This window comes from Tamandua tetradactyla, chromosome 11 (genome assembly GCF_023851605.1).
Source record: "Tamandua tetradactyla isolate mTamTet1 chromosome 11, mTamTet1.pri, whole genome shotgun sequence".
Taxonomy (NCBI): Eukaryota; Metazoa; Chordata; class Mammalia; order Pilosa; family Myrmecophagidae; genus Tamandua; species Tamandua tetradactyla.
In genome coordinates, this window is record NC_135337.1 from 77,898,555 (window position 1) to 77,969,558 (window position 71,004).

General features: G+C 48.4%; 1 protein-coding gene and 1 long non-coding RNA gene across 4 annotated transcripts; both read left to right on the forward strand.

The window, feature by feature from the left end:
- Positions 1-20,285: 20,285 nt before the first annotated feature.
- MAP2K2 (mitogen-activated protein kinase kinase 2) lies at positions 20,286-46,250 on the forward strand. Of its 3 annotated transcripts, none has more exons than XM_077121134.1 (11): positions 20,286-20,442; positions 24,584-24,794; positions 30,793-30,939; positions 36,365-36,442; positions 37,607-37,658; positions 37,759-37,883; positions 39,031-39,244; positions 41,197-41,261; positions 42,682-42,743; positions 43,859-43,904; positions 45,889-46,250. In XM_077121134.1, the coding sequence occupies exons 1-11, from the start codon at positions 20,351-20,353 to the stop codon at positions 45,997-45,999; spliced, it is 1,203 nt and encodes a 400-aa protein (XP_076977249.1). In that variant the 5' UTR covers positions 20,286-20,350; the 3' UTR covers positions 46,000-46,250. The 3 variants fall into 3 exon arrangements, with proteins under 3 accessions (XP_076977249.1, XP_076977250.1, XP_076977251.1); XM_077121135.1 differs by having other exon boundaries at positions 37,759-37,820; XM_077121136.1 differs by lacking the exon at positions 30,793-30,939.
- Positions 46,251-49,551: 3,301 nt separating this feature from the next.
- LOC143649607 (uncharacterized) lies at positions 49,552-50,650 on the forward strand. Its single transcript, XR_013159133.1, has 3 exons — positions 49,552-49,591; positions 49,728-49,804; positions 50,558-50,650. It is a non-coding gene; the product is annotated as an uncharacterized LOC143649607 (long non-coding RNA).
- The last annotated feature ends 20,354 nt before the right edge of the window (positions 50,651-71,004 follow it).

Consider the following 71,004-nt stretch of genomic DNA (forward strand, 5'->3'; position numbering starts at 1 on the left):
CCAATCAAGGAGCTCCAAAGTACGTGAGACAGACATTGGCAAAACTGAAGGGAGCGATAGATGTTTCAACAATAACAGTAGGAGACTTCAATGCACCACTCTCCTCTATAGATAGAACAACCAGACAGAAGATCAACAAGGAAATAGAGAGGCTAAAAGGATAAATTAATTAGACCTCACAGCCATGCACATGTGTTTACATGATGTTCCTGGCGCCTTCACGCTACGGCCGCAGAATCGAGTAGCTGTGACCAAGCTCATATGGCCTGCAAAGCTGAAAATATTTATTCTCTCACCCTTTACGGAAAAAGTTTGCCGACCTCTGGTTTAGTGTATTAGATCGGCTCTATCCCATATAGACACCGATGAGCCACTTCCAGCTCTTGAGCAGTTTGAAGGGTGACAGTGTAACCAAGGAACTGGATTTAAAATTTTATTTCATTTCACCTTATGTGTGGGACTAAAGCAAAAAATGCTTATTTGGTACAAGGTTTATATTTTGGCTAGTGCATTTCCTAATATACCTTATGTAGATAGCTTGATTGAACGCCGTGGGTACTTGGAATCTTGGGTAGGACATGAGATTTTGTTGGTTTGTCCAGAGTGATGCCCCGATGAATCCCAGAGTGATTCGATCAGTGAGTGGTAAAATATTTGCAAAGCCCCCTTCGGGGAATGGTGAGAACGGGGAGAAATTCAACTTCCCCAAGTTGAATTCTTGATATTCTCACAAGCAGTGTGGACAACCAAAGCTATAGCCTGAGCCCCCAGTCTTGGGGTTTGTTCATATGAAACTTAACCCCACAAAGGATAGATCAAGTCTACTTAAAATTTAGGCCTAACCTAAGAGTCACCCCCAAGAGAGCCTCTTTTGTTGCTCAGATGTGGCCTCTCTCTCCAGCCAACACAACAAGCAAACTTGCCACCCTCCCCCTCTCTGCGTGGGACATGACTCCCAGGGGTGTGGACCTTCCTGGCAACGTGGGACAGAAATCCCAGAATGAGCTGAGACCCAGCATCAAGGGATTGAGAAAACCTTCTCCACCAAAAGGGGGAAGAGTGAAAGGAGACAAAGTGTCAATGGCTGAGAGATTCCAGAGTAGAGAGGTTATCCTGGAGGTTATTCTTACGCATTAAATAGATATCACCTTCCTATTCAAGATGTAGTGTAGAGGCTGCAGGGAACTGCCTGAAATTGTAGAGCTGGGTTGTAGTAGCCATATTTCTTGAAGATGATTGAATAATGATATAGCTTTCACAATGTGACTGTGTGATTGTGAAAACCTTATGCCTTTTATCTACCCTGTCAACAAACGAGTAGAACATATGGAATAAAAATAAATAATATGGGGAACAAATGTTAAAATTAGTTTGAAATGCTAGTGATCAATGAAAACGAGGGGTAAGGGGTGTGGTATGCATAATCTTTTTTTTTCTGTTTTCGTTTTATTTCTTTTTCTGTTGTCTTTTTATTTCTTTTTCTGAATTGATGCAAATGTTTTAAGAAATGGATGAATATGCAATTATGTGATGATATTGTGAATCACTGATTATATATGGAGAACAGAATGATCATATGTTGATGTTTTTGTTTGTTTGTTGTTAATTTTTTAAATTAATGAATAAATAAACTTTAAATTTTTTATTTCATTTTTATTCACTTAATATTTAAAAACTGATGCTCCATTCAGTTCATGGGACACTTTCAAGCCTATCTGGAAGAACTGCAACTTTTATGATCTCTAAATACAGATCAAGGATTTCTGATGACAAGTTAGTGTCGAAATTGAAATATGCTGTTGGCATGAAATACACACTAGATATCAAAGGCATAATATAAAAATTGTGAAACTTCCCATTTTATAGTGGTGTATTGGGCACGTGTTGAAATGATCATTAATCTAAACTATCGGATTAATGAAACGTATTCTTAGATTCGTTTGAATTTTACTTTTTATATGCAGCTGCTTGAGAGATTTAAAATTACACTTGCTACGTCTCTTGGACAGTGCTGGGTTCAAATCCCAGCTCTGCCACTTGTAAGCTGTGTGTCTCTGTGCCTCAGTTTCCTCATCTGTAAAATGGGGTGAAAGGACCCATTTCCCCAGGTTGTTGGGAGGATTCGCTAAATTAAAAGATGTTGAGTGCTCAGAAGGGACCTCGAGAGTCAGGTCTCAAAACAGGCAGTCTTTGTAAAGGGACATTACAACTTTTACTACCAGTGGGTGTAGCTTTGACAGGTGGCCCGATATTCTGCAGTCAGATGCTATCAGAAGCCTTCTGGTGGCCTTAGCCCTTTGACCTTGTCGCGAGTCCCCATTCTGCACAGGAGGACAGAGGGACCGATGAGGGCGCGTGACTCATCACAGCTTCCTGTAGTCAGCCAGTGCTCCAGCCAACCTCCAGCTCCCCTGCCCCCAGCTTGTCCCCTGTCACCTGTCACCTCCCCCATTCTTTTGCTTTCTCCTCTCCAAGGTTCTCTCTCCACTTTCCACTTAGGCTGGAGCTGGGCAGCAGAAGTTGCCTGAGCCCCTCCCTCCTTCCCCTCTGCCTCCTCTTCCTCCTCATTCTCTGCCTCCTTGGGGACCCTCCCTTGGGATAAGATCAGGCAGTGAGTAAAATCCGCATGACTTGGGTGTGTCAGGGGCAGGCTTGGGGCTGGGGTGGGCGGTGCTGGATGCCACTTGGGGACTCTGATCTATGTCTTGGGTAATGTCAACCGATTAGGATATAATCTTCAGGGCTCTCCAGCCCTCTGGTCTCCCTGCTTACATCACCCCTGTGGGCATTTCCAGAAAGTTCCAGCCACTGCTCTGTAGGGTGGGGGTAGGGGTGGCAGAAGAGTGGAGATTAGAGCCAGGACCTTCAGATACCACAGGAGGGAGGAGAGGTTGCAGGGGGCTTGGGGGGCGGGGTTCCCTCTGCCCTTTCCTGAGCCTTTATCATTCATTCCTTCCTGTGACCGATATTTACTGAGCATCTGCTGTGTGCCAGCGATGGGGACATGGCAGGGGAAATAAGAGACAAAAAAAAAAAACACCCCGCCCTCGTGGAGTTGACTTTCCACGGTGAATGAGCTTAATCAAATCATTCCCACAGAAGCAAAATAAATGTAGAATGAATGGACAATGTATAGAAAGATAAAGCAGGAAAGAGGGGTGGGGATGGTGGGGGGGGCGATGAGTGAGTTTACTAAAAGCGAGGGTGTGGGTCTGGTGGCTTTCCAGGGAAAAGCATTCCAAGGTGGAGGGATCAGCCAGTGCAAACATCTTGAGGCAGACTCAAAAGCCTGGTGTATTGGAAGGAGGAAGGAACGCACCAAAAAAGTGTAGACGACACGGTTGTGTCTGCCTCCACCCCCCACCCCCTGTGCTGCTCGTGTCACAGCCTTAGAAGTTTCTGCCTGGAGCAGGGTGAGACATGGGTCTGGGCAGGGCTGGGAAGTCAGATGTCAAGGAGAATGTGTTCTCCAAGCCTCATTCTCAGGGACTCTTCCCTAGCCAAATATAGGATGGCAATCTCCCGGCTTCAGAAGGGTCGCCTCTGAGTCAGTGCTTACCTCCATAAGGGTCCTTGAGATGGGAGGCTGCCCCACTTATTGCCTCATCACACCCCTTCTGCCCCAGCCCCACCCCTCCAAGTCTAGCCAACACCTCATCCTGGTGTTTGCTTTATGGCTGGTGGATCCAAGGGTCACAGTGGACCCCTTCACTAGGAAAGGAGGCAGCGGTTGCGGAGGTGGTCATCAGACAGAGGAGGGTATCTCCATCGGCTCGCTTCAGGGGATGCTGGAAAGAGCACAGAGGAGGTAGGGGATAGTAGTACCTCCGGGTCTCCCCGTGCTGATTTCTCCCTGACTCTTCATTCCTCACTTTCTCAAACCGGTTACGACACCCAAGTTTAGTGGCCTTGGCTCAATCATCACTTCCCTGAGAAGCCTGTCCAGGGAAAGTCATCCTGGCCCCAGGGAATCTTTCACATCACCCTGGTTGGGGTGGGGTGGGTTCTGTTTATCTCCGCGTTGCCCCACCCCGGAAGTGGGGACATGTGTAATTTGGCACTACACGTGTCATGCGAACATTCCCAGAACCACTGAAGGGGCTCCATAAATATCTGCAGAATGAACCTCAGCAGCTCAGCACGGCCTGGGTGACCCAGGAGAAATGGGGCTGCAGGGCTGTTCACCTCTGCCGGCTTGCCTTCTGGACTGGCTGCCAAGAGACCCTCAGTCCTCAGTCCCAGCTCATCTTGCGGTGACATCAGGAAATTCCTTCCTCCTCAGATGATTTCCCCATCTGTGAAAAGTGAGGACTGAGCTGGGACGTTGATAAAGTCAAGCCTTGGGATCAATGCTTAATCCCACAGAAAATCGGATCGAGGTGGTATTGGGTTGGAGTTGGGGGCCCGGAGAGTACATGTGGTTGAAGAAACCCATCATGTAACCTGGGCAAGCTTGGCTGGGCTGAGAGTTAAGAAAACACAAGCCACACCCTGACTTTTCTCACCAACAAACTGGCCGTGCCCAGAATTACCTTCCAGCTGCCGGCAGAACAATTTAGAACCATGAGTTCTCAAGATGTAGGATTTCCGCTGGATCCGGCGGGTTTAGAAGTTGTAGGTTTAGAGAAAAATCAGATGGAAAATACAGCATTCTTCCTACTATTGACGCTTTGCATTAGTGGGATACCTTTGTTATAGTTGATGAAAATACAGTATAACTGTGCAATTAATTACAATCCCTAGTTTACATTTCGATGTATTTCCCCCCATATACCATTGCTCTAGTTTGCTAGCTGCCAGAATGCAATTTATCAGAAACGATGGCTTTTAAAAAGGGGGATTTAATAAGTAAGTTGCAAGTTAACAGTTTTTTAGGCCGTAGAAATATCCTAATTAAAGCGAGTCTATAGAAATGTCCAATCTAAGGTATCCAGGGAAGTTCAGGGTTTCTCTCTCAAGTAAGAAGGCACATGGCAAACACAGTCACGGTTTCTCTCTCAGCTGGAAGGGCACATGGCCAACACGGCGTCATCTGCGAGCTTTCTCTCCTGGTTTCCGGTTTCATGAAACTCCCCAGGAGGCATTTTCCTTCTTCATCTCCAAAGGTCGCTGGTTGGTGGACTCTCTGCTTTTCATGGCGGTGTCGTTCTGCTCCCTCAGAATCTCATGGCTTTCTCTCTTGTCATTCTCTAGCTTTTTCCAAAGTGCTTCTTCTTTTTTAAAAAATTTATTTATTAATTAAAAAATTAACAAACCAAATAAAACATCAACATATACAATCAGTAATTCACAATATTATCACTTAGTTGCATATTCATCATTTCTTAGAACATTTGCATCAATTCAGAAAAAGAAATAGAAAGACAACAGAAAAAGAAATAAAACGAACACTTGAAAGAAAAAAAAAAAGATTATACCTACCATACCCTTTACCCCTCGCTTTCATTGATCACTAGCATTTCAAACTAAATTTATTTTAGCATTTGTTTCCCCTATTACTTATTTTTATTCCATATGTTCTACTCGTTTGTTGACAAGGTAGATGAAAGGAGCATCGGACACAAGGTCTTCACAATCACACAGTCACATTGTGAAAGCTATATCATTATCCAATCATCATCAAGAAACATGGCTACTGGAACACAGCTCTACAGTTTCAGGCAGTTCCCTCCAGCCTCTCCCTTACATCTTGACTAACAAGATGATATCTACTTAATGCATAAGAATAACCTCCAGGATAACCTCTCGGACTCTGTTTGGAATCTCTCAGCCATTGACACTTTGTCTCATTTCACTCTTCCCCCTTTTGGTTGAGAATGTTTTCTCAATCCCTTGATGCTAAATCTCAGCTCATTCTAGGGTTTTTCTCAATCCCTTGATGCTGAGTCTCTGTTCATTCCGAGATCTCTGTCCCACGTTGCCAGGAATGTACACACCCCTGGGAGTCATGTCCCACGTAGAGACAGGGAGGGTGGTGAGACTGCTCGTTGTGTTGGCTGGAGAGCGAGGCCACATCTGAGCAACAAAAGAGGCTCTCTTGGGGATGACTCTTAGGCCTAAATTTTAAGTAGACTTGACCTATCCTTTGCGGGGTTAACTTTCATATGAGCAAACCCCAAGACTGGGGGCTCAGGCTATAGCTTTGGTTGTCCACACTGCTTGTGAGAATATCAATAATTCAACTTGGGGAGGTTGAATTTCTCCCTGTTCTCACCATTCCCCGAAGGGGGCTTTGCAAATACTTTTCCACTCACTGATCGAATCACTCTGGGATTCATCGGGGCATCACTCTGGACAAACCAACAAAATCTCATGTCCTACCTGAGATTCCAATTACTTATGGTGTTCAATCAAACTATCTACATAAATTATATTAGGAAATAGTGCTTCTTCTTTTAAGGATTCCAATAAAACCAATCAAGACCCACCTGGAATTTAAAGACCCACCTTTAAATCTAATCAGGTTAATGCCCACCCTTGATTGAGTCTCATCTCCATGGAGATAAACTAATTAAAGCTTCCAACATACAATACTGAATAGGGATTAGAAGAAACAGCTGCCTTTACAAAATGGGATTAGGATTAAAACATGGCTTTTCTAGGGTACATATCTCCTTTCAAACCAGCATAACCATCCATTTATTAACACCTTGCATTAGTGTAATATATTTGTTATAACACATGGCAGTACATTTGTATAATTGGGTATTAACTAGAGCCCATCATTTGCAACAGAATTCATTCATTGTGTTTTGCAGTCCTATGTTTTATCTTTTAATTTTTGTTCTAGTAACGCATACGACCTAACGTTTCCCCTTTTAACCACATTCACACATATAATCCAATGCTGCTAATTCCATCTGCAATAGTGTGTTACCGTCACCATCATCCATTTCTAGAATTTTCCATCACCCCAAATAAAAATTCTGTGCAAATTAAGCATTAATTCCCCATTCTCTACCCCCAACCCAGGCCCTGGTAACCTATATTTGAGATATAGTAAACTCTGTGTTTGTTTAGCCTAATTAGTTCACATCAGTGAGTTTATACAATATTTCTCACTTTGGGTATGGCTTATTTCACTCAACATGATGGCTTCAGCTTCATCCAAGTTGTAGCAGAGATCAGAACTTCATTTCTTTTTTATGGCTGAATAATATTCCAGTGTGTGCTATGAAACCGGAAGGAAAGCTAGACAGTAAGCACTGAGATGGTATAATCTGGGAATGCCTAGAGTATACAATGTTAGTGACTAAATGTACAAATTAAAAAAATGTTTTTGCATGAGGAAGAACAAAGGAATGTCAATATGGCAGGGTGATGAAAATAGATGGTCATTCATATTTTAAAACATCAACTTCTGTGTGAGACTAAAACAAAAATGTTTATTTAGTACAAAATTTATATTTTGACTAGTGCATTTTCTAATATAACTTATACGAACAGGTTAATTGAGCAACATAAGTACATGGAACCTTGAATAGGGCATGAGATTTTATAGGTTTGTCCAATGTGATGCCCTGATAAATCCCAGAGTTTTTCGAACAGTGAATAAAGAAGTATTTGCAAAGTCCTCTTAACTTCCCCGTTTGGAGAATTCCTGATATTCTTGCAAGCAGTGGGGACAATCAAATCAATAGGCTGAGCCCTCAATCTTGGGGGTTGTTCATATGAAAATTATCCCTGCAAAAGATAGACTAAACCTACTTAAAATTAGGCCTAAGAGTCACCCCCAGATGACCTCTTTTGTTGCTCAGATGTGGCCTCTCTCTCTCTCTCAGTCAACATGGCAAACAAACTCACCACCCTCCCTCTGTCTACGTGGGACATGACTCCCAGGGGTGTGGAACTTCTTGGCAACGTGGGACAGAAATCCTAGAATGAGCTGAGACTCAGCATCAAGGGATTGAGAAAACCTTCTCAACTGAAAGGGGGAAGAGCAAAATGAGACAAAATAAAGTGTAAGTAGCTGAGAGATTTCCAACAGAGTCAAAAGGTTATCGTGGAGGTTATTCTTACACATTAAATAGATATCACCTTTTTAGTCAAGATGTAATGGAGAGGCTGGAGGGAACTGCCTGAAAATGTGGAGCTGTGTTCCAGTAGCCATGTTTCTTGAGGATGATTGAATGATACAGCTTTCATAGTGTGACTGTGTGATTGTGAAAACCCTGTGTCTGATGCTTCTTTTATCTACCTTATGGACAGATGAGTAAAAAACATGGGTTAAAAATAAATAAATAATAGGGTGAACAAATGTTAAAATAAATTTAGTAGATTGGAAAGCTCGTGATCAATGAAAGAGAGGGGTAAGGGGTATGATATGTATGAATTTTTTTCTTTTTTCTTTTTATCTCTTTTTCTGAATTGATGCAAATGTTCGAAGAAATGATCATGGTGATGAATACACAACTATGTGATGATATTGTGAGTTACTGATTACATACCAAGAATGGAATGATCATACGGTAAGAATGTTTGTGTTTGTACGTTGCTATGTTTAAAGAAATACAAAAATTTAAAATATGTATATATATATTCCACTGTGTGGATAGACCACATTTTGCTTATTCATCCATCTGTTGATGGACACTTGGGTTGCTTCCATCTTTTGGCAATTGTGAATACTGCTGCTGTGAACATCAGTGTGCAATATAACATTTATTTTGGCATTGCATTTATTTTTACAGTTTTATTCGGGGCCCCCAATACTGTTTTCAATTTGCCACAAGTGTAGTAAAATTTCTTCATAAAATAAATGTATTTAAGAGAAAGATTTAAATGCACAAAACCACCAATGATTGTATTACATTTTTTTTCTCGAGCGAATTTATCTTCACAAGAAACATTATACCACTTGGTAAATTAAAAGAAACAAAACAAGACAGTATTAGGTGCCCAGAATAGATACAAAAGAAAATTAAGCAATGTTATTGAATCCTAGGCGGCTACTGTTGCTTGGGGAAATTTCTGGATTTGGTGACTATTTTAGAAAGAGAGATTAGCAAATGTTAGGTTGGATGCAGGAGCACCAAATTGAGTCTTTCTTAATATAACAGAAGGCCTGAAAGAAGATTGAACAAGAAGTAGCTTCTCACATTGGAGTAGATCTATTTTTTTATATATACTTCACATAGAAGCATGCATTGAAAACTTACTATTCTAAGTATTTTGCATATTTTAAGGCATTTGATCATCTCCACCACTTCTTGGACTTTTCTTCTCTCAAAAAAAAGTCCCATTTTTCATGGGTACAACTCCTGGGTCCAAGTTCCCAATCCCACAGTGAGCATTTATTCAGCACTCAAGGTATACCCAGCACTATTCTAATCCTCAAAAAATCCCACATGAATAGGGGATTTTATTGTCCCTATTTTACAGCTCAGGAAACTGAGGTTCAGAGAAGGGATGTCATCTTGCCTGAGGGGGTATAGTTTATATGTTGTGATGTACAGAAGGAATAAAATGATTACAGCTCTATGGGTTCAATCTAGCTTCTCCTCCTATCAGCTGTGTGACCTTGGACAAATTACTCAGCCTCTCTGTGCCTCAGCTTCCTCTTCCCCAACCTGGGGATAATAATAACGACCCAATGAGCTCTTACAGGTAGGCAGTGGCAGACCAAGATGGAACGGGCAGAGGAGCAGCCCCCCCAGATGTTATCAGTAAAGGGGGGCATTGTCTGTATAGAATTGTAAAATTATAATAAAACTTTTTATATCATTTGCTTTTAAAAATCTTATCCTTCTTATTTTGAAATAATTTTAAACTCACAGGACAGTTACAAATATAATACAAAAGCCAAACAGAATTCTAACATACGTTCCCTACCCCAAAACCCAGATCCACCAGCTTTGAACATTTTGCCATATTTGCTGTATTGTTTGTGCATTTTCAGGTTTTGTTTATTAGAGAAGTTGTGGATTTGCAGAACAATCGTGCTGATTTTTTTTTTTTTCTATTGGGGACAGAGTTTACCACAGATGAACAGAAGGACACGGAAATTCAGGGGAAAAGGGAGGGGAGCTGGGTATATGTTCAGGGACCAGGTAGCAGAGCTAAAGCTGGGGTTTTCGAGATGATGGAAGACTCAGTCTGCCAGTGGACGGAGAATTCCAGATACCTATCACATGTCATGAAATATTATCCCCTCTTTTGATTTTTTCCCCCAGCCATTTAAAACACCATCCTTAGCTCCTACAAAAAACAGTCATTGGCCTGGATCTGGCTGGCAGGCTGTAATTTACCAATTCCCGGTCTAAACAATTCCTACGGTTCCTGTTGAGTTTTTGATCACTGGAAGCTTCGAATTAGCATATTTGTATTATTAAGCATTTAATAAATGTTGTGTCGGACATAGAAGTTAATTGGGAAAACTCCCTGTGCTACGGTTGACCTGGATGCATGCAAACTCAGTCCCACACATTCATTTCAAGAATTAGTTCATAAAAGTTCCAAATATTTGTGTGTGTGCACGCTAGCTTCTATATAACAAAACTTGCCATTTTAACCGTTTTTAAGTGCAAAATCCAGTGGTATTAATTACATTTACATCACCATCCACTACCAAAATTTTCCCATCACTCCCCAAAGAACCCCTATAAGCACTCTCCATTGTCCACTCCCCAAGCCCTTGTCTCTGTGGATTTGCTCCTTCCGGGCATTTCATGTAAATGGAATAACATGGTATGTGTTTATTTTTTTGACCTGGCATATTTTACTTGAGTGTAACATTTTCAAGTCTCATCCATGTTGGAGCTTGAGTCCCTATTGACAGAGAGACATTGACAAACTGCAACCCACAGAAGGCCTCTTTTCATATAGCCCACGAGCTAAGAGGGGTTTTTACATTTTTAAATGGTTTTTAAAAATAGGAATATATATATATATATACTCTTAGTATGCTGTATGGTGAGGTCACATTTCACTGTCTTTTCATGTGAATATCCCATTATTGCAGTACCATTTGTTGAATTTTTGTTTGTTTGGTTGTTTTTTTTTGTTTGTTTTGCTTGTTTGTTATTTTTTTGGGGAAGTGCATGGACCGGGAATCCAACCCAGGTCTCCCGCACGGCAGGCGAGAATTCTACCACTGAACCACCCTCGCACCCCCTGAAAAAATGATTTCTTGATGCAAGAAAAGTCTATTATGGCCTTCCAAAGTCCACAAATAAAGTTTTATTGAGACGCAGTCGTGCCCATGTGTTCAGTGATGCGGGGGGGGGGGGGGGCGGGGCCCTTCTCGCGCTTCAACGGCACAACTGAGTTGTGGTGACCAACACCTTCTTTTTAATCTTTAAGAAAAAGTCCTCTAACCCCTGGCCTAACCGGTCAACCCCTTTTCTACAAACCTCTAATATTTTAAGGGCACTAGGGACCAGTGACGTAATACTCTCCGCCCCTTTTGGGGCAGACTGAGCAGGTTTGCCAATCTCTGGTGCCCTCTAGAGGAACCCAAGGGAACTACCGCCTCAACCTCTTTCCCAATCTCAACCCTGGTGTCTCTCTCTGGGAGGTGGGAGATTATTTTTGCGCTACCTCTTTACCCTGATATTGTCCCCTGACAAGGTCGCTAGGGCTATCCTTCCTGGGGCTGTGTCCCACCATCCCCCCATGCATTACACACCTGAAGGATTCTCAATGAATAAAATCACACTGAGCTAGAGTCAGAGATAGCAACAAATTTGAAGTGTTGCAAATAATATATACCTATAACCTCTTAGTTTGGGGTTTGCATCTGAATGCCTTGTATTGCTGTAGGATGCCATTCTGTGCTCCCGGTAAAGTATTCAGAGCTGCATCATTTTCATTGGACATCTGCAAGGACTGCCAGGTATATTACAGTAAACATAATAATAATAGTAATATAAGGTTGGAGATGTTAAAGGATATGTTCATGCTAATAGGGAATGTCGGGGTGGGAAAAGAAAACAGACTCAGCTGCAGAGTTGGGCTGGAGCCGGCTTGCTTGGGCCAAGGAGAGCCAATAGAGTCATCTTTTTCTAATCCCATGTTCAGTGACATTACGTGGGTAGCTTGAAATTGGCAAATGCCACCAATATGGAGCTCCTTCCACCTAAAAGCTGGTTGCGACCCACTGGCAAGCATACCCACCCAGCTGGATGGAGCCTCCTGGATCTGATTCTGTGGTTTCTTCTGGCAATCGCTTTTGCTCACATCATTGCATCTTATGGCTTTGGAGGGTTTTGCGTTTTGGAACAGGGTGGTCTATATATCCAGTGCCCGATCAAGTCCCAACTGGGTAGCTACACACTGCCACTACTGCCTCAGTTTCTCTGTCTGTAAAATGGAACTAATGCTTCCTGCGTGGATGGGATGTGCGAACGGCTGACCGTTGTGTTACACAGGCGCGGGCAGAAAGGAAGACAATCCTCTTGGGAGAAGGCATCCATGCCAGCTTTACCAGAGACTTCTTGGAAGATGAATTACTTCTCTTCAAAGCCTCTGTTCATTCATTCATTCATTCACTCATTCCCCTCATCAAGTATTTCTTGAACACCCAGCATAAGACTTTATTGTGGGGGTGGGGCATGGAATCAAAAGAAGAATAACATTCTTTGACCCGTAGAAAAATATATAGAATTCAAATTTTTGCATCCATAAAGAACGTTTTGGAACCCAGCCACACCCATTCATTGATGTGTTGAATTTACACCAACGATGTAAATTCGTTGGCTGCTTTTACAGCAGCAGAATGGGTGGTTTGCAAAACCCAAAATATTTCTTATCTGGTCCTTTGCGGAAAAAGTTTGACGACCCCTGCTCTAACGTCAGAGAAAATCGTTTTTGCAAGGGGGGAAACTGAGGCCCAGAGAGCTGAAGTGAGTTTTTCCAGGCCCCACCTTCCTGAGGGATTTCACATTTTACCAAATTACTCAAAAGATACCCTGAGCATTTCATATGGAAACTCATGATCACATTTATAAGTACACATCTCCATAAATGGAAGGGTTCTAGGGGTGGGGTGGGGTGCGGCGGGGGCGGGGGGGCAGCAACCACACACCCAGCTAATCTTGCTAAGCCGGGAGATTTTTAATTGCCCCTGTAAAAAAAAAAAGTCATGGCTTTTTCTACAGACCTTCAAGATGGGACTTTGATCGGACGGATTGCATCATTGCATCAGAACCTCATTTTGATTTCATTCCCTCTGGAGACATTCACTGGCACAGTTGGAATTTGGTTGCCAAAAGGTGCTCATTCATAGGGACAGAGAACAGATCAGTGGTTGCCAGGAGCCGGGGAGGGGTGTGTGCGGGGGGAGTGACTGCCAATGGTAACTGCAAGAATATTTCCTTTTTTGTGTGTGTTGTTCACAATGCAACTACAGATGTAACCCTTCTACATTTTAAATTTCACCTTCATTATTAACATTTTCTCTATCACTTTCTGAAGTCTAGACCTGGGACTGGCATGCTATGAGCCTCCATCTGTTTTCGTAAATAAGGTTTTATTGGAACGTATCCATGCCCATTTGGTTACAAACTGTCCATAGCTTGCTTTTACACAACAATCACTGAGTTCGATAAAGCAAAAAATATTTACTGTTTGACCCTTTACTAAAAAATTTTGTTAACCCTGAGTCTAGATGATAAGAAAAAAGCACAAAACTTAAAACAATAAATGGAGTTCTCATTTGTAGTGTTTGCCAATTTCCATGGTGTAAATACTCAACCTAGCCCATTTCAAGCTACCAGCCTGATGTCAACGAATGCACTGTTAGAAAGATACACAGCAACTCACCATCAAATAGTATTTCTACCAAACACATACAACAGAAAAAATCACTTCAAGAGGACCAATAACAGCAAAATGGAATAAAATCACTCAAAAGTGATGCTTTGAGTCTCTCCTACCTTTTAAAAATATATATATTTAGCAATAAGTTCATCTAATTTAATTTTTAATACTAGCTTATAAATTTTTTAATAATACTTGTGAATTTGATCGCGAGTTTCCTTATGAAATGCTCAGGGTGCCTTTTGGATAATTTGGTAAAAGGTGGAATCCCTCAGGAAGGTGGGGCCTGGAAAAACTCACTTCAGCTCTCCGGGCCTCAGTTTCCCCTCTTGCAAAGAAACTATTTCCTCCTTTGATGCTAGAGCAGGCGTTGGCAATAGATTGACAATCCACTTGCAAAATTCTGGAAAATTAACAACCGGTTCCTGCAAACCTGGCACAAGGTGACTCTGGCATGATACTGCAAAAATCTTTAGAGCATCCTGTTTTCTTCCCTGAACACTGCGCCCGAGGATGGTGAGTCAATCGATTGAGGCTCTGGAAGCAAGCTTAGATTTTTATCTGGAACTCTAACCTGGGAGCTCAGTGGCCAGCTGAGGATCCCAGAATCCTTTGTGAAATGAATAATCAGGGAGCCACTAGATTTAGGAGGAAAAACAACCAACGACTACAGGACCCAGGCTTTGAGCCCAGTTAATAAGCAGGAGCCAGGTACACCAAGAAGAATGAGTTCCCTGCTTTCCCAGGCTCCCCCACAAACCACTTTATCGCAGCTTTGTATCCCTGAAACATCGTAAGTCTCCATTTTCCCTGTTTTTTTTTACTTTTTATTTTGAAATAATTCTAGATCTTCACAAAAGTTTCAAAAATAGCACAGAGAATTCCCGTGTACCCTTCCCCCCAACTTCCCCCCAATGATAACATCTTATGTAACCGGAGAACGCTATTATAAACCAGAAAACTTACATGGGTACTCTACTGTGAGCTAAACCAGAGACTGCTCAGATTTCAGCCGTTATGTGCCCTCATTCTTTTTGATGTGTGCACAGTTCTATGAAATTTTATCACACGTGTAGAGTCATCTAATCACTGCAAACAGGATACAGGCACATTTTGTCACCACAAAGGAACTGCCTTATGCTACCTTTTTATAGTTGTACTGTCCCCCCCACCCCCACTTCCAAGTCCTGGCAATCACTGATCTGTTCTCCATCTCTGTACTTTTGGCATTTTAAGAATGCCCCGTAAATGGAATCAAGCAGAACATAACTTTCTGAGACTGCCATCTTTCAGTTGGCATGCCTTTGAGACTCATGCAAATAAGTATATCAGTAGTTTATCCTTGTGTATAGCTGAGTAATATTCCACTGTGCAGCGTTCCATGATTTGTTTATCTGTTCACCCGTGGAAGGACATTTGGGCTGTTTCCAGTTTGGGGCGATGACAAATAAAGCTTCTATATATATTCACGTTCAGACTTCTGTGCGATACATGAGGCATCTCGGGTAGATACCTCGGAATGTCCTTGCTGAGTTGTGTATGTTTAACTTTTTAAGAAACTACCAAGCTGTTTTCCAGATTTCCAGAGGGGCTGTACCATTGTGTAACCCACCAGGCATGTCTGCGTGTTCCGGTCACTCTGCATCCTTGATAGCACTTGGTATTGTCGGAATTTAAATTTTAACCAGTCTAATAGGTAGTAGCTCATCATGGTTTTAACTTGCATCTCCCTAATGGCTAATGAAGTTGAGCCATTTTAATTTTATAAAAATGGTGTCAGGAGATCTTTTGTACCTTGCTTTTCTCCAAACAACATTATGCTTCTAAGACTTTTCCGAGTTATCGTTTGTAAGTTTTCTGCTGCATAATATCACCTTTTAGACAATCCCAAATGTATTTTTCCATTCTCCCATCAATGGAACCGCGGGGGTTCTGGATTTTTGCCATTGGGGACCCTACTGAACGTGTCTCTAGTGTACTGCCTAGAATGTGCCTAGAAGTAGAATTGCTGCGTCATAGCAATTAAGATAGATTGCTTCTCAAAGCTGTGGGGTCAGCCATTCTTTCAGTTAATCCATCCCGCAGGTGAGAGTGGGAGATAAAGTTCAGGGTGCATTTTGAGATAGGAACAGTGTACAGATGTGATATTAATATTATCTTGTTTAGACTGTGCCTAAACAAGATAAAGGTCACCTTGAGTGGAATCTATCAACAAAGCTATTAGGAATTTATTTCCTGGGGCGGTGGGGTGGGGGTGGGGTGGAGCCAAGAAGACACCCAAATCTGTAGTACATCAGAGAACAGATGTACTAAGAAAGATGTGATTGGAACCAGCGATAAATGGAAATATATGTACCACCAGGGAGAGGTTAGGTAAGAAAACACGCTTGGTGATAAAGATAGAAAGTGGGTGGAGGTTGTAAATCTGCCCTGTAACCTCATGAGCTGTAGAAGTGAATGTTTTATAACAAGCGCAGAGAACCTAGGATGAGCACATGTATTTAATTCATCCTTGCAGCATATATATATCATGCATAAAACATATCCAAGAAGTTGGACTGGGAAAAGAGGAAACAAGTTCCGGCATCTTCCTTGCCCTCAGAAAGTTCAGTAAGTAGAAAGGAAAGCACACTAAAAGAATGAGAACCTAAAAAAGACAAACAATTAGAACCTGTGTCAATGCAACAGGCGCTATCTATAAGCCAGCGACAGATCTATGCCTTGGGAATTCTAGGAAGCTGGGACAAGCAACCAACTCAGGGGATCCGAGGTTGAAAATCCTGTTCACTTTCTGTCCTCAAGAAGAGGACAAAATCCCACTATTCCATTGCGAGGGCAAGTCCCAAAGTAGGTACAAGGGACGACTGTGCAGCAAGAGCAAAGAACAAATTACGGTGGCGTGCTACCTCGTGCGTGAGCTCACGGATGTTGCGCTAAGTAAAACAAGCCAGACATAGAAGAGTTCATTCTGATACAATTCCATCTATATGAAACTCTAGGGACAGGCACAATTTATCCCACTGCCTAAGAATGGGGCATGGTTGCTTAACATGTGAAAAATGTTTAATTAGGTTGAACTTACTAGTAACACAACAAAATGTTGTGACAGTAGCAGGTTATCGTGAGAACACTGAATAGGGCTGAATGCGGTTGGGAGAGGGAAAGTGGTTTTTTTTCTTTTTTTGCATGGGCAGGCACCAGGAATTGAACCCAGGTCTCCATCATGGCAGGAAAGAACTCTGTATGTTAAGCCACCGTGGCCCCACCCAGAAGGGGGAAGTTTAGAGTCATATATATCACCAGAAGCAAAGCTGGAGGTGAAAATATGGGAATGCATAATAGGGAATCTTTTTTTTTTTTAGATTTTTAAAAAAAATATGACAACATACAAACATGAACATTCTTACCATATGATCATTCCATTCTTGGTATCTAATCAATAACTCACAACTCACAATATCATCCCATAATTGTATATTCATCACCACCATCATATCTTAGAACATTTGCATCAACTCAGAAAAAGAAATAAAAAGAAAAATCTCATACACACCATACCCCTTACCCCTCCTTCTCATTAACTGCTAGTATTTCCATCTACCCAGTGTATTTTAGCCTTTGTTTCCCCTATTTTTTTTCTAGACCCTGACCACTCCCTTTCATTGATCACTAGCATTTCAATCTACTAAATTTGTTTTAACATTTGTTCCCCCTATTATTTATTATTTTTAATCCACGTTTTACTCATCTAACAGTAAATCTTGGGGTGGACAATCTCCGCGATTAACTGTAAAAATATATAGAGTTCTGTCATGAACTACAGCAGATGTATGAAATTATTTCAAGGAGTTAGAATAGCGGGGTATATGGAGGAAATGTACTTAGTGCAAACTATGGACTACATTTAACAGTAATATTTTAATACTCTTCCTTTTTAACATTTTTTATTGTGAAATATAACACATATGCAAAAATCACAAAGTACAGTTAACAAGTAGTTATAGAATGGATTTCAAAGTTTGGCATGGGTTATAGCTCAACAATTGCGGGGTTTTCTTCCATCAATAGTAAAAAATGTGCCACACCAAAACTATGGGTCAATGATGGGGGAGGGGATAAGGAGTATGGGCTGGGAGGATTTGGGTTTTATTTTTATTTCTTTTCTGGAGTAATGAAAATGTTCTAAAAATTATCATGGGGATGTATGTGCAACTATGTGATGCTACTGGGAGCCAGTGATTGTATATTTTGGATGGTTTCTATGGTGTGTGACTGTATCTCAATAAAATTGCATTAAAAAAAGCAAAAACTTCTCCTACTGTTAGCACATCTTTCTGCCTTCAGGGTAGCTGGAAATCATCCAAGGTGGGAGTATTTCCACCGTGGAAACTGGCAAATGCTATAAATCAGTCTCCCGTTTTTTTTCTTGTTTGAAAAACGAGATGGGGTGGGGGTGGTGGTGAAGTTGGAGAGGGCACAGAGAAAACTTTCTGGAGTGATGGAAATATTGTACTGCCTGTCTCATTTCAGGGGATGGTTACGTAGATGTGTTCAATTGTAAAAATTCAATGAATTGAACATTTGAGAACCCCATGTTTATTAAATGTAATTGGTAGCTCAATAAAAATTTTTAAAAATTAGAAAAAAAAAGACTACATGTAGCCAAAATTGAAACAAAACAAATATAATAAAAGAAGGGAATGATTGCTGGGCAGGACACAAGGAAACACCCAGTGCTGTGAAAGGACATGGCATTATTTGAGGCCTGAATTGTGGGTTTTTGGGAACAGTGAAGGACAAAGCTGAAAAGGTTCTATTCTAAAGGTGCAGAGCAGACTTAGGGGGAAGCAGATTTAATTCGGGGAAGACCACAACTGTGCAAATGACATTTTGCCACAATGTATGCTTATCTTATGCATTTTTTGTTGTTGTTATCATCAAAATCAACTTTTTTTTTCGTGAAAAATAATATATATACATGAAAGGAATAAATTTCAAAGCACAGCACAACAATTAATTGTAGAACAGATTTCAGAGTTTGGTATGGATTACAATTCCACACTTTTAGGTTTTTACTTCTAGCTGCTCTAAAATACTAGAGACTAAAAGAAATGTCAATATAATGATTCAGCACTCATACTGCTTTGTTAAACCCCACCTTCTCTTTATAACTCCACCATCACCTTCTATCTTTCCCCCGCTCTTTAGGGGTATTTGGGCTATGCCCATTCTAACATTTTCACGTTGGAAGGGGTTGTCAGTAATATGGGGTAGGGGGATGGAACTAGCTGATGTTCTGGAGAGGCTGGGCCCTCTAATTTCAGGAGTTATCTGGACCAGGGACCCATCTGGAGGTTGTAGGTTTCTGGAAACCTACATGCTTGGAAACTACATGCATGGAACCTTCCCAGAATCTTATATTGCTCTAGGTGTTCTTACTATTTTTGACACTGTATCTCTGGTGTCCAGCACAGGACCTGACACATAAAAAGCAAGAAAGTAACCTAAAAAAAGAAAAAAAAGATGGAGGGGAGGCTAATTCGAAGTGGGCAGGACTGAGCCATGGGAGATTGGGGGCCTGGACCTTGGAGGGTGTCATCTGAGCCGGCCTCGCTTTCCACGTGCCTCCCAAATGTGCACACCTACGAAATGTACACAGGTGCTCAGAGATCCAATACCAAGAAAACAAGGGGTGAGACTTTCATGAGGTCAATTCCCCCCCCCCCATTTAAATGACTGTCTTGTATTCCAGGCCACGCGCTTCTCGACTTTGGAGGGATTAAAATGACCCTTCTCTCAGGAAAGAACGGGAATAATTGGCATTAGAGGCGGCGGTGCTGGTAATGGTGGATGAGTGTAGAACACAGAAAATGTGAAAAAGGATAAATCGAATCCGGGCCGGTCTTCACAACTTTTTGCAATTTTACAGATTCACATATGCCCAGTCTGGGATATCTACGAGGCTATAAACGGTCAGACCCGTCTCCACCCCACTCCTCCGAGCTCATCCCCTCCACAGCTACCTCCCCCTACTCTAGGCGCTCCAACCACCCTCGCCCCACCCCATCTCACCCCACCCCTTCCCTCCCCTCCAACTCTCCAAGGCCCGGCGACCCGGGCGCATGCGCACACACCCTGTGGGAGACGAGCGAGAGCGCATGCTCTCGGCAGTGCCTCGCGTAGATCTCTCTGCCCCCTTCCCCTCGAAGCGGGCGGTCTCGGATTGGTGCGCACGCGCGGCAGCTGCGGGGCGGGATCCGGCGCGCCGGTCGGGATTCGCTCTCGCGAGACGTCGCTCGCGATCTCGTCCCTCCCCTTCCCCGCCCTCGGCCTCCCGGGTCCCGCTGCAGCGTCAGCCTCGGTCTGGCCTCCGCGGTGGCGGCGGCTCCTAGGCCTCAGCCCCAGCGCCCTTTCGGCCTCGGTCCGCAGCGCCGCTCACCCTCGGCTGCTTCGGCGCCGGCCTAGGCCGCAGCCGCAGCCGCAGCCGCAGCCCCAGCCCCAGCCCCGGGCTCGCGTCGGCACCGCCCGCTCCCGGCCCGCCCCCTATGGGCCCCGGCTAGAGGCGCCGCCGCCCCCGGCCCGCGGAGCCCCAATGCTGGCCCGGAGGAAGCCGGTGCTGCCGGCGCTCACCATCAACCCCGCCATCGCCGAGGGCCCGTCCCCCACCAGCGAGGGCGCCTCCGAGTGAGTGGTGGGCGGGGCGGGGGTGCACCCTGCGGGAGAGGATGGGGTGAGGGGCGGTCCCTGCGCTGAGAAGACGGGGTGGGGGGACCCCAAATAACGAAGTCGGGGTAAAAGAGGTCCCTGCGAGGAGAATACGGGGGGGGGGGGGGCGAGTAGTGAAATTGGCTTAAAGGGGGTCCCTGCCTGGTGAAGACGAGGTAGGGGGGTCCCCGAGTAGCGAGATCGGAGTAAAGGGGATTGCTGCAGGAGGAAGACAAGGTGGGAGTTTCCTGAGTAGTGAAGGTCTCTGTGGGGAGAAGATGGGGAGGGGGGTTCCCCGAGTAGTGAGATCGGCCTGAGGGGAGTCCCTGCAGGGAGAAAAGTTGTGAGGTTGGGCTGGAGGGAGTCCTTGTGGGAAGATGAGATGAGGGGAAGACCTTGTGGAGAAAAGATGGGGTATTGAGAGTGGTGTGAGGGGCTTCCTGAGGGAAGATGATGGGGTGAGGGTGTCCCTGAGTAGTGAAATGGGACAGTGGGGGGTCCGTGTGGGGAAAAGAAGAGGTGAGGGGGTCCCTGAGTATTAAGGTCAGGGTGAAGGATCTTGGTGGGGAGGAGGAGCTGAGGGGCATTCCTGAGCGGTGAGGATGGGTTGAGGGGTCTTGGGAAGGGGGGCCCCCTGTGGGTCCGGGTGGAATGAAGGGAGTCTGTGAGTAGTGAGGTGAGGGAGGGGTGAGGGATCGTGGGGGAAGGACAGGGTGGGAGGTCCTAAGGGACTCCAGTGGATTCACTGCAGGGAGGGGACAGAGGGAAGGGGACCCCTGAGAAGCCAGGCTTGGGCAAGGGTCCCCAAGGAGTCTGGATGAGGAAGAGGACCCAGAGGAGTCAGGATGGGGAGGGTGAGGTTCAGTAGTTCAGGGTGGGTGGGGGGGTCCCAAGGGAGTCAGGAAGGAGCAAGCCTGAGAGGTCAGGATGGGGGAGGGGTCCTTTAGAGGTGGGGGGTAGGTCCTGGGAAATCAAGAGGGAGGGAGACCTGAGGGGTCATGTTGAGGTCAAGAGCCTCAGAGGGTCAGGACTGGGGAGGGGTCAGATGGATGGGGAGCCTGAGGGGTCTCCAGGTGAAGAACCTGAGACAGTGAAGGAGAAGATACTGCTTAGGGAGGAATTAGACCTCTGGGAGGCGGAGGTGGGGTGGATGGGGGGGGGGGTTCTCTGAGGAAGGGAGGGGCATGTGCCCCAGAAGGGCAGGGAGTATGGGGAGAATGGGGAGGGGTTGAGGAAAGAGGTGGGAGAACCCGCTGGGAGCTGAGATTCTGAAGTGAAGGGCGGGGGGGGGGGGCAACTAAGGGAGCTGGGGGTGTGAGAACTGGGGGTGAGTGGGTGGATTTCCACAAAGCCAGGGACAGGGTCCTGAAGAGGAGCAGCCCAGGGGCAGTGGGGTTCCAAGGTGGCAGTTGTGCAGTGTGTGGGCGGGGGGAGAGGGAAGCATGGAAATCCGGGACAAGGAGTGATGTAGAAGGTTGGGTGGCACGTAATGGCAAAAGCCAGGGGCCTGGAAGTGCTTAGCCCCAGGCCACACCCCTAGACCTCCCCATTCCTGTTCCTGCTGGAGCGGACCGCAGTTGTTGTAGGTCCAGGTGTGAGGGCAAGGTGTGTGTTCCCATCCCACCTGGGCCTTCCAGTGGGTGTGTGCATGTCTGCTCACACCGTTCACCAGCACCAGCGTTCTACTTAGAGACCTGCTTCTTAATTCTTCCCAAGAGAGTGCTTTCTTTTCCAAGGCTTCCGATTTCTATCCCATCAAAAACTCCCCCAACCCAGATGGCCAGCCCTTGAAATTCCAGGGTTTTTGATAACCTCAGTGGAGTTGCCATTCAATTTCAAATGGATTCATCCGCTGACTCCGGGAGGCATTTTGGATGTCAGGGGGCCGATTCAGGAGCCTTCCCGGTTCTGGCCTCAAAGCTGGCTCTTGATCCTGTCACTGGCTGCAAGTCCCCGGTGAACTGTGCCACATGTATTCATTCCTTTGTCTGCCCTCTGGCCTCTATCAGAGAGACCTTCTTGGGACTCTCTGCTCCAGGTCTTGATTGACAGGCATTCAGCAGGCTCCTACCAGGTCGTCCAGTCCTGGCCCAGGGCATTACAGACTCGGGCAGGGATCATGGGTGGGAGCCGGAATGCCATAGGTTCATTTCAGGCACTGCCACTTCTAAGGGCCATGGCCTCAGGTAAGCTCCTGAGCCTCTATGGGCCCTTGCCTCCCAGGACAAGTTGGTCTTCACAAAGCCCACAGCTCCTGGCATGTTAGTACATGCTTGAAAAGGGGTACCCAGCTAGCCACAGGCCTCCTAGAAAGCTCTTTGCTGCAGTAGCTCAAATGACTCCTCCCAGGGTTGAGTCGCAGATTTGCCCACCCCAACCCCCAAGGTACTGTGCTCCCGCCTCCTTAAGTTGTACGTAATGGTTGGACTTCAGGATGGGAAGGTTCCCAAAGGTGAATCACATCTATCCACCCTTCTGTCCCCTCCTTGAATCCCCTTTATGGCATCTCCCACAGGTGGGCATTCAACCTGGGCTTAAACATTGCCCTAGTCTCCTCAGGCTGCTGTATAGAGCAACCCAAACTTGGGCCTTAAAACATAACGGAATTATGTCTTCTCCCAGTTGCTCCCTAGGAAGCCTGTGGGGAAGAATCTCTTCCGTGCCTCCTCCCTGGCTTCTGGCGGTGGCCTACTGGCAGTTCACGGTGGTCTGTCATCCGTGGCCTTTTCCCCTTCTTATAGGGAGCCCAGTCATGGTGGATTAAGGGCCCATCCTACTCCAGTATGACTCATTTTAACTCACCTGGTTCCATCTGTATTTTCAAATAAGGTCCCATTCTGAGGCCCTGGAGAATTAAATCTCAACATATCTTCTTGGGGGGCACAGTTCATTGCATATCAGAACCTTCAGGAACTGCTGGTCTGAACCCACTGTACCCCCATATTCTCCCTAGAATCTGCTTGGACCTACCCCAGCTAGTCCACCGGCCTGGGCCACGGAACGCACTGAAAGTACAGTGTGTTGATATCTCAGCATAAAATCCATCCCAGATTCTAGAGCCTTCGTAAGGGGGAAGAAAGTCATGTAAAGGAGAAACTCGTTAATCTTTTTACATTGATTATATGCTGGGATGATAATAGTGATGTGCTGATTTAAACAAAGTATGTCCCTAAAATTAATTTTGCCTGTTTTGTTTAGTTGTTTTTCTTTGACCATAGCTACCAAAACATTTTAATCACACACATGGTTCACAGTCTTACTCTTTTGGACCTTAGTGGGTTTGTCCTTCCAGACAGTGAGCTAAAGTCTATCTCCCTATTACAGGGATCTGCTTTTTTCTCCAGGATTTCATTCAAAATCAAGGCATTAGTGAAAATAGCTTATGGTCAGTTTCCTTTGAAAATTCCTTAAATCATCCAACAAAGGGTGAACTATTCTCCTCTCCCCCACCCCCCAAGCATGTCATCTATGGGTCTATTATTTTTTTAGAACTGGGTTCAGGAATGTGCATGTTTACAGTGACCTCCTGGATATAAGGAGAGCAGTCTTGATGAGTGGAAAGCCTTGGCATTCCTGCACAATTGATGCCTTTTCCCTCCTCAATGTTGTTAAATTAAATGCTTGGATGTGGAACTTCTGTCTTCCACCCGTGGAAGTTTTCTCATTCTCCCTGAGGCCATTTGAACCAAATTTGCCCCTCTGCCTGTTGGAAGACAGGCCCATCACTCGTTTCCCAAGTCTCACCTTTCCTTTTAAATGAGTCAGGAGCCATTGTACCAGGATGCAGGACCCCTGGGTCTCAGTCCAGGATCAAGAACCTGGAGGTCCTGGAGGTCCTGAGGTCCCTTGGGAACAGGCTTTGCGGCTGTGCCCTCCATTCCCGAGGAGCTGGCCTTCTGTTGCAGTCAGTCCTGTACCTGCAGGGGTGTACCCGCCCGCAGGTGTCTTTCTTGTCTAAATTGTCAGCCCTTCGAGTGCAGAATGGGTTCCGCTCATGTCTGTACCCTTCCAGCCACAAACCCTGGTGCACATCGGCCCCACAGTCCACGCGGGTCACCTTGACCCATCTCTTGGTGACTTGCTCATTCCTTACTAACCCTTGCCCTTGGGGTCTCTGCAGAGCAAACCTGGTGGACCTCCAGAAGAAATTAGAGGAACTTGAACTAGACGAGCAGCAGAAGAAGCGGTTGGAAGCCTTCCTCACCCAGAAAGCCAAGGTTGGGGAGCTGAAGGATGATGACTTTGAAAGGATCTCGGAGCTGGGTGCCGGCAATGGTGGAGTGGTCACCAAAGTCCAGCACAGACCTTCAGGCCTCATCATGGCGAGAAAGGTGAGAGGCCGATGACTGGGCGGGCCTCTGTTCCCTTGCCCGGTAGAGGGAATGTGATGGGGACGGGTCTCCCTATAAATTGGAGAGAGGCTTGAAAGGCACCTGGAGCTCTCCTTTCTGAGCTTGAGGCCCTTCTCTCCAGCAGTGGGTCCCGAGAAAGAGCACGGGTTCTGGTGAAGATGTGGCAATATTCCCTGACCTGATGCAACTCTTCCCTTCAGCTGCATACTTCTGCCTTTGAGAACCTTTTAAGTTCACATTCCCGCAAGCTTACCAGGCTGTTTGTGGCTTGGCTTGAGGAAAAGATAGTAAGTAGTTTTCTCAAAGTCCCTTTAAAGCTGGCATCAGCTTTTAGGTAGGAGGCCCTGCAGACCCAGATGGCTGGGCAGGGGGGGGGGGTCCAAGGGTGGGGCCAGGTTTCTGTGCACCCTGAGTTTGAGAAGTCCCAAGCCCCACTCATCCTCTGGGTCCCTGTGCCAGGATTTGGCCTCTTCTCTGAGCGAGGGAGTGATCCTGGGAGATGTAGGAGGCCCTGAGGATGAGAATGTGACCATTTGAGGAGGGTGACCTCTAGACCCATTCCCGGGTATGCTACTTATTGACAGATTGTTCCACTCACACAAGTGGGTTCTTTCAAACTTTAAAAACGGCCTCTCCCTGGAAGCCCCTCACCCTGCGGTTCTCTAAATTGCACTCTCAGAAATCAGACCGTGCTCTGCCCGCACGGATCTGGGCAGGTCCCAGCCTTGCCTCGGGTACCTCTCCTGTGCTGGAGACCACACACCTGTTCTCTGCTGAAATTTAGTGCTGCGGCTAGTTCTCGCCTCTGAGAGCATGGCTTTCCCTCCTGAAATCCGCAGGCACGTAGTTTCTATTTCTGTCCCCTGACTGCATGCAGCCTTTAGAAAAACCAGGGCAACACTAGGAATCTCAGCTCCGTCTTTGCCGGAAGCTCAGGGAATAAAAAGACAATGAGCAAGGTAGATGGCACCAGGAGCCTGAGAGCCCTGGTCAGGGATGGCAGCAGGGACCAAGGGATTCTGCTAGGCAGGTCGAGGAACTCTGACTTTAGGGAGAAAGGGGTCTTACAGGCAGTCCTGGGCATGCCATGAAATGTGAATCTGGAAACTACTATGTTGGAAAAAACAGCTCAGGGATGCACCTGAGAACTGCACTGGTTTCCCTGATTTGGGGGATGGGGTGGGGGTAGGAGCAGGGCTTAATCCACAGCTCTCTTAGGGCCTAGAAAGTAAAATTTGAGTGTCTCCAACTAGTGCAACAAATAAGATCTGTCATTAACAAGTCTCACCCCGATTGAAGTCAACTTCTGGGTTTTGATACCGTCTGACTGTCCTATAGATGCCCCCCCAGGGAGAAGCTGAGTGAAGGGCCCACAGGACACTCTCTGTACTAATTTTGCAACTTCCTGGGAGTCTATAATAATTTCAGGGTCAAAAGTTTTAAAAAAAAGAAAGTGGGCCCCCCAAAATTGGGGGTGGGGGGAACCTCAGATTTTATTCCCCTCCATTGGTGGCCCCCTTGGGTTGACTTGTCGACTGTGTGACTCCGTGCTCGGTAGTGTCAGAATACTGTTCATAAATACGGCCAGAGGTTGGTTGTCTGCCTGGCCGTTTTTGCAGTTTGTGCCTGTAATATCCTGATGGTCTGGCCTGTGGGGTCAGGGGCTCCTTTCAGTCCATCCAGAGTGCCCCTTCACCCAGGAGCCCTGCTTACCTTTGTTAAGCTGAGGGGCAGTTGACTGATTCTGCATATGGGAAAGCTGAAGTGAAAAAAGGGGTTTTAATGACAGCGGCCTAAGTCCTTCCTTTCCTGTCTTGGAAGAAATTCTTAATTTCTCAGGGAAAATGGCATGAACATGGAGACTGAGTGTAGGCGGTGACTTGTCTACCAACAGGCTCACTTATCGGCTCTCCAAATGGAGACTGCCCCAGGTGTGGAGGGCAGTATGGAAGCTTCCAGAAGGCCTTTCAGATCCTGTTCGGTGGGGCCAGCATCCTTTGTTGCCAGCCTCCCTCAAGTCCTTTTTGTTGCAGGTTATCCTAACCACTGTGACATAAGATGGGACGGCAACAGGACCGGTTCCTTAAGGTCCAAGGAAACCAGTCTCTCAATTGTGACAGTCATATCTATTTGGAAATGTTTCCTTGACTCAAGCCTGGCATTCAGACTCCTCCCGTGTCTTCTGAGAGCCAGAGAAACAAAATCTGTATGTGATTTGGGCCAGGAGACACTGGTGGATACACTGCTTGTTAAATATGGGGGCGTTTTCAGATTCCCTGCACTCGTGGCAGAGGAATGTTTTCTCTGGGCATTTATTTCTGTTACTCTGTTCTAGGGTAACTTCTGGAATCACCCAAGGCCACAAAACACTTCAAGCCACCGTTTTTCGAGTGACTACCCAATATGAAAGCCAGAGCTAAAAACTTGACATTTGTTCTTCTTTAAATCCAGCAACTTCTCCGTTTCCCAGGCAAGGAAACTGAGGCTTTGCGAGGCTGGGCCAGTGTCTGAATTGGCTTGGAACCCTCTCGGGCCTGCCCTTTAGAATTGCGGTTCCCCGTGTGCCTTGGTGGTTGCTGGCAGGGCCGAGTCCAGAAGCCCTTTCCTTCCAGTCACTGCACCTTCTCCCAACTGGTTTCCTACTCTGAGCTACTCTAAAGAAGTAATTATTGAGTCATGTTGCTTATGCCCATCTCTGCCTTGGCGGCTTTCCTCCACGAGGAAGGAAAGGGGCTCTTCCCCTGTGCTTCTCGAGCAAATCTATTTCCAAATAGATATGACTGTCACAATTGAGAACCGGTCTTGTTGCTGTGCAGATTGTCTTATCCATACGGGGACTTGCTAGGCATGAGTCAGGAACAGAAACAGGCCAGGTGGGCGTGTGGGCAAGCGAGAGAGTTACGGAAGGGTCCCTGCCTGTCAGCTTCAGCCAGTGGTGGGACTGTAGGTCCAGAGTGGCCTCCCCTTTTGAATTTCAAATGGCACCAATCAGTTTATAATGTTGGAAAACACTGTGGGAGCCACACAGATCCCTGTTCCCAGCCAGATCCTGCTCATGGGCCATCAGTTTGCAACCCACAACTTAGACTGTTGCCTCAGTCGTTCGAGACCCAGATCTATGGGGTTTGCACCCTCCCTCCACTTCCCTGTCTTGTCAGCACCCCATAAAGCCCCTTTTCTCTCTCATCCCGGTTTATCTGTCCCCGTTCCTCACTCGCAGCCCCCCACTCTGCATCGGACACTGTCTTAAACCCCTGGCCATGTTTCTTCTTTGGTCTAGACTCCCCATGCTGTTGTTTTTTAATCAGCTATCAGAGCATGTACCTCCCGAGCCACGGCAGTGGTGGCGTGGGAAGCGTGTGGACTTTGGAGCTACATGAGACCAACTCCAGTTCTGGTTTTACCACTTTTACCAGCTGTATGCCACTGGGAATGTGCCTTAACTTCCCCAGCCTGAGCTTGCTCATCAGTGACAAAGAGCAAATGCACCTGTCCTGCAGGATTGCCACCAGTCAGGTGGCCAAGCACACGGGTACTCCGAAACCTCCCTCTCCCTTCGACTCTACATACCCTCCTCGGTGACTTTTAGTCAATCTGGGAAGCTCGATTTATAAGCCCTGGATAGAATGGAACCATTAAACTAAAACCAGGTAGCAGGAGCCACGTGCCAACTGCTCTTCCCGGCATCCTTTGTTTACTATGACTTTCCTGAAAGCTTCTGGCTTCCTTTGGCCTTATTGCAAGTGAAGGCCTCAGAGGGCAGACTTCACCGACCTCTGGGAGCCCGCCCACCTCCACCATATTTTGCCTGCCACTTCTCTGTTTGTCATTTCATCTATAACTCCTTTAAAGTTCTTGGTCTAGACCTGCCCTGTCCCATATGGTGACCTCCAGCCACCTGTGGCCACCGAACTGTGGTGTTCGGTCCAAATTGAGATTATTGTGTGTGTGTGATCCACTCTGGATCTTGCAGGCATCGTAGGAGAGCACATCTCATTAACGTCCTCATGTCGAGCCCATGTTGAAGGGAGGGGTTGTTTGTTTTTATTTTGACACATTGAGTTAAACCTGCACCTTTGTCCTTTTGGAATGTGGCAGCTGGAAGATAGGAAATCACATACATGGGTCACGTTTCTTTCAGTACTTCCCATCAGGCTCACCACACACACCTCTCTCTCTACAAGTAAGTCCCCCACTCTCGTTATCAAGGTCAGTGCTTAACTACTGGGCCCAGCATCTTGCCCTTTGAAAGCATGTGGGTGTGTAAGGGGGTGCATGCAGCCAGACTCCTTCCGTCTGAAAGTCTGTGGCGCGGTGTAGTGTCCCGGGACGCGGTTCACTCACAGAATGTGGCTGTCCCCTACGGCTTGGGCAGAGATGTGAGGACCTGGCAGGTCCAGGTTGAGGGGCAGGAGGCTTTGCCTGGGAAAACTGGGTGGGAGGGGTGCTGGGCACCCTGGCTCCCGCTGGCTCCAGCCACAGCTCTCAAGGTCACCTGAGTCAGCGATGTATTTCATGCACAGCTCTGGGCTTAGCCAGCAAGCACTTTGTGCCTTTGTGCCAGGCAGATCTTTGTCCCCCATGCCTGGAATGCTCTGCGCCCTTTGGCTGATTCCTACCCTGCATTCGCGACTTGGCCCTACTATCCCCTCTTTGCCACCCTCTCCAAGTGTCCTGGCCTCTCTGTTGCATGCCTCATCTACAGGGTTGCCATACCCTGGTGGCCTTGCTTTGCCCATAGACCTTCCCCTCTGGTGGCGTGTCCCCTCTAAGCAGGGACATTTTCAGATACCCAGGATCTGATACTCTGACAGATGTGTGGCCATCGCAGTTTTTTCTTATCTTAACTGCTGTGGCCGGAATGTCTAGGATTCCAAGTAGCCAGGACATTTGGCCCCGATCCTTGGGCCCACCGCCTGACGTCTTGGCTTCCGTGGTGTTTTTAGTTGGGGATTACAGTTGGAGGTCATCAGACGTCTTTTCTGCATCTTTCGGGGTGATCTTTTGATTTCTCACCTTGGGAAATGTTGGTGTGATGACTTCAGTTACAGTTTCCCCTCCCTGTGTTGAACCGTCGCCACCTGAGGTGCTCTGCTTTTGTGGCGGCCCCAGGGTGGAGTCTATAGCCTGGAGGTGAGATGGGGCTCCAGAAAAAGCCACCCCAGACTCAGAAGGGGCCACAGGTGAAGTCATCGCCTCTCTCTTGACTGGGTGCCCCCGGATCTGGGCCTAGGGACCAGGCTGGTTCTTTGTAAAAGTATGGGTTAGTGGAAACAAAACAAAACAATCCTGCCAACAAAGGTCCTAGTTTGTAACAAAGTGGGAAATACTTGCTTAGGCAATCCTTACAGCTTAATGGAGATATAATTCACCATAGAATTTACTCTTTTAAAGCATACAAATCAGTGGTTTTTAGTGTATTTGCAGAGCTGTGGAGCCATCACCATCAATTTTAGAATATTTTCATCACCTCAAAAAGAAACCCCCACCCATTAGCAGTTACCTGCCATTCACTCTCCCCTAGCTCCTGGCCACCACTCATGTTTTGGCCTATGAATTTGCCTCTTCTGGACATTTCATATGAATGAAATCAGACAATATGTAGCCTTTTGTGTCTGGCTTCTTTCGCTGAGCACGACATCCTCAAGGTTCGTCCACGTTGTGCCGTGTGTCCGTCCTTCGTTCCTTTCCACGGCTGGCTGTTCTCCGGCATGGATGGTCCTCATCGTGTGTCACCCCTCAGCTGCTGACGGCCATTGGGTTGGATTCTGCCTTTCGCTGATGGTGAATAACGCGCCGTGAACCTTTGTGAACAAGGTTGTGCACAGACGTGGGTTTTCACTTCTCACCAGGACTGGAGCTGGCCAAGCTGCCCAGTGGCCACTGAACGGTGTTGGGGACACGACAGGGGCAGAGGCCAAGCCGCCTTCTGCCTGCTGTCCCCTCAGGGGCCTAGCCTCGGCCTTTTCTCTTGTAGCTGATCCACCTGGAGATCAAGCCGGCCATACGGAACCAGATCATCCGGGAGCTGCAGGTCCTGCACGAGTGCAACTCCCCATACATTGTGGGCTTCTATGGAGCCTTCTACAGCGATGGGGAGATCAGCATCTGCATGGAGCACATGGTGAGGGGGCCGGGGCAGGGGGCGGGGCAGGGGTAGGCGGGCCAGGGACCAGCTCCGGGCTCCCAGATCCCCAGGGCAGCGCCCGTGCTTGCAGACAGGTAGTTTTTGGACAGGAAAAACAAAAAAGTCAAGTGGAACAAAAGGGTGTCCGAGGACACACAAGTCCCTCTCCGCATGGTCCCAAGGGCCCCCAATGCCGCCCCTCCCCACCCCCGGCCTCAGAGGCAATGGCCTACTCGATTCGAAGGGAGCCCACTAGAGCTAGTCAGTGCCTGTGCAAGGGTGCGTGCATGCCGCTTCTGTCTCAGCTGCTCGAGGGCTGCCATGGCAGTGTGCCACAGTCTGGGTTCTGGAGGCCAGAAGTCCAATGCCCCTGAAACCTGTAGGGAAGGCCCCTGCCTTTCCCAGTTCCACTTGGGGCCAGCAGTGCTCGATTGGATGTTCCTTCGCTTTGGGCACATCACTCCAGCCTCTGCCGCCTCCATCTTCACCTGGCGTTCTCCCCTTTGTCTACCCCTGTGGTCCACATCCCCCTTCTTAGGAGGCCACTAGTCATGTTGGACGGGGCCCCCTAATCCAGTCTGATCTCATTGTAACTAATCACATCTTCAGAGACCCTATTTCTAAATAAGGTCATGGGCTGGGGCTTAAGACTTGAATATTCTTTTTTCAGGGGAGGAACACAGTTCAACCTGAAACAGATTGCTTTGATTTTTAAACTCAGCCCTTGTGTTCCGGGCATCCTCTCCCATACTACACTTTTCTGCATGATACAGTGTGTATAAAGTCGCTCCCTGTCAGTGTAGAGAGAGCAGGCTACATCTTTCTCCCCACTGTAGAGTATCCTTTAGGTTGTTTCCTGTCTCTGCGGTTTTATAAACAATGCTACGTCGGGTTTTCTTGCACGCAGGCTAACCTCTGTGGGATAAATTCCCAAAAGTGCAATTGCTGGGTCAAAGGGTATATGCAGGCAAAGATTTTTATCACCGTCTCCACCCGTGAAAGAAACTGTAGCAACCTGAGGATCTTTTCAGAGGCACCCACGTCTACACCCCAGCTCCCATCTGGGGACGCAGCCCCCAGTGGTGGGACGCAGCATTTGCCTTTCTTTAAAACCCCACCACTGATTCCAGTGTGCCCCCTCAGTAAGAAACTGGTTTTGAAGGTCACAGATGGGTGGGATGAGTGTAATGAAAGCAGAAGTGGTTGGAGGCGAAGGTCTCAAGAGGAAGTGCTGCCGACCCCTTGACAAGCCAAATTTGCCAGGTACCGTGCTGTGCACTGCTATCTCTCTGAGCCCTTGCAACACCAGGATGCACAGTAGCTTCAGTTAGGCCTTGAAAATGCACCGTCACCTTTGACAGTTGCGTAATGGAGGCAGGAAATGGATTTGAGCAAGTAGGCTACAGGATACACTGCAAGCCAGCAGCATGGGGCAGGAGAGCCCTGGAGGGGGTGCAGAAGGCTACTCATTACCTCCTGCCTGGCCCCTCCTCAGCCCACGTGGTCCCCAGGAAGGCAGCGCCCCCGTTGGAGCCTCTTTCCTCACCTGGGGAAGGGAAGTCGTATTTGCCTCCCTACCTCTCGAAAGTACCCTGCAGACAGAAACCAGAGGGAGAGAAAAGGGTGCAGAGACGCCTTGTGGTCTGTGAAGGGCTCCAGGTGGTTGAGGCAACCACCTCGTCACTTCTGTACCCCAGGGCCCTTCCTCCTCCCCGTTGCTCATAGCCACCAAGGTGTCCCCACTCAGCTTCTGCCTGTGCTCGATGCCTCCCCGTCTCCATCAGGAGAGTAGAACTTAGCTCTCAAAAGGTCCTCTTATCTGGGCAGAAAAGGGGGCCGCACGTCTGCCCCCTTCTCCCTTGCCTTGTGTTCTTAGGATGTTTAAAGCAGCAGCTCCCCAAGCAGACTTGTGCACCACGGTACGGCACAGGGTGGACCGCAGGGAGTCAGGAGGAAACTGCTAGAACCTCTGTTGTGCGTATCACACGCCTTTAAAGATTCCCATTTCGGTTTTTTAGTTCTAGAATAACACAGTAGACGCTGTTTATAAGGCACAGATAAAAATATACACATCCAGGTGTTGTGTATACGCCCATGTTTTCTTCTGCCAGGGTTTGTGATGAAAAAATGTTGCAGGCTGTGGATTTTCAAGATTGGGGTAGAAATCCTTAACAGGGAAGCATTCTGGAAGAGGAAGGCATAGTTCCCTTTAAACAGCAAGAACAAAGCGTCTACAGAAATTAAAGGGAGAAGTATATCCCTTTATTCCCACCACTCACTGAACAAACCCCTCCAGAGTCACCCACATAAGGGTGGGTTTTCCGCATCAGGTGCCTGCTGGGCGTTGGATGCTTTATGCATTCCCGTGCCATCATGGGGAAGCATTCCAGGACCATGTCTTGGCATGGCAGTCGAGAATGGGGACCTTGGAAATGGTGCCAGCCCCCAGGGCTGTGGTGAGGTTAACGCACACACTAATACACGGACAGCGTTTAGACAGGGCCTGGCCCGGGCAAAACGACCAGCAAATTTCCATAGTTGTCACCACTCTGGCCGTTTTCCTGTGTTCCTGTGTTCCTGTGTAACTTTCATTTATTGTATTTTACAACTGTTTGCTGTTCGGCCTCCCTGGCAGGCTGTGCTCTGCTTAATTGTTCCCTGACTGGGCTGATGCTTTGTCTTCCCGGAAGGTTTGTGTAAGAACTGGCTCTTATTTCCACTGTGGTAGACTCTGGTCCCCCTTGGTTGAGAAGACCCCTCAGTGATAAGCAGCCTGGAGTCAGCATGGAAAGTTCAACCTCGGCTGGCTCATGCCCGCTACCAACTGGGGCGCAGCAGCGAGGGGCTAGATGTTTCCCCTTATCCCAAACTCATTCTCCAAAAAATCCAGGAAAACACCCCGCAGACAGTGGGATATTTTGACGGGGAATGGGCTGTCAGTTGCTCACAGACAGAGCAGGATCCGTTCTCAGTATTTCGCTTTTCTTGGGGTCTCGTGAAGGCAATTGAAGAATGCCCTGCCTTGTTCTACAGTGATGAACCTTGTCTGTCAGAAAGGGGTGATTAAAGAATAATATCAGGCCAGTCTACAGTGGGAAAGGAAAATAGTGTGCAAGTACCAATCGGGAAAATCCCCACAGTACCGTCTTAAGGGGGAGGGGAGGGAAGGAAAGTTGCAGAAAACATACATGGTGGGAGCCCACTTACATATACGTGTATTTTTAGAAGTCGGTATTTCTCCCTGTATGCGGAAGCATATGTAAAAGCGTAGAAGGATCCAGAAGCATATAGGCCACTTCTCAGAGGAAGGTGGGATTGTGAAGGGATAAAGGCTTATTTATCAGCATTTGATTATTTTTATAAGAAAAAACGTATTTATGTGCTCCTGGCATAGTAAATACAATTTAAAGAATGTTAAAAAGAAAAAAAAAAACCCCACACGCCAACGAAGTGACGAGTGACACAGAGAAGGTGACGTTTGGGGTCAGAAAGACCAAATAGCAGCTGCTCATACCACATCCTGCCTCTGACTAGGGCAGTTTCTCACCCCAGCCTTTGTTTTACTGCCTGTGGACTGATCTCACCGAGGGATGATTTTAACCCCTCGCACGCTTGGTAAAGCATCTGGAGTCATTTCTAGTTGTCCTCGCTGGTAGGCGGAGGCCGGGGAGGCTGCTCAATCCCCAGCCCTGCACGGGTCGGCCCCCACCCCAACGAGCGCATGCCCCACCTCGTTTTGACCATGCTGGGTAGGGAAGCCCCGGGGGTAGAGAGGATGGGGCCATCTGCCTTGCAGGGTATTTGTTTCAGCCATTGGACTCCTGGCCTGTCATAGCCGCTCTGCCATGTTCCCCATTCATGTCCTCATTGAGCTCTTGCGGCTGCTCTGAGACGCGTGGGTAGATGTTGGGACAGGGTCAGCCCAGGTGGGAGGCAGATTTTTTTCTTTAAAAAATCATTTAAAGGTTGACTGATTGAAAAATAAAAAAGGAGGGGTCCCCTTCCTGCCTCCAAAGCAAAGCGTGGCTGGGAAGGGCACCCTGGCCCGAGGAGCTCCCCAAGACCCCTGGCCAGTGCACCCTGCTGGGAAGCTGGCCTCGCCCTCCCCATCCCTTTTACCCCAGGACCCTGGCAGCGAAGGCGTCTGGAAGCCAGAGCTCGTTCATGCAGTCCCTCATGGTTTCCTGAAGCCTCCGAGTGATCTGGGTTTTGACTGCCTCTCTCCCCAGCACAGTCGAGGCAGGAAGGTCAGAGGGGCTGGCTCAGGTGCCCCGAAACTGAGCCTCTCACCCTGCACCCTTCCTCTCCCAGGGGAAGGGAAAGACCTTGTAGGGCAGGCTGGTCCCTGCGGGAGGGCAGCCTGTAGGCAAGAGCCTGCCTCCGGGGTATCCCGTCCTCAAGTCCAACTCCCTGTCCCCCAGTCTTGGTCTCTCGGACCGTCGATCGGTTTCCTCCCTGTCAGGTTGGCATGGGAGGGATGACGTGAGGAGCCCTATGTCAGCAGTGTCACCCCCTAGTGTCCTGGGGCTGGGCCCACGAGGCCATGTCTCAAAAGCCCCTACCCTGGACAGGCCCCTTGGGCTGGGGCTGGTGACTCCCCAGGGCTGGTCTCCAGGTCTGTGGCCAGGCAGCCTCGCCCAAGGATTTGAGGTTCCCTTGTTGGCCCAGTGGCTCTGGTACTAACTACACCCAGGGGGGAGGGACGAGGACCATGTGAGGTGCCTTTGCAGGATCATACGTGACCATGATTAGAGATGGGGGCTGAGGGAAGGGGCAGCAATAGTGCTTTATTCCCGAGGAAATGGCTCTTCTGACTCAATTGGATGGCTCACTTCTGCAGAGTCGACTCCTAGTAACCCTTCCCCGTGAGGGGACGAGGGCACCGTCCATTGTGCAGGTGCCAAGAAGTTGGGTGATGGGTCCAGGCAGGAAGCAGGCGTGATGTTCCAGATAAGCGCCAGTCCGTGAGGCAGCCCCTTCCCTCTCGGGCGTCCCAAGCCTCGTGGTGCCCACCAGGTCATCGGCTCAGGCACGCTTGCTGCTGTCCTCATTCTGAGCTCAACACCTTCCACATCGCCTGGACGGAGCATGATCCAGAGGCCACGGGCAGCGCTTGCCTCTTCGTCTGCAGTGGCACTACCTGCCCGCCCTCTGCCATACGATTTCAGGAAGGCTGAGTCACGCTGAACAGGCTGGGCCCCTCTTTCCGGGAAGGAGCGAGACACATGGGGAAGACACCGGCTTTGTGGGATTTCTTCCTTTTCTGTCCCCTGACGTTGCCGGACAATCCCGAGGCTGTGGTTTGGCCGCTCTTTCCTGTGGGGGAAATAGAGCCTCACTGAGAGCCAGAGAGATGCTTCCTCTTAGCCCTACAGCCCCCACCACTCAGAGGGTGTCTTTTCACTTTTCTGTGGACTTTTAGGATGGAGGCTCCCTGGACCAGGTGCTGAAAGAAGCCAAGAGAATCCCCGAAGAGATCCTGGGGAAGGTCAGCATTGCGGTAAGTGCAGCTTGCCCTGGCTAGGTCCCCCAGTGCCCTCTACCGCCGCGCTGGGATCTGTGTCCACCCCTGGTCTCACTCGCGGCCTGGGTTCAGTCCTGCTCATTCCCCTTCATGTGCGGCCAGGATTCGAGGAACAGCTCGAAGCCAGTGGCAGGCATTAGTGTGGCGCCTACAGAGAGGGGGTTGCTGGTTCCAGTCTCCCAGTAGCTGTGGGGCTTGGAGCTAGTGATGTCCCTTTTGGGACCCCCAAGTCAGCCGTCTGTGGGGTAAAGACACTGAGTCCCTCCCAGCCCTTAAGCTTCTCTGTGTCCCCAAGAGGTGGACAGACGCTGCTGTCCATGCTCCAGTAGGCCGCCTCTCAGCAAGGAGCTTGAGAAAGTCTGTTGCAAGGGAAATCCTGGAGCATGTATGGGGTCCCACAACACTGAAACCCCTGACACCCTCCTTCTCGCCTTTGAAATTCAGGCATGCGGGGCCCAGGTTTGAGGCCTCCCAGTGTGTCTGCACTCCGATTCCCCACATAGCAAAGCACTCAGATTTGGGAGATGTGTGTTGCCCCCCTGAACAGCCCTTGTCTGTGGCTGATGCAAGGACATGCCTGACCAGCCCACAGGGTTTTGTCAATGAAAGTGGTATCAGTACCATTGCCGCTGTCGCTGTTTTGTGTCTATGCATCTGCCACTCACAGTGTGACGTGGAAACCTAGCCCTCGAGCCCCTCAGAGCCCTTCAGTTCAGTGGCATCTTAGCGCAAGTCCCTGGAACCAAAGAGCTCAACTAAGGGAGCCATCAGGCTGAGGGACTCTGAGGCGGCAGGGACTCTGGAGCCTGGCCCTGAGCTGAGCACCCACACCCTCTCTACCTGCGACCCGGGGCCGCCGTCTTCACTTCTGTGTGCCTCAGTTCCCCTCCTCTTTCAAATGGAAGCTGTAATATTACCTGCCTCACAGGCACACGGTGGTGTGAAAGTAGTGAGTCTGGGTAAAGCCAGCTGGTGGCCTGGCCGTCGTCATCACTCATTTTGCCTCTGATCTCGCTTGCCTACCCTGCACACATGGCTCAGCACAGAGGGGGGCTCACGTCACCTATCTCAGTCACACAGTGGGTGGTTGGGGCTGACCCATCTTGAGGCCAAGCCCCTCACGCTCTTGCCCCCTTGCAGGTCCTCCGGGGCTTGGCCTACCTCCGGGAAAAGCACCAGATCATGCACCGAGGTAAGGAGCAAACTGGCGCCTCCTGGGTCCGAGCGGGGCTTGGAGTGGGCAGGCGGGTGGGCGTCGAGGCCCTGTCATCTGCAGCTTGCTCTCTTCCCAGATGTGAAACCTTCTAACATCCTGGTCAATTCCAGAGGGGAGATCAAGCTGTGCGACTTTGGGGTGAGCGGGCAACTCATTGATTCCATGGCCAACTCCTTTGTAGGAACCCGGTCCTACATGTCTGTAAGTGGCCCTGGGGCATGCTGGTGCCGCTCACCGAAACGCCCTCCCTCTGCTGTCCTCTGGAGCTTCTGAGAAGCCCACGCTTTCCATGATAGATTGTCTTTGTCTGCTCTATTTTTCCTTTCCATCCCAGTTGCCCTAGTCTTCTCCCTTAGGTTTTGCCTACAATCTGCTCTAGAATGTTTAGAGAATAGATTTATCAACGGACGATTTGTGGATGGTTAGATAAATAGGTGGGTAGGTAGACAAAGGGATGGATGGATAGATAGATGGATGGATGGACAGACTGACAGATAAAATGGATGGATGGTTACATAGAAAGACACAAGTGGATGAATGGATGGAAAGATGTACAGAGGGACAGATGGATGGATGGATGGATGGACACACGTGTGGACAGGTTGACAAACGGATGGATAGGTAGACGGTTGAGTGGATGGTTAGCTAGACAAATGGATGGACAGGATGATTTAGCAAATGTGGCAAAATGTTAAAAGTTGGATCTGGGTATCGATGCGGTGTGGGGGTGGGGGAGGGTCATTGGAATTTTCTGTATGGGTTTTGTTTTGGTTTTTCGCAACCGGCCCCTAAGTCCGAAATTATTTCAAACTATTTCTTCAAAACGAGAAATTCAAGGGGAAAAAAAATTCAACTAGTTGGATGGTGGTAGTTGGTAGTTCATGGTTTCTGGACCTAGAAATTTACCCTCACGTGGTTTAGAAAACTGCTGGGTGGTCAGGAGCCACCAAGCCATCATCGATCGTATAAACGGACTTTAAGAAGCCAGCCTCCAGGTGGCCGGGGACAAGGAGGTAGTTGTCTTCTGTGGGCCAGTCCCTTTCCAAAAGTACTAAGAGTGATGACCTTCGAAGTGGCCCTGTCAGCATCTGCTCAAAGCCTCTCCATCCCAAAGATCCCAGAGTTAAAGCATTTGGGGGGCTGGATCTGTTTTCTTCTTGTTGCTTCGGTTTGGGGCTGTGCAAAGGGGGGGGGGGGTCAGCTGGGGCCAGAGTGGGGCCAGAGTGGGGCCAGAGTGGCTTAGAGGTGCCACCCTCCCGTCCTGCATGAGCCCGTCACACGCCCAGGCTCCCAGGCCCCAACTCCATCCCCTCCCCTGGCGCGGCATCTTCTTTGTCTCGCCCGGCAGCCGGAGCGGTTACAAGGCACCCACTATTCAGTGCAGTCAGACATCTGGAGCATGGGACTGTCCCTGGTCGAGCTGTCCATCGGAAGGTACCCCATCCCCCCGCCAGACTCCAAGGAGCTCGAGGCCATTTTCGGCCGGCCCATGGTTGATGGGGCGGAAGGAGAGCCTCCCAGCACCTCGCCGCGGCTGCGACCCCCCGGACGCCCCATCAGTGGTATGGCCCGGGCCTGGGACTTCCGGTTGGACGGGTAGAAGCACCCCCCTCCTGTCCCAGGGAGGGCTGTGCCCCAGGGGGCCCGCAGTTGCATCCCCTCCGCCCCTTTCCAGCACCACCTGCCCCGTAGGCACTGCTCATCGTGGGCAGCTGAACCCCGACAGGGCTGCAGTTTCTGGGGGCATTGTTGGATGCAGCACCCCAAACCTGTCGTATTCCGGGCAGCTGCACCTGTTGTTGCCAGCTGGAGGGATCCGGAAATGAATCCCTTGGCCAAGCCTCTGCGGGTTGGTTCTCCAGCACGTTTTCATAGAAATGTCGAAACAAAAAAAACAAAAGAGCTCCCACTATCTAGACTCCATAATGAACATTTTGTTCTGTTCGAGCCAAACCTTTCAAGGAGCCCTAAAATCAAAAAATCTTGACCAGCTTTGCCTTGGAATTTTCTTGGGTGGCTTGTTGGATTTGGCCCCAACACACACACACACACACACACACACACACACACAAACACGAGACAGTCTGGGAGAGAAGGGAAGGTCCTGGGGCATGGGGGACAGCTGGGCTCCAGAGAATTCTCCGGCAGCTGCCTCGGGAGGTAGGAGCCCCTGATCCCAGAGATGGTGAAGCCAACACAGGCTGACGACTTCCTGAGGGTGGCGTAGCAAGAGGCTCAGGGCCATGATGGAAAACTGCAGAATGACTCGCAGATGGAAGTAGGGGCAGGAAGAGAGTTGGGTTAAATTACAGTCCAAAGGGCGATGAAGGAGATCATTTGTATGGGGGTGGCAGTTACCAGCTTTATTGAGATAGAACTTGCATACGATGTAGCTCACCAGTGATAGTTCAAGTGTACAGTTCTGTGGGCTTTTGCATATTCACTGGGCTGTGCAGCTACCTCCACCATCCAATTCCAGAACATTCTTATCAGCCCCAAAAGAAACCCTGTACCCATTAACGGTCACCTCCACCCCTCCCTTCCCCCCCAGGCCCCTGGCAACCACTGAGGGACTTCCTGCCTCTGTGGATTTGCCCATCCTAAACAGTATAAATGGAATCCTGTCGTAGATGGTCTTTTGCAGCTGGCTGCTTTCATGTGGCATCATGATTTCAGAGTTTATGTTGTCGCATGTATCAGAGCTTCATTCCTTTTTAGGACCAAATTACGTGCCATCACACAGATAGACCAATGTTTTGTGTCTCTTTCACCAAGTGATAGTTGCTTGGGATTGTCAGGCCGAGTTTTCCACAGTATTTTCAAGCCCCCGTTCTCCCCCCTTCTGGTTCTGTTCTCAGATTGCGCTGGGTTCCTTGATTTCCTCCAAGAGAAAATTCTCACCCGTCTTCATCCTCAGTGCAACTCCCACTTGGCACTGTGTGTGTGTGTGTGTGTGTGTGTGTGTGTGTGTGTGTGTGTTTCATTGCACCCCCTGCCCAGAGGGAATGGGTGCCAGGGACTGCCAGTCTGCCTCAGTCAGCTGACCCTGGGACAGGGTCGGCACCCTCACCCCATCACTGCTTGGGGGTGTCTGGGTGCTCCCTGCAGGGTCCCATTCCCGCCTTTTACTCCCTCCTTTACACTCGGTACCCTCTTTCTTGCCCCGCCTGGTTGCCAGAAAGCGAGAATTACAACTTAGGCGTGCTCTGCAGTTGACACCGTGGCACATTTGTCATAGCTTAAAAAATATTCCCATGCGCATTCTGGCTCTTTTTAATTTATACTTTAAAATGTTTGCTATCAGAGGCTCCAGAGAGAAATGGCTTTCCCAGGGAAGTTGGTTCAGTAGCCACATAGCCAGGCACAGGGACCTTTCCCAGGTCTGAGTGCCTGTCCCCCCGGTATAGGCTGGGCTCTGGGGTGGAGGTGCTTTGCTGTGTCCAGCGCCCTTGGGTAGACGGGGGCGCGGTTGGCCCTGCCTCCTGTCTTACCCCCAACTCTTCTTTCCCCACAGGCCATGGGGTGGACAGCCGGCCGGCCATGGCTATCTTCGAGCTGCTGGACTATATTGTGAATGAGGTGCGTTCCTGGAGCTCCCCCGGCCTCCTCCACGCCCAGGCAGGGAGCTCACTCCCCTCGGTGCCTCCTTGGACAGGAGAATTGGGCCACTAAACTGGGCTCGTGTCGGGGTGGCATGGGGTGGGGACAGATGTGTTCTTTTCAGGAGGAACTTTAAGCGGGTGTGAAAACATTGCCCCTTTATTTCCTGCTACTTTGCACAAATCCGCTCCCTCTCCAAGAGAAAGAATTTTTGTTTGTTTGTTTTATGAAGGTGAGCCCAGAATTTCTGCCACCGACCCCTCCTTGGAGCCCTCAGACACGCTGTCTTTTTTGTCAGAGTTTCTGGCAGTCAGTGGGGTATCTGGCAGTGGGTGTCCGTGAGCTCACCGATAATCCCCTTTTCTGGGAGAAAGGGGCCGGTGTTAGGTCTCTGGAAAGGAGCACAGGTTGCCTGGAGGGGAGCCGGCTGGCTCAGGTTGTGCGCGTACCAAGGACAGGCCGTGCCCGGCTTTGATCCCCTCTGAGTCTCAGGGAGCGCTCTGGGGTTTTTGCAGCCAGCCAGCCACTGTGCTCTGGGCCCGGTGGGTGCTGTTGCACCGAGGGAGGTGGGCACTTCCGGGCTGGCCTGTAGCTGGAGAGCCCCTCAGCCACTTCAGTGGACCCTGGCTCCTTGGAGTCAGGGAGTGGAAACTGGGTGGCCGGGGTTGGGGTGCCAGGTGAGAGGCACACAGCAAGGTTGGTGCCAACAGAGCTGGGCAGGGTGGCTCTGCTGACACAGCTCCTGTACTCAGCCCAACGCCCACGTCCACCCAGGGCAGGTGCTGGCTCTGCCCCCCGTGGGGCCTCTTGGAGCTCCCCGCCCCGAGTGGGAGGTAGACAGAGCAAAGGAAGAGATGGCCCCCGGGGGGTTATCCAGAATGTTCTCTGACGGCCTAGCCTGCCTCCTCGGTCACCCAGACCTGCAGCTCCTACCTGCTGTGAGCGAGGCTGCCCAAAACATGCAGCGGCATTGCCCCAGAAAGCAAAACCCCTTGAAGGCGAGTGAAACAGACGTCAGCATCACGTGCGGCTCAGCGTGGCTATGGCGTGGCTCCCAGAGGCTCACCCGGGCTCGGCTGTGGCCAGGATCCCCACCCTGTGTGTTCCTGCTGCAGGGCCCCAGCCTGAACCTGGCTTGTCCTCAGTGCCTGGAAGCCACCAATAGCCTCTCTGTAAAAGAGAGCAGCTCCTGCTCCCCTTGCCTTTATAACCACTTGTGATACCCAGATGGGACCCTGTTGGGCCTGCCGGGCGAGCCTCTGAGGCAGGGGAGGTCTCTGGAAGGGAGGGCGGGAGGACGGGTGCTCCCCGAGAGGCTGCAGCCGGAGGGGCCTGTCCTGTGCTAAGGGTGGCCCAGAGCTCCGGGAATCTGATAGCCTCCCATCTTCCTCTTCCACAGCCGCCTCCTAAGCTGCCCAATGGCGTTTTCACCCAGGACTTCCAGGAGTTTGTAAATAAATGGTGAGGTGCCACCTTCTCCCTTGTGGCTGAGGGCAAGTGGGTGGGGCCGGGGGCCTCACAGTGGAAGCCCACCCGCCCCTGGGACAGGCCCCCTGCCCTAGCGGGCCCACACCCCTCCCGCCCATCTGGCTTTGGCGTTTCTTCCTCTGGGCTGGGCCTTTCTGTCGAGCCTGCCGGTCAGGAATCTCGGTCAGGTGACAGGATTTGGGGAGATACAGGGAGGCTCCCCTTGTCCCGGGCTGCTGGGTCACAATTCCCAGCCACGCACCCCCAGCTCGTCCCCAGAACCCAAACTGAACCCGGCTCTGGCCCTTGTCTTTGGTCAGCAGAGACCCCAGCTTCTTAATCCCTTATGCTCCCAGATGGAAGCCCTTCAAGCAGGTTTCTCAGAGTCGTCACCTGTTCTGGAATCTTCTGCCCTCCGAGGCCTCGTGCTTTGGACAGGAGGGAGGAGAAGGGGCCGCTGTGTTTATCTGTGGGGGCGCTCAGTATCTTGCCGGGGCCTTTCCCAACCCTGCTGTGCTCGGGAACCCTGCACAACCCATGGCGCCTCTGTGCACAGCTGCCCACCTGTGGCCTCCTCAGCCTTCGGCGGCTAGTGTGGCCTCAATCCAGTTTAAAGTTAACATTTTCACCTATGTGCAAGAGGCATTCTTTATGTTTTAAAGAAATACCATCTGGGCCTGAACTGTCTGAGCAGCCGCCTTTCAATAGTTCTGCTTTTTTGAAGGAAGAAGTTCTATTTTGACTTTCTGACTCCAGTTTGGGGTTTTTTATTAGAAATTTCACAGCGGTTATTCCCGAGCTTCTGGCCAAAGAGTTAAGGAGGGAGTTTCCCACGCCCTGTCCCTCTTTCCCGACCCTTGCCTTTCCCTGCCACAGGGCCGTCCCGCCCTGTAGACCAGAGGGCAGAGGTGGAGCCCCAGGCCTGGCCCCAGCCTGGGTGGCAGGGCAACTGCAGAACAGGTTTGGTGCCTCGTGCCTGCCCTGCCAGGCCGGAGGACGGGGCCCACACAGGCTGCCAGGCAGCCTGGCAAGCACCTCTGCCCAGAGCTGCCTACTGACCGCCTATTTTGTCTCCTCCTTGCTCCCTTCTCCCTCCTCGTGGACCCTAGCCTAATTAAGAACCCCGCGGAAAGAGCGGACCTGAAGATGCTGATGGTGAGTGATGGGGGCCGTCCTGGCCCAGCTGGGTTGGGGGTCAGGGGTGTTTGCTCGGGAGCGGCCACATGCACCGAGGCTTCTGGGGAGCCCCTGGGCTCACCTGGTAGTCTCGTCTTCATTGCTTTGCATCCCCTTCATGGGCCTGGGCTGATCTGACACTTCGGGGCATCTTCCCCATATCCTCCAAGCCTTCTTCTTCTCCAGCTTTGGGGATCGGTCTCTGGGCACCAGCCCCAGGGGGATGGACTCCCATGTCCTTTCTTGCGACTCACCCCACTGAAGGGCTTTGAAAACAGCTGTCACCCAGCAGGGTGGGGACAGGGACAGGCCATATGGAGCCGAGGGCTGGCCCCCCCACTCCTGTGTCCAGTCCCCTGCCCCGGGACCTGCCTGTGCCAGGCTGGTAGTCAGCATCCACGGACTTCATTCCATCACCAGACTTTGTTAGGATCGGAGGACACCCCATTTCCTCATGCACCTCTAAGAAAGAAAACAGAGTGTACATTCTACACAGACACCAGTAGGCAGCCTCTATGTCAAAATGTGAGGAAATGAGCATTATCTCATTGTCAGAAGATGGTATTTTAAAAAATTGAACCTGGTGGACTCCCCAGGCCACGCCACCCTCACCTCTTCATGCCAAAGGAATGCCATACTGCTCTCTGCCCCAGGGCCTTTGCACAGGACAGTCTTCTCCACAAGGCACTTCCTGTCCTGCAGAGAAGACCCTGGGCCACCTTATCTGTCTCAGTGACAGCCTGTCCCGGTGTGTAATCATGTTTTCTGTGGTTCTTAAGAAAGGCTAGACCCAGAGCACATCGCAGGGCTGGTCTGTGCCTGGCTCATTCTTTCTAGAAACTCTGGTACATGTTACCAGGTCTGATACATGTTACCAGGTCTGACCCATAGTAGGTTTCTCATTAGCCTGGTTTGAATGAATGAGTGCACCTGTCATAGACGCCCACTGTTAAAGACAAAACATGAAACAGAAAAGCACATTAGTTTTGTAATGCCCCACCCCCACCCAACACACACATACACACACACACATACACACACAGAGCTTGCTGCTATTAACACTGTGCAGTAAAACCTATGGCTTTTTTCTGCCCAAGTCAAAAAGGGCACATCTACGTATCTGTGGGTTTGTTTTTTTTTTCTTCGCAAAAACAGAGCAACTTGCTTTTGAAAATTTATCTGTTGTTTTGGGCTCCCTGGGGCCCCGCCCCTCTTGCCAGCCTGGACAATGGCAGTTCTGTGGTGTCTGCTCTGCTCCAGCAGCCGGCACAGCCTTGAAGGAGGTCACAGCACTGCGTCGCCCTGCCAGGGCGCCGGGGGTGGGCGCGGGCAGCGTGTAGCCTGCAATGTCCTGTGGGGAGGCCTGCGCCCTCAGCCCTGGCGCTGGGGAAATGGAATTCAAGACGCAGCTCCTCGACCACGTGTCAAGGGCTCAGGAGCCTTGGGTGGCCACCTCACTGGATGGCGTGAAGAGAGAGCAGCTGCCATCCAGAGGGCCTGTTGGGCAGTGCCTTCCTGAGCAGGGATCTCACCAGAAGGATTCCTGTCCCCTGGCAGCCCTCTGGCTGTGTTTGGAGGCATTTGCGGTTGTCACAACCGAGGAGGAAGGAGCTTCTGGCATTGAGTGGGGGAGCCCAGGGGTGTGGCTTCATACCCTCCAGTGCCCAGGATGCCCTCAGCCCAGAATGATCCCTCCCTGCCGGGAGGAGGGGCACCCTGGATGAGGCGGGGTGCCGGGTGGCCCCATCACAAGCCTGGTACCCCTGGCCACATCCCCGCTTGGGTTTCATTTCTCCCCTGCCGTGGGTGCATCGGGGCCAGAGGCAGATGTCCTTTTATCTCCAGCTTTTGCTCTCCGTCCTGTACCTTTTGCCAGGGCCAAGGAGGCCTGGCGGGGGTGGCCTTTCTCTGCCTTTCTGTCCAGCCCTGACCAGCCTGCTGACGCCCCCTTTTCCTTTTTCAGAATCACACTTTCATCAAACGGTCAGAGGTGGAAGAAGTGGATTTTGCAGGCTGGTTGTGTAAAACGCTGCGGTTGAACCAGCCCAGCACCCCGACACGCACGGCCGTGTGACCGGGATGGGTGCCCTGCGTTCAGCGAGGCTGTGGGCCTCCCACCCTCCCAGCCGAAGACGGGACCCGTCCCTCCGCCCCTCCCGGGGATGGCACCCCATGCACGTCAGAACTCTCTTCCGTTTCCTCTCATCCCTGCTGCGTTCGGGGCCGTGCTCTGGTTTCTGGGAAGGGTGATGCTGCTCAGGTGGTCTTCTTGGAACCTGCTTACTTAGGTTTAAAAAAAAAAAAAACAGGGAAAGAAAAATCAAACCATGCCCACTGTACTTTTTTTTTCCCATTTGGTTGGTTGGCTTGAGGGGAGGGGGCGCTCATTTGATTCAGTCCCAGGGTTGTAAAGCTTTCGGTGAGGACAGCTGTGGGCATCCACTGGGCAGCAGAGGGAAGCAGGAGAGGGCCAACTTAGCTCCATGAGGTGAGGCCTTGGAATGAACCCCTGGGCACTGGCATCTTTCACTGTCGGGAAAAAAAGATGCTGCCTCACATTTCAGAGTTGGCCCTTTGCTGTCATGGAATCCTACTCCCTTCACCTCCCCTTTCTAGCACCTTTGTCTCCTTATGCGTCCTCGGACAGCAGAACCAGCCTCTTCCTTGGCTACAGGTGATGCCAGGACCCTGCTCGTTCCTCAGGGACCAGAAACTTCTGGCTTCTCACGGTGGCTGCTGAGCCAGTAAGTCAGCCTGGCAGAGAGGAAGCGTTGGGTTTCCAGGCGGTGCCTGTGGTCGAAAACCCCCCCGGCAGATTCAGTAGATAAGGCCTGGGCTCCCCGCTGGCAGGCCGACAACAGATGTGGGTGGGGGTGTGCTTGCTGTCACCTACTCCCCTGACCAATCAAAAGGGGCCACCCCGGGCGCGTCACTCTGGGCCCGGCCCCGGAACTGTTAAGCTGCAGTTGACTGAAATTGAAATCAAGGGTCAGATCTTTTCCTGGCATCTCTTTTAAATCAGAGGGGCAAAAGGTCCCCACCAGCCCCTTCCCTGTGACCTGCACATCGCCCAATGTGGACTTAAACCAAGGGAGACCCAGGCCCAAGGTGACTTTGATGCCGTCTCTGACAAAGAAGTTCCCCTGGGCTGCTGGGAAGTAGGAAGTGGCAGAAGGCAGGGCTGTCTGAGGCTTCCCCTCTTCTCTGAAGACGCCCCCCTCAATACTTCCTGATAACTTGAAATAAACTGATTCTTATCTGTGGGCAACTTGCAGGCAGAGGGTCCTCTCAGAGACCCAGGGCCCTGTGCAAGTGATGATCTGTCTCTTTGTTTCTGGAGAGGAGGTTAGCAGAAGATGGCTTGTGGTCCTCTTGGAACCAGCTGATCATCCTTTTCCTTTTCTTCTTGGAGAGACCCTCGTAGTCTCCCGTGTCTTTTTGGGGAGAAACCAAAGAAGAGACAAGTTCAACCAGCCCCTTCAACCGCCTTTCCAGATTTCTGCAACTAAACATTTGATTCCCACCCCCCACCAAAGTCTCACATGATTAAAAGATAAACATTTTGAAGGTGTCGTCTTGTAGATGAGCAAGGTCCCTCAGAGGGAAAGGGGGATTAACTTGGTCAGGGCATGTCTGCGTCTTCGTTGTCCTAGGGCGCCATCCTCTTGTGAGCTTCAGCTGGGCCCTACCCTTGGACCGGTCCTGGGAGCCTCAGGACCTGGGCCAGCTCCCTTTCTACAGAGCCTGCACTTTGAAAGAGCTCCATGGATGTGGCAGTTGCAGGGGAGTCTGAGGAACTGGAGGCCAGTGGGGGGAGGGGGGAGGCCTCTCGTTGGGGAGGGCTCCCTGCACTTCCACACAAAGGGGGAGAGTTGGCTGGTGGGGCTCAGTGTGCAGTGCTGGGGACGGCCTGGTCGTAGATTTCTCCATCACAGCCGTCCAGGCTCTTTTCTGAAAATAGCATTAACATGGGTTGTCTTTGCGAGCTTCTACCATATGTGGGAAGCTCTGGCATCCTACAGTATGACCCAGTGGGTTGATGGGCGCCTCAGGGGCCCCAGTTTTCCCCCTCCAGCAGCCCCGCCTTTATTAGAGATCAAATGTTCTGTGCAGGGGTGTTGGGTTTTTGTCATCTTCCTTATCACGTTAACTACGTGGCCTGATGCAGTGACACGGTGCTGTGTTCGAGGGCTGGGAGTTGGGCACGTGCCTGTGACCCATGGGCCCCTTTCTTTAACCTCTGTCCAGACCAAGAAAAAGAATTCAAAACTCCCAAGTCTGAGAGTTTTAGAATCTCACAATGGTCGTTTTTTTGTGTCTGTGTTTTCTTTGCCTTTTTTTTTTAGTACTTTCTTTGGAAGAAGAAAATAGCGAGCATTTTGTCAGTGCACTTCCTTTTTTCTAACTCAGTATTTTCATCATAAATAAACAGCGCTTTGTATACCAGGTGTGGTTTTTCTCTTGGCCCCCAGAGAGTGTCCTGAGCCTGTGAGATTGGTGCCCAGTGCGCAAGGCCGAGACCTCGTCCCTAGACTCAGTTTCCCCCTGCCAGTGTCTTCTGTACCTGTGCAACCTTAAGCAGCCCACTCTGCCAATCCACCTGGCACTGGGGAATGGAGTACGTAATGAACCAAAAAAATCACCCAGCTCGACTAAAGCATCTCAGAGTCACACCTTGCCCCCGGGGAGCCGACAGGTTGTAAAGGGACAGGGTCGGATTTGTTTAAATATTCGACTTATTAAACTTGGGGTCACCCTGTGGAGCCCTCAGACAGAATCCGACGTGGCTCTGGGGGTGGAAACGTTTTCCCTATTTGGAGCCTAGTGAAAGTTCTAGGGTGGGGCAAGTAAAAAACAAAACAAAAAGTGCTCTCCGGATCCAACAGACTCCTTGGACAGTGGGAGAATCGGCCGAGTCTCCGTGACCCAAGCTGCAGATTCAACTTAAAATTGCTAGTAACCAGATTTTTAAAAAAAATAGGAAAAGACAGAGGTGGGGTTACTGTAATCTCATCGTCCATTTTATTTAACCCAAGATGCCCAAAATATTACAGCTTCAACTTGTGATGGGTATAAACAAAAAGATCAGCGAGGCATTCTGTATTCCTCTCTGATTTCATATGAAGCCTTTGGAATCCGCTGTGTTGCTCATCTCGTTGTGTCCTCGGTTTGAACCAGTCCCATTTCAAGGGCTCAGTGGCCAAAGGTGAGGACAGGGCAGGTCCCAATTCTTTCTGCCCTGGGGTCCTGCCCAGCTTTCACTGGCCCTCTGGGTCTCAGTGGGCTCGATTCTGCCCCCCTAGGACCACTTGGCGATGCGTGGAGAGGTTTTGATTGTCCCGAGTGTCAGAGGGTGGGGGGCAGTCCTGGCATCGGCTGGGTGAAGGGGCTCCAGGGAAGAGCTGCAAGCTTGGCCTCAGGTGTGTGCAGCTGGGCAGGAGGCCTCAGAGGGAGGCCCTGGAAGGCTCCGGAGTCGCGGTGTGGGTCTAGGTTGAAGAGAGCTCAGAGGAAGCTACAACAGCAATCCCCAGAAAGCAGGGTCCCATCTGCAGCGGGAGCCTGGGAGGGGAAAGTGGTGCCACGTGGTCAAAGTGAATCTCGGCGGCCAGGGCCCTCTGGGGCTGGACCTGCCTTCCGCCTGCCCTTTCTGTCTCTGAGCTGGCCAGGTATGCAGGGTCAGGCCCGTACAGGAGCTACCTGTTCTGCAGTCACTGTGACAACAACATTTGCTGTGGGAGGAGGGAGGGAGGAGGCAGCCCGTGCCTGGGGCAGCCTGAACCAAAAACCTTCCTCCCTCTGCAGAAGGTGTGTTTTTGAATTTCCACCCAGGCTGGGGGAGGGAGCGCCTGGCGAATGAGAGACAGGAGAAGCCATCGCAGGTGAGAATCAGAGACCCGGAGTGGTAACCTGCCTCCTCGAGGCTTCTCCCCTTGCCTGCCCATCAGTTTATTCCCTCTTCCCACCCCACGACTGCTGTAGGAGAGTCCTATGAGAATAGCGTTGTGGAAGTTCCTGAGTGGAGCAGGCAGGTGGGCCTGGCTCAGGAGACACCTGCTGGGATCACGTCACAGTTGCCACCAGCTCGAGGACCTTGGGGGAGGCTCAAGCCCTTCAGCCCCTGTTCCCTGTCTGAAAAAGGGGTGACCACAGCTCTCAGACCAAATCCCTAAGGGACCCCAAACCTGCTGTCACTGAGCATGCTCAATGCCTTCTCCCCTCTACCCCAGCTGTGTCCCCACCAAGGGCACAGGGCAGGTTTTCCTGTCCCCATCCTACCCCTGCAAAAGTCCAGACCAAGGGAGTCCAGTGACTTGCCCCCAGGACAGGCCCCAAAGACCCTGTGAGCTCTCTCCAGCAGCCCCCCCCCCAGCCCTGCTTTCTCATCTGTCTCAGGTCACTGTCTCTAGGTGCCCCACAAGTGTTCAGGGCTCTTCTGAAGGGCCCCGTGGTGATCATAAAGGATGGAGCCCCCAGCCTGTCCAGGAAGAGGGGGCACAAAGTGAGGAGAGATGATAGGAAAGTTCTGCTGATGGGGAATGTGGGTACCCTGACCTTGGGAAGTGGGTTAATCCCCTGAATGTCTGCTGGGGAGGTGGTGGGATGGGAAATATATGTTGCATTTGTTTCCACAGAGCTCCTAAAGAGGCAGTGACACTTAAATGCAAACATGATCCTGGACTGGATCTAATAATGGAGAAGAAAAGGCCCAAAAAGACATTACTGGGACATGTGAAAAAATTATAAGCTTTATATCAATAAGTGTCTTGAACTTGATAAATGCACATAGAGTGTTTACAGAGGTGAATGTCCTTGTTCTTAGGAAATGTACCTGGAAGTATTAGGTGTTCAAAGAGCATGAAGTCTACAACTTATGCTGAAATGTTCAGAAAAGAGATGGATGGATGGACGGGTGGACAGATACATGGTGGATAACAGATTGGTGGATACATGATAGACAAATGGAGATATGGATGGCTGATAGATGATGGATGGATGGGTGGGTGGGTGAATTGATGGGCGGGTGGATGGATGGGTAGATGGATGGATGGATGGACTCATGGATGGATTCATGGATGGATGGATGGATGGGGGGGTGGATGGATGGATGGACGGATGGATGGATGGACTCATGGATGGATTTATGGATGGATGAATGGATGGATGGATGGGTAGGTGGGTGGTTGGATGGATGAATGGTCTCATGGATGGATTCATGGACGGATGGATGGATAATGGGTGGGTGGGTGGATGGATGGATGGATGGATGGATGGACGGATGGATGGATGGACTCATGGATGGATTCATGGATGGATGGAAGGATGGATGGGTGGATGGGTGGGTGGGTGGATGTATGGATGTATGGACTCATGGATGGATTTATGGATGGATGAATGGATGGGTGGGTGGGTGGATGGATGGATGGATTCATGGTTGGATAGATGGGGGTATGGATTCATGGATGGATGGATTGGTGGATGGATAGGTGGATAGATAGGTAGGTAGGTAGATAGAATGATACAGCAAATGTGGCAATGTTAAAATTTGGTGGCCCTGGGTATCTGATTGGGGGTATGCTGGAGTCCTGCTTCCTTGGAGAAGCCCTGCGTGGCAGGGGAGCATGATCTGGGGGCCAAGGGGGGTTGGAGATATTTAATAACCAGAACAACAGACACCAGTGGGTGCCTTAAGGGGCTTCAATTCAGAAGGGGTCAGGTAGACCCCCCACTGTGCCTGGGATTGACCCTTTATTTTCGGGGGGGCGGGGAGTAAGGAACAAGAGGGTCCAGGGCATTGGCCGGCCACCAGCTGAAACAAAAGAACATTGATTTCAAATGTCAATCTCAACCCTCAAGTAGCCCAGGGCAGAGGACCCAGCAGTGGCCGATGGGAGGGGAGGTCGGCTGGACGCAACGGGAAGGCTCTGTGAATGCCTGGCTAAGAAAACCAGACTTTACATGGGTGACAGGGGGCAGCCAAGTCCAGGTGGCAAGCTGGGCAGTGACGGCTGACACACATATTAGGGAAAGATGAACTAATAAGCGAGCAGGCTGGATTTCCGGAAGGGCGGCTGCAGGAGTCCAGGTTTGGAAACTCACCAGCTGTGAGTGTGGAGAAGTCCAGACAGTAACTAGGGGCCATTAGGAAGCTGGCCTGGGAACCCAGATCCTTCTAGCAGCCCCAGAGTGGCCTGGGTCAGGAGTTAACCTTGCTTCACGGGGGAGGTCGGGGTCGGATATGGAGTTCTCACTCCGTCTTCCCCAGATCCAGCCTCTCCTGTGGGCTCAGGGCTACAGAGGTGGCAGGCCCCGCCTGGGAGGATTCCCGCCCGCCACGTTCAGATCCCAGCAGCACCATTTTTAAAAAAATTTATTTATTTATTTATTTATTTATTTATTTATTTTTATTAATTAAAAAAAGAATTAACAAAACAATTAGAAATCATTCCAATCTACATGTACAATCAGTAATTCTTAATAACATCACATAGTTGCATATTCATCATTTCTTAGTACATTTGCATCGATTTAGAAAAAGAAATAAAAAGACAACAGAATAAGAATTAAAACAATAATAGAAAGAAAAAAAACAAAAAAAGCAAAAACAAAAAACCTATACCTCACATGCAGCTTCATTCAGTGTTTTAACATAATTGCATTACAATTGGGTAGTATTGTGCTGTCCATTTCTGAGTTTTTATATCCAGTCCCGTTGTACAGTCTGTATCCCTTCATCTCCAATTATCCCTTCTCTTTTTTTTTTTTTTTAATTAACGGAAAAAAAGAAATTAACCCAACCTTTAGAGATCATACCATTCTACACATGCAATCATTAATTCTTAACATCATCACATAGATGCATGATCATCATTTCTTAGTACATTTGCATTGGTTTAGAAGAACTAGCAACATAACCGAAAAAGATATAGAATGTTAATATAGAGAAAAAAGTAAAAGTAATAATAGTAAAATCAAAACAAAACAACACAAAACAAAACAAAAACCTATAGCTCAGATGCAGCTTCATTCAGTGTTTTAACATGATTACTTTACAATTAAGTATTATTGTGCTGTCCATTTTTGAGTTTTTGTATCTAGTCCTGTTGCACAGTCTGTATCCCTTCAGCTTCAATTACCCATTGTCTTACCCTGTTTCTAACTCCTGCTGAACTCTGTTACCAATGACATATTTCAAGTTTATTCTCGAATGTCCGTTCACATCAGTGGGACCATACAGTATTTGTCCTTTAGTTTTTGGCTGGATTCACTCAGCATAATATTCTCTAGGTTCATCCATGTTATTACATGGTTCATAAGTTTATCTTGTCTTAAAGCTGCATAATATTCCATCGTATGTATATACCACAGTTTGTTTAGCCACTCTTCTGTTGATGGAGATTTTGGCTGTTTCCATCTCTTTGCAATTGTAAATAATGCTGCTATAAACATTGGTGTGCAAATGTCCGTTTGTGTCTTTGCCCTTAAGTCCTTTGAGTAGATACCTAGCAATGGTATTGCTGGGTCGTATGGCAGTTCTATATTCAGCTTTTTGAGGAACCGCCAAACTGCCTTCCACAGTGGTTGCACCCTTTGACATTCCCACCAACAGTGGATAAGTGTGCCTCTTTCTCCGCATCCTCTCCAGCACTTGTCATTTTCTGTTTTGTTGATAATGGCCATTCTGGTGGGTGTGAGATGATATCTCATTGTGGTTTTGATTTGCATTTCTCTAATGGCCAGGGACATTGAGCATCTCTTCATGTGCCTCTTGGCCATCCGTATTTCCTCTTCTGAGAGGTGTCTGTTCAAGTCTTTTTCCCATTTTGTAATTGGGTTGGCTGTCTTTTTGTTGTTGAGATGAACAATCTCTTTATAAATTCTGGATACTAGACCTTTATCTGATATATCATTTCCAAATATTGTCTCCCATTGTGAAGGCTGTCTTTCTACTTTCTTGATGAAGTTCTTTGATGCACAAAAGTGTTTAATTTTGAGGAGTTCCCATTTATTTATTTCCTTCTTCAGTGCTCTTGCTTTAGGTTTAAGGTCCATAAAACCGCCTCCAGTTGTAAGATCCATAAGATATCTCCCAACATTTTCCTCTAACTGTTTTATGGTCTTAGACCTAATGTTTAGATCTTTGATCCATTTTGAGTTAACTTTTGTATAGGGTGTGAGAGATGGGTCTTCTTTCATTCTTTTGCATATGGATATCCAGTTCTCTAGGCACCATTTATTGAAGAGACTGCTCTGTCCCAGGTGAGTTGGCTTGACTGCCTTATCAAAGATCAAATGTCCATAGATGAGAGGGTCTATATCTGAGCACTCTATTCGATTCCATTGGTCGATATATCTATCTTTATGCCAATACCATGCTGTTTTGACCACTGTGGCTTCATAATATGCCTTAAAGTCAGGCAGCGCGAGACCAAAAATTTATTTATTAATTAAAAAAATTAACAAACCAAATAACACATTAACATATATAATCAGTAATTCACAATATCATCACTTAGTTGCATATTCATCATTTCTTAGAACATTTGCATTAATTCAGAAAAAGAAATAAAAAAGACAATAGAAAAAGAAATGAAACGAACACAGGAAAGAAAAAAAAAGAGTATACATACCATACCCCTTACCCCTCGCTTTCATTAATCACTAGCATTTCAAACTAAATTTATTTTAGCATTTGTTCCCCGTATTATTTATTTTTATTCCATATGTTCTACTCGTTTGTTGACAAGGTAGATAAAAGGAGCATCAGACACAAGGTTTTCACAATCACACAGTCACATTGTGAAAGCTATATCATTGTTCAATCATCCTCAAGAAACATGGCTACTGGAACACAGCTCCACATTTTCAGGCAGTTCCCTCCTGCCTCTCCATTACATCTTGAATAACAAGGTGATACCTACTTAATGCGTAAGAATAACCTCCAGGAGAACCTCTCGTCTCTGTTTGGAATCTCACAGCCATTGACACTTTGTCTCATTTCCTTCTTCCCCCTTTTGGTCGAGAAGGTTTTCTCAATCCCTTGATGCTGAGTCTCAGCTCATTCTAGGATTTCTGTCCCACGTTGCCAGGAAGGTCCACATCCCTGGGAGTCATGTCCCATATAAACAGGTGAAGGGTGGTGAGTTTGCTTGTCATGTTGCTGAGAAAGAGAGAGGCCACATCTGAGCAACAAAAGAGGCTCTCTTGGGGGTGACTCTTAGGCCTAATTTTAAGTAGGCTTGACCTATCCTTTGTGGGGTTAAGTTTCATATGAACAAACCCCAAGACTGGGGGCTCAGCCTATAGCTTTGGTTGTCCACACTGCTTGTGAGAATATCAAGAATTCAACTTGGGGAAGTTGAATTTCTCCCCGTTCTCACCATTCCCCCAGCAGCGTCATTCATTGAGCTAAATGACCTCAGTCCCCTTGGAGCCTTGCTTTCCTCCACTATGAAGTGGGATGCTGCAAATAGCCACCTCCTAGAGTGGACGTAAGCATCAGATGGTCCACAGAAATACTTACCACAGTTCTGGACACTCACTAAACTCTATAACAGTAAGCTACTGATCCTCAAAGAGTGAAACACAGAGTTGCCCTATAACCCAGAAAGTCCACTCCCAGGAATATGCCCCAAAGAAATGGAAACACATTTCCCATGCAGAAACTACTCGAATGTTCCTGGCATTATTCATAACAGCCCCAAAGTGCAAACAACCCAAGCATCCCTCAACGGATGAATAGAGAAGAAAATATATGGTCCATCCTGTATGGAATACTATTCAGCCATGAAAAGGAATGAAATTCTGATACATCCTACAACACAGATGAAACCTGAAAACCTGATGCTGAGTGAAAGAAGCCAGACACAAAAGGACAGATATTGCATGTGATTCCCCTTCTATGAATTATCTAGAACAGACAAATCCTTAGAGACAGAGAGTAGATTACAGGATAGCAGGGCTGGGAGAGAAGTGGGTGCTATTGCCAAATGGGTACCTAGTTTCTATTTGGGGTGATGAAAAAGTTTGGGTAACGGATGGTTGGTGATGGTGGCACCACATCGCGAATGTAAGTCATGCCATCAAATTGTACACGTGAAAATGTCAGCAAGGACAATTTTTTGTTACAAGTGTGTTTTCATGAAACGAACTTGAGCAGCTTCAACGCTAAATGTCTGAAGTCCAGACCTTTGGCTTGCATGAACCTTTCCGTGGGAATCCCAGCCTCACTGCTTACTTGCTGCCTGCAGCATCTCAAGTGCAACTGAAGGCAGGTCTCCCACCATCCCCCTCCTCCCACCAGTGTCAGAATATAATGCTCAGACCCACCCCCCACCCTCAGGCCTTGGGAGAGTCTGTGCTCTAATTCCCACTGCCTCATCCCCTCCCTGGGTGTCCCCTGCCCCTGTCTATTCTCAGACTCCAAGTTCCCCAACGGCATTCAGCTCCTTACCTGCTCCTATTCTACTTGCCTCTGGGCCTTTGCACATGCTGTTCCCTCCCACCTGCCTGAGCCCTACTCATTCCCAGAAAATGCTCGGATGATACCTTCTCTCCCAGGGAGGCCGCCACGTCCTCCCCGAGCCCCACCGCCCTCCCAGGCTCTGGTCACTTTGTGTGACAGCTGCCTGGCCACTTATTAGAGTCCTGCTCACTTTCAGGTTCTGTGGTATGGACCCGGAAGTTGCCTCGAGGCAGCATTCACAGGGTCATTCTTTCGCTCAACAAATACCACCCTTACACCAGATCCCAGCTGGGCCCTGGGGACACAGCTCCCAGCGTAGGGGTTGCCCTGAGGTGATCCGGGACCATGGAGATGCAGGATGTGGGGAAGAGGCCTGGGGGGCAGTGGAGCCCCAGGAAGCAGCAGTGTTCAGGGGCCAGAAGGGGTGGGAGGGAGAAGAAGGGGTGGAGGGAAGCCAGGAGAGAGGATGTGGCCTGCAGGTGGGCTGGGAGAGTTTGCCGTAGGAGAGGGTGATCAGCAGAGCTGCGTGGCATGGCTGATCCCCCCCAACGGGGTCCAGGAGATAGTGGAGCATGAAGCCAGGTGGGTGAGGAAGCAGGAGATGGGGAGCCCCCAGGCTTAGAGGAGATGAGAGGGATTAGACGTAGCCGTAGCTAGCCTGGGGTGGTCCCTCTTCAATGCTGTATCTGTCCATATACTGATATAACCCCCCCCCACCACCGACGGAGGCACTGTTGTCACTCCCATTTTACAGGTAGAAATGCTGAAGCACAGAGAGGTTAAGAAACCTGCCCCAGGTCACACAGCTGAGCTTGGATTTAAACTCAGGCTGTCTGACTCTAGAGAATGTAACCACTGGATTCCTCTGCCTCTCCAGATGGCCATGCAAGTGGTGGGGTGTTTTAGGATGGGAGTGACTCAAGCATGGGGTTCTCTGAGAGCAGAAGTGCCACCATCCACCTGGAAGCAAAGCTTTCTCTTACTCTTGCCTCTTCGTGTTAGCACCTGCTGTTCCCAGTCCTGGTTCTTTCTATCCCCCACTCCACCCCCAGCTCCTGCTCAAACTTCAGGGCTTGGGCCAAATATCCCTCCCTGGGCTGGCCTTTTCCTTCCCTGCCAAGGGCTCTCAGAACCCCCACCGTGACCCTCAACCCGCCTTTTCTTGGCTAACTTTCCATCTCCCATCTTTGTGCACCTGGATTGGGCCACAGATGCTATGGATGTGACACCAGAGGCACAAGCAACAAAAGAAAAAATAGATACGCAAGTCTTCATTCAGCAAAAAGCTTTGGTGCCTCAAAGGACTTTATCAAGAAGGTGAAAAGACACCCTACGAAATGGGGGAAATCCTCTATCTGACAAGGGTCCAGTGTCCAGAATATGCAAAGAACTTCTACAGCTCGGCAACGGAAAGACATTTGTACACGCACTAACCATCTGTCTCTATGGAGATGGACTAGTCATCAGAAAAAGGACACCCTTGTCCTTTCTGATGCATCCCCCCCAAAAACCTCAGTAGACACCCACTAGCCCAGGGCAGAGGCCTTAGCTGGGGAAAGGTGGGTAAATGTGGCCTCTTCCCTGCCGTCCAGGGGAAGCAGCTGGGCTCCTGGCCTGGACCTGCCAGTGGCAGGACCTGGGGGTCCCCGGCAGGTTCCCCCTGGCCCCCGACTCAAGCCCCAGTCAAGGCTTCTTGGTGGTGGTTTCTGAGCCAAGGGTCCCCCGGGGGGCAGGGCAGCCTGCATCCAATCCTGCTTCAGCTGCGGCCCCCCCTCACCCCCCTGGGGACATCGTGGGACTGTCCACACCAAGCACGGTCCCCTTGATGCCAGCCATCCTGGACGGGGTGGGGCGGGGGTGGGGAGGGTAGCCTTGGTTTCGCTGCCCCCACCCAGCACCCCGTGGGGCAGACATTATTCTTAGCTCCACCCCCCACCCCACTCCACCCCCGCTTTATGGAAAGGTGGGGAAACAAGCCAGAAAGGGAGGTTGCTTGCCCTGTCCAAGGTCACATAGGTCAAACTTGACCTTGACTCCTTGACCTTGACTCCTAGGTGCCCCAGGCCAAAGGGAGGTCAGGAAGGGAAGCGGGGAGAGGCCATCCCCAGCCTCAGGGGGCCCCCTGCACCCTCCCCACGCTCTGCCCCTCCCTCCCTCTCCTCTTTTTCTCCCGGGCCCCGAAAGTGAAACCCGCAGCCCAGCCCAGCGGGCCGAGGGGAGGAGCCCGGGGCTGGCTCCCAGGGACCCACGTGGCATGCGGGCGGCACGCGGGGAGGAGCTTGCGCTTTAAATTGCGGTGATTTTAAAAAAAGAAAGGCCTGAGGAGGGCTGGCCAGCCAGAAGTGCTGCCACGTCTTGCCGCCCCGTCCGCCCCCCCCCCCCCGACCCCTTCCCCGGAGCTGTGGGTCTCCCCCAGGCTGCGTTCCCTCTGGGGGACGCGGATTCTGCGCGGCTGGGGTGGGGTGCGGGGAGCACGCTGCGGGGTCCACTTGGGGTCCGCCTCCCAGGCTCCATTGGTTACCCAGAGGAAAGCCAAGGACCGCTGCCTGAGAGTGGGAATGGGCTGCCTTGGGCAGTGGGGGTGGGGGTGGGGGTGGGGCGTAGGAGGATTTGCTGATGGGTGGGGAGTGTGGGTGAGGCAGGGGGATGGCTCCGATCCCGGGCTGTCTGGGGGCCACATTGCAGAGGCTTTCCACCTCCGCCCAGCTCAGAGCAGGGACAAGCAAGCAGACTGTGTCTGCAGGGAGCTGAAATGATGGTTAGACCCAAATCCGGGGTTCTCTACCTCGGCCGTGCTGACGTTTGGGGCCAGGCCATTCTCTGGGGGTGGGGGCCGCTGCCCTGGGCTCCACCCGCTGGATGCCAGGAGCACGCCCCACCTCTCCCCACCCCATAGGCACGAGGGCCCAAGATGTCTTCAGAATCACCCCCGGGGGAGAGCCCCTGGCTTTAAGGCGGGGTGGGGGAGGGGGGCGGTGGGGGTGGGTGGGTAGCCAAGCTGCCATGAGTCAGGACCCAAAAGGCACGTGTGCAGGGCAGGTGCAGGCTTGGAAGCCCCACGCTAAGGGTCTGTGGAGGGGGCTCCACGGCACCAACGTCCAGGGGGAGACAGGGGCCAGGGCTGGGTGAGCAGGGAGAGTGCAGCTGGAAGGAGGACCCATTGAACAGATGAGGAAACTGAGCTTTGGAGTGGAGTGAGGGGCTGCGGCCACGTCAGGACAGTGCCCCTTTCTTCTACATTCTGAGCCAGGACTGAGTAACTTCTTAAATGAGACGGTTAGCCCCACCACCCCCCACACCCCCGGTGCAACTCTACCAGGCACCAACCCAACTGCTGGGAATTCAGAGGCACCAGGAATACCTGCTGGTCAGAAAATAGTTCCCTGTGCAGACGTGGGGACTCAAGTGCCCCGGGCAGCAGGACTTAAGTATTTCGGCGCTTAAGTAACTGCTTAGGTCGCTGCGGCATGCGCTGGTTAAACGTTAGCTCTGTCTGAGAGCACATTTTGGAAGGACAAGCCTGGCCCTCTGTGTACATGGGCCTGAATTCCAGGTGAGTAGGAGTTTATCGGGTACCCACTGCCTGCAGAGTCCCTGATGACAAATAAGTGATGTGTTTGACAGCTCCGGGGACAGAGTTCCTAACTGTTTATCTGTGAGGTTCTACATGGAAGCTGGGTTTGTCTCTCCTAAGGGCCTCTCTTGGCAAAACAAAATGTTTTGCTGCCCACCCCCATCCCAATATAGCTTATGTCTGACTGAAGCCACAGTAGCCCATCTAAAGCTGGACTCGGATGAATTAGTGAAAGAGCCCCCCCTCACAGGGCTTCTAGAAGGTTTTCCCGATATTGCACTGACCCACTTCCCTGGGAATTGAGGGTACTGTGCATTGCCTAAGCCCAAAGCAGGGTAGAGGGACTCAGGAACAAGACCATATCTAACATCCTGCCCTTGGAAGGCTCCAGAATCAATTCCATCTTGCACATGGGAACTACACAGTGGACTCCTGCAAGCCAAGCCTGTCTGTCTGTCTGTTTTTCTTCAGAAGATGAGGCTTTCTGTCCCCCTTTGCCGTTCTGAGCTCATCCTCAGAATGCTTGGTAAGATTGTCACCTCCCTTGATCTGACTTGTAGACCTCTTATAATGTGGCCTGAAGTGACATTGGCTTTTTCAGAAGCCCACTCACACTATTCACTGCCTGGTTTGGCCATTCAAACCTGCAGTAGACAAAATCACAGCTCTCCAAAGACATTCTTTATATATATATATATATTTATTAATTAATGGAAAAAAAGACATTAACCCAACATTTAGAAATCATACCATTCTACATATGCAATCAGTAATTCTTAACATCATCACATAGATGCATGATCATCGTTTCTTAGTACATTTGCATTGGTTTAGAAGAACTAGCAATACAACCGAAAAAGATATAGAATGTTAATATAGAGAAAAAAAATAAAAGTAATAATAGTAAGAACAAAACAAAACAAAAACCTATAGCTCGGATGCAGCTTCATTCAGTGTTTTAACATGATTACTTTACAATTAGGTATTATTGTGCTGTCCATTTTTGAGTTTTTGTATCTAGTCCTGTTGCACAGTCTGTATCCCATCAGCTCCAATTACCCATTATCTTACCCTGTTTCTAACTCCTGCTGAACTCTGTTACCAATGACATATTCCAAGTTTATTCTCGAATCCAAAGACATTCTTATCGCGACCCCTGGAACCGTGACTCTGCCAAAAGGACTCTGCGGATGGAGTCAAGTTAAGGATTTTCAGATGGGGAGATTATTCTGAATTATCTAGTCACACAGGTCCTGACAAGAGGGGAGCTGGAGGTTCAGGGAGAGAGATGAGATGATGCTCTGCTGCTGGTTTTGAAGATGGAGGAGGGGGCCACATGTCCTGGCACTGGGGTGGCCTGCAGGAGCTGGAAAAGTCAAGAAACAGATTCTCCCCCAGAGCCTCCAGTAGGGGTACACTCCAGCCGACGCCTTGATTTTTAGACTGTAGGGCCCATTTCAGACTTTGTGACCTCCGAAATTAGAAGATAATACATTTATGTTATTTCTAGCCACCAGGTTTGTGGTCATTTGTTACAGCATCCGATATGGACCTCATACAAAACCTTCAAAAGATCCAATGTTTTCAGGGGTGCAAGGGTAGTTCATTGGTAGAATTCCTGCTTGCCATACCGCAGACTTGGGTTCAATTCCTGGTCCAGGCACTTTTCCCATCCAGCCCATCCATGTGATTTTCCCATCACATGGCAAAATAATGAAAAGTGACCCCGCTTTACAGCCTACCAAAAAATAGATCCATTCGTTCCTATCCAATGCAATCATCTTTTTTTTTTTCTTATTAGAAAAACAATATACATTCATTGAAGAAAACTGCAACTATTCAGAGAAGCAGCAAACATCCTTGTCACATCCCTCAGGGATACCCACTCTACATCCTGAGAGGCTTTATATTTTAAATAATAATGGGGATTTTTTTCATGTACTGGTTTGCAACCTAGTTTTGCCCTTAATACACTGGACCATCTCCCCATGTCAATATGGATGGGAAAATCCAAGATACATATCCATCTACAAAATCATTTATTTACCCAAACCATGACATTTGGGGTGTTTTCCAATCTTCGCTTTTTATTAACAATGCTAACTTAGATATCCTGATAGTAAAATTTTTCTTGGGTCACATCTTTAATTATTGCCTTTGGATAAATTTCAAGATATGGAATCTCTGGGTCAAAAGCTATGCATATTTTTTAGGGACCAAAATTATGCACTTAGATCAGGTTAGGTGGTTTTTTTTTTTTTTTTTCTTTCTGGAGAGCAGGGGGTTTGTGTTTTATTTAAATTGAGGTATAGTTGGCATACAGTTCAATGCACAGATCTTTGGTATATGGTTCAATGAGCTTTGACGAAAGGCAAATTTGGTTACCCATTACCCTCAGTTTGTGACTTAAAAATAAAGTCTCTATTTTAGAATCATTTGAGATTTACAGAAAAACTGCAAAAATAGTACAGCTCTTCACCCAGCTTCCCCTGATGGTAACATCTTGTCCTGCCACAGTACATTGTCACAGCTCATGCATCGATGTGGGGAAAAAAAAATCACTATTCATGAATCTGGGCTTCGTTTAGATTTCACTATTTTTCCACGAAATTGTCCCTTTTCTGATTCATAATCCAATCCAGGATCCCATCTTGCCTTTAGTCAATTGACTTTTTTTTTTTCTAATGGAGGTGAGAGTCACATCATGTAAAATGAACTATTTTAAAAGTATGCAATCAGTGATATTTGGTCCATTCACCGTGCGTGTAACCCCCAACTCTATCTCATTCTAAATCATTTTCATCACCCCAATGGAAAGCCCCATACCCATGAAGCAACCATCCCAATCCTCTCTCCCTTGACTCTTCAAAAATTTATTTATTTATTTATTTACTATGCGATTTTCTTGTGATATCTCCACACACCACACAAACCCATCTGAAGTGTGTAATCACTGGCTCATGGTAGCATCATCTAACTGTGCATACAATTTTATTTATTTTTAATACTGGCTAGAACATATGTAATAAAAATCATTTAGCCATTTTAAGCAGACAGTTTTGTGGCATGAAGTACATGGGCAGGACTGTGTCACCACTGCCTATTTCTAGACTGTTTTCATAGTCTTAAATCAAAACTCACACTCATTTAGCAATAACCCCCCCATCCCCCCATCCCCCCTCAGGCCACCCCTGGTAACCACTATTGTACTCTCCATCTCTTTGAATTTGCTTATTCCAAGTATTTCATCAAAGAAAAATCGTAGAGTATTTGTCTCTTTGTGTCTGGCTTATTTCACTCAACATGATGTTTTCAAAATTCATCCCCATCATGGTATGTACCAGTGCTTCACTTCTCTTTATGGCTGAATCTCATCGTCTAGATGTAACACGTTTTGTTGACCCATCCATCTGTTGATGGACGCTTGAGTTGCTTCCACCATTTTGTCAATTGACTTTTAAGAGTTGGAACAGAAGTTTACAGCTTTTCTGGTAACTTTGTGGGTAGGTTTGTTTTGGTTCATCTTGAATCCAAGACAGATATCTGAGTATATCTCCACCTTCCCCAGATGTACGAATCCATTCAACATCCTTATTTGAGTCACTGATCAGATAGATAGTCAGTCAGTCTCAGTTTCCCATGACTGCTATGACAAATACGACACACTGGTTGGATTACACAATGGGAATTTATTGTCTTTTGGCTTTGGAGGCTGCAAGTCCAACTCAAAGGCTTGACAGGCCATGCTTTCTTCCGGAGTCTGTAGCTTTCTGGTGCTGGTGAGCTGCAGGCCTTGGGGATCCTTGGCTGGCATCTGTGCCTCCATCACAGAGGTGATGTGCCTCATTCTCTGGGGTCTTCTGCCTTCTGGCTTCTACTGACGGGCTGCAACTGAACTTCTGTACTTATATGGCCTCCAGCCTCATGGATGAAGGTCCAAGCTGATTCAATTTGGCTTTATCTAAATAGCATCTTCAAAGGTCCTCTTCACAAATGAGTTCACCCCTTAATGAATAATGTCTTCAAAGGTCCTGTTTACAAATAAGTTCACGCCCACTTATCATCTGTGAGGGACGGGACCCAATCCCCAACAATAGCTCTGTGTATCACGTATGTGTGTCTATTTATGTGCACACATGTATAATATACATACATACATAATACATAGCTCAGGCGGATCTAGGAACATTCCATTTTGGACCACAATCTATTTGCTTATTGAAGTTCCTTAGGAATTTCTCTCTGAAGCTTACCTGCACATCCAGTCCACAAACTTGGCTGAAATTCAGACGTCCTTTGACTCTCACTATTATTCTGTCCAGAAAAGCCAAAGACGGTCCACTGGCCTGACGTAGCTCTAGGGAACCCACTATTTTCTTGTCTGATTGTCTGTGGACAAATACGCAGTCCTTGAACAAATGTTTCTTGGGCCCTAGGTTATGGGACAGCCTTCTGAGCCCTGGGGCCTTAGGAGCAAACCCTTGGGCCCATTGGTCTTTCCAAAGAGCTGGCACTCCAGACCAAGGAGAGAGAAGGTAAGAGCATGTCAAGAGTTATAAGGGCTTTGAAGACCACGCAAATCATTCTCAACAATCAGGAGAAAGTAGGAGACCAGACGGTGTCATCAATCCCCTACTACTCTGTGGTCTTCCTTCATAAGACCACCGTGTTTGGTACCTGAGACTCAGCCCTCAGATACCCCTCTGTCATAGAGCAGGGAAGACCCCCATATAGTTCCAAGCTTTCTCTCTCCCCTATATTTTTTTGGGGGGGGAGGGTGTATGGTCCAGCATTAGAACCCAGGTCTCCTGCATGGAAGGCAAGCATTTTACCACTCAACCCATCCATGTATCTGCTTCCGCCTAACCTCTTAACTCATCATCCTTCTGCTCACTCACCTTCTCCTGGGATGCCTGGCAAGCCTCTCGTAATGGGGCAAAATAGATCTCTTGATTTCCATGTCTACCCTACCTGTCTTCCTCGAGTCTTCACAGCGCCATGGTGTGAAATCTGAGACTCCATTTTGAGCCCTTGCTTTGCCTCCTCCCATCCGTCTGACCCAGCACTAGTCTTGTACACTGAACCTTTTAGGTCGAGGGCTGAAGCTGTCATTTCTTCCTTCTCCTACTGTTTTATCCATCTATGCTCACCTGGGCAGCACCGAGAGGCAGGAAAGGCCGGCCCATGCAAAGGAACAAAATAAAATGACAGAAACCATCCTTGGGGAAGCCTAGAAGGTGGCATTACTAGTCATAGAAGTCAAGTCCACTCTCCTAAAGGTTCCCAATGAGCTAAAGGAAAATATGTAGCAAGAACTAAGATGATCTAGCCTTATCACTTACTAGCCTAAGTAGTTTCTCTTCTGCTGGTCTTCCTGCCCTACCACCCATTTGTCAGTCATGGAAGTTATTTCCCTTCCGTCCTCTTCCCCTCCCCTCCCCTTCCCTTCCCCTCCCCTCTCCTTCCCCTTTCCCTCCCCTTCCCCTCCCCTTCCCTTCCCCCTCCCCTCCCCTTCCCCTCCTCTCCCCTGCCTTCCTTTCTGTTCCCTTCCCTTCCCAACATGGATGAACCTCAAAGACATCATGTTCATTGAAAGAAGCCAGACACAGAAGGCCACATATTGAATGATTCTATTGAGATGAATTGGCCAGAAGGGGCAAATCCCTAGAGACAAACTGTGTTCCCTCCCCTCTCCTTCCCTTCCCTTCCCTTCTTTTTTTAACCTAAAGCAGATCTTAGCTCTGCTTAAACCATGTCCATGTTTTCTATCACACTTTTTTAGGACTTTTTTATTTTTAAGTTTTACTTTTTTGAAATGAAAAAGTGTTTTTCTTTTATTCTTAAAAAAACCCCTCACATTTATTCTTAAATAACCACACTTATTTACTAACGGGACATGGGTATGCATAAAGCATTGTCCAGCTTCTCAGATTTTGGAATCAGATGGTGCTTTGCAACCTCAGAACCATTCCATGTTGATTTTTTTTCCTTTGCTTAAAAAGTTGAGATACAATTCACCTACAAGGATATTCACTCCTTTAAAGAGGTAGTAAAAGATGGATAGATGGATGGATGAATGATATGGCAAAATGTGGCACAGTGTTACAAGTTGGTGGAGAGAGTATCTCAGTGGAGAGAGTATGTTGGAGTTCTCTGTGTGGGTTTTGTATTATTTTTGCAGCTATCCTGTAAGTCTGAAGTTATTTCAAAATTTAAAAAAATCCCCTCTTTTTAAAAAAAAAAATTTTAATTAAAAATGTTACAAGAAACACAAACATTCCCAACACAGTATCTCCTCTTTTTAACTGTTTCATTGTGTAACATAACATACAGACAAAGCAAAGAAACAAAAAAGCAATCGTTTTCAAAGCACTCTTCAACAGGTAGTTACAGAACAGTTTGTCATGGGCTACCATACCATCATCTCAGGTTTTTCCTTCTAGCTGCTCCAGAACATTGGAGGCTAGAAGGAATATATATATATATATATATATTTTATTGTAGCAATCAACTTCTTTTTTCTTTTTGTGAAAAATGACATATGTAAAAAAGCAATAAATTTCAAAGCACAGTGCAACAATTAGTTGTAGAACAGATTTCAGAATTTGGTATGGGTTACAATTCTACAATTTTAGGTTTTTACTTCTAGCTGCTCTAAGATACTGGAGACTAAAAGAAATACCAATTTAGTGGAAAAAATCCCTTTTAAAGCATACGACTCAGTGGTTTTTTGTTTATTCATAAACTTGGGCAATCATCACTCCTCTCTAATTTTAGAACATTTTCATCACCTCAAAAGTTTTTTGTGGAATGGAGGTGTCCTTTAGCAGTTCTCCCCCTCCAAGCCTTAGGCAACCACTAATCCACTTTCAGTCTCTAGAGATTTGTCTCTTCTGGCCAATTCCTCTCAATGGAATCATTCAATATGTAGCCTTCTGTATGTGGCTTCTTTCATTGACCATCATGTCTTTGAGATTCATCCACGTTGTAGCATGTATCAGAGCTTCATTTTTTTTTATGGCTGAATTCATCACACTTTAAAGTCTGGACACTTGCCAAGGCCCAGACTTCCTCTTGCTTCCCTCCGCTGCAGCCACACTGGCCTCCCTGCTATTCCCCCAACACAAAGCTCAGTCCCAACTCAGGGCCTTTATCCTCACCATTCCTCAAACCTGGAATTCTTTCCCCAGATCCCGGGATGAATGTCTGCTCTTGCAGATCTCTTCTCAAAAGTAGAGATCTGAGTACCAAATTATTTGGTGCAAAATTTTTATTTTCTGTAGCACACTATCTCATTTAACTTGTAGGGTCAGTTTATGCAAGCACCATCATTGAATGGGATCTTGAATAGGAAGTGAGATCTTGTTGGTTTGTCCAGGTTAGTGTGATGTCCCAATATATCCCAGAGTAATTTGGGCAGAGAATAAAAAAGTATTTGCAAAGTCCCTTGGGGGATTGGGAAGAAAGGAGGAAATATTCAACTTCCCCACCTGGGGATTTCCTGATATTCTCGCAAGCAGTGGAGACAACTAAATCAATTGGCCCAGATGTCGACCCTGGGGCTTGTCCATATGAAACTTATTCCTGCAAAGGAGAAGCTAAGCCTACTTACAATTATACCTAAGAGTCATCCCCAGAGAACCTCTTTTGTTGCTCAGATATGGCCTCTCTCTCTAAGCCAACTCAGCAGGTGAACTCACTGCCCTCCCCACTACATGGGACATGACTCCCAGGAGTGTAAATCTCCCTGGCAATGTGGGACATGACTCCAGGGAATGAGCCTGGCCCGGGCATTGAGAGATTGAGAAAACCTTCTTGAATAAAAGGGGGAAGAGAAAAATGAAATAAAATATGGTTTCAGTGGGGACTGAGAGATTTCAAATACAGCCAAGAGGTTGGTTATTCTGGAGATTATTCTTATGCATTATATAGATAACCCTTTTCAGTTTTTGGTTTATTTGAGTGGTTAGAGGGAAATACCCGAAACTGTTGAACTATTAACCAGTAGCTTTGATTCTTGAAGACAATTGTATAACTATATAGCTTTTTTGTTGTGACTGTGTGATTGTGAAAATCTTGTGGCTGACACTCCCTTTATCCAATGCATGGATAGATGAGTAAGAAAATAAAGACAAAAAAGATAAATAAATATTGGGGTAATAAGGGGTATGGGATGTTTTGGGTGTTCTTTTTTTTTTTATTTTTGTCTTTACTTTTATTCTCATTTTTAATTTTTATTTCTGGAAAAATGAACAGGTTAAAAAATAGACCATGGCGACAAATACACAATTATATGATGATATAGTGAGCCACTGATTGCACAGTTTGGATAATTCTAGGGTATGTGAATATATCTCAATGAAATTGCTTTTTTTTTTAAACAAAAAAAAGTTAACCCCTTCTGCAGCAACCGAGGCAAACCCAGGTGTTGCTTGGGTTTTGTGATTCTATGGGGTCTCCATGCCTCTGTGCTGTCTTTGAGCTATTTTACAACTCTGCAAAGTCATAGAAAATTGACAATAACAGCAACAATCTTTGCCCATAGAAATACACAATAATCGGATCCAATGGAAGGCAAATTGGTCATTCCCCTGCACACAATCCCATTTGGTTTCTATTTGTAAAGTCATCCCAGCATATATTTGTCTATATGTACGTTGCTTTGAATTTTCCTTTGAACCAGTCTAACATCTTACGGGTTCCCTCATTCATTAACAAAGAAAATAGCCACCGTCCCTTTTCGCTGCCTGTTCCATTCTAATGGTTTATTTTCTCCAGTGCCCTGAATATTGTCTGAGGTCTCTGCATTTATGCATGTGCTCACTTATTATCTTTATCCCCCATTGGAACATGATTTAAAAAGTAGGGACTTGACACAAGGGAGGCGCCTCATCCCTTTTAAAAACCATGCTTTTATTGAGAAATATCCACACACGTACAGTCCAACCACAGTATACAATCAGTGGCTCACAATAATCATCACATAGTTGAGGATTCTTCACCATGATCATTTTGAGAATATTTGCATCATTCCAGAAAAAAGAAAAAAAAAAAAAAAAAGAACTCATACATCCCATACCCTTTACCCCTCCCTCTCATTGACCCAATATTGACCCTTTATCTCCCCCTATGTCCCATCCATTTGTTGTTGTTGTTTTTTAATTTATTTATTTATTAAAAAAATTAACAAACCACATAAAACATCAACATATATAATCAGTAATTCACAACATCATCACTTAGTTGCATATTCAGCATTTCTTAGAACATTTGCATTAATTCAGAAAAGGAAATAAAGAGATAATAGAAAAAGAAATAAAATGAACACAGGAAAGAAAAAAAAAGAGTATACATACCATACCCCTTACCCCTCGCTTTCATTGATCACTAGCATTTCAAACTAAATTTATTTTAGCATTTGTTCCCCGTATTATTTATTTTTATTCCATATGTTCTACTCGTTTGTTGACAAGGTAGATAAAAGGAGCATCAGACACAAGGTTTTCACAATCACACAGTCACCTTGTGAAAGCTATATCATTATCCAATCATCCTCAAGAAACATGGCTACTGGAACACAGCTCTACATTTTCAGGCAGTTCCCTCCAGCCTCTCCACTACATCTTGACTAACAAGATGTTATCTACTTAATGCATAAGAATAACCTCCAGGATAACCTCTCTACTCTGTTTGGAATCTCTCAGCCATTGACACTTTGTCTCATTTTGCTCTTCCCCCTTTTGGTCGAGAAGGTTTTCTCAATCCCTTGATGCTGAGTCTTAGCTCATTCTAGGATTTCTGTCCCAAGTTGCCAGGAAGGTCCACACCCCTGGGAGTCATGTCCCACGTAGACAGGGGGAGGGTGGTGAGTTTGCTTGCTGTATTGGCTAGAGAGAGAGGCCACATCTGAGCAACAGAAGAGGCTCTCTTGAGGGTGACTCTTAGGCCTAATTTTAAGTAGACTTGACCTATCCTTTGTGGGGTTAAGTTTCATGTGAACAAACCCCAAGACTGGGGGCTCAGCCTATAGCTTTGGTTGTCCTCACTGCTTCACCATGATCATTTTGAGAACATTTGCATCACTCCAGAAAAAGAGAGAGAGAAAAAAAAAAGAACTCATACGTCCCATTGACCCAATATTTACCCTTTATCTCCCCCTCTGTCCCATCTATTTTTGCCCATAGGAGACGGGGAGGACGTACCTTTACCTGAGCAGTCACGGAGACCCTCTCAGTGAAGGAGACGGTTTCGGGAAGGGGTGGGCTGGCTCTGTAGTCTTCCAGGAAGACCAACTGCTGGCTGAATAGAATGTTCTAGAATTGCCATTGAGTCCACCACCAGCCCAGTGACCCCTGGGCTCTAGAATCTGCCTTCATCTGTCCTTTCTCAAAATTGGAACACTTACCCCTGACTCGCTCGCCTAGTAATTCCTCCAGGAATTTTGACTCTATTTCCCAAGGCCTGTGAGCAAACACTGGTATCACCTTGGGGTGTGGGACCCCAAATTTACAGGCAGCAGCCAGGGAAGGCCCCGTATCCCCTCCTCTCCTAGATTATGGTTGAGGTCAATCCCAGCTAAAAAACCTAAAGACGCTTGACCTGTGGGAGTGACAGCATGCCCCTTTGGTAAACTGAGGCCCGGAAAGGGTAAGTAGCCTGGGCAAGCTGCAGGATTAGATAGAAGGAATGGTTTTAAGAAATGCTAAATTCACATTTGAGAGTATCAGGGGTTCAAAGAACCACTCCCAGGGGCTGCAGGGAGCTGGGGTCTGGGATGGAGCCTGGGCAGGGGGGCCCTTGGAACTCAACTAGAGGACCACGCCTAGAGAAACCGTGGGCTCCTGAGGCTGCTGCCCACAGCCTGCTTGGCCCCAGGCTCCTCCTCTTCTGTCGTCCCACGACCCAAAGCAGAGGGAATTCAGTTCAGGGAATATTATTCTGGTGCCTCCGAGGCTGGGTGAAGGATGCCATGGGGCATGCATGCGCGTGAGTGGGTGTGCACGTGTGCCAGGGAGAACTCCAAAGACCAGGGAGAACTCCAA

What these genes read in the sequence shown, in the direction of transcription:
- MAP2K2 (XM_077121134.1), top strand. Translation starts at nt 20,351, where the DNA reads ATGCTGGCCCGGAGGAAGCCGGTGCTGCCGGCGCTCACCATCAACCCC. An exon ending in TGGACTATATTGTGAATGAG is followed by an intron (nt 41,262 to 42,681) that starts GTGCGTTCCTGG and finishes CCTCTTCCACAG; the next exon opens with CCGCCTCCTAAGCTGCCCAA. An exon ending in CAGGAGTTTGTAAATAAATG is followed by an intron (nt 42,744 to 43,858) that starts GTGAGGTGCCAC and finishes CGTGGACCCTAG; the next exon opens with CCTAATTAAGAACCCCGCGG.